The sequence below is a fragment of the Gadus chalcogrammus genome, chromosome 1 (assembly GCF_026213295.1).
Source record: "Gadus chalcogrammus isolate NIFS_2021 chromosome 1, NIFS_Gcha_1.0, whole genome shotgun sequence".
Classification (NCBI taxonomy): Eukaryota; Metazoa; Chordata; class Actinopteri; order Gadiformes; family Gadidae; genus Gadus; species Gadus chalcogrammus.
The window spans coordinates 28418272-28487464 of NC_079412.1; the positions used below are offsets into that span (position 1 = coordinate 28418272).

At 48.5% G+C, this 69193-nt stretch overlaps 6 protein-coding genes across 6 annotated transcripts in view; 5 read left to right on the plus strand and 1 right to left on the minus strand.

Moving 5' to 3' along the window:
* Window positions 1-1809: 1809 nt before the first annotated feature.
* On the plus strand, window positions 1810-14910 carry LOC130388926 (contactin-4-like). Its single transcript, XM_056598570.1, has 10 exons — window positions 1810-1870; window positions 2486-2644; window positions 3705-3854; window positions 5212-5282; window positions 7116-7350; window positions 8389-8498; window positions 9320-9506; window positions 10331-10443; window positions 11043-11208; window positions 14813-14910. Exons 1-10 carry the CDS (start codon window positions 1810-1812, stop codon window positions 14908-14910), a joined length of 1350 nt encoding a protein of 449 aa, XP_056454545.1.
* Window positions 14911-19606: 4696 nt separating this feature from the next.
* Window positions 19607-35179, plus strand: exosc10 (exosome component 10). Its single transcript, XM_056600128.1, has 25 exons — window positions 19607-19834; window positions 20163-20299; window positions 20410-20533; window positions 20633-20737; window positions 20999-21155; window positions 22486-22594; window positions 23265-23340; window positions 23706-23816; window positions 24269-24412; window positions 24954-25144; window positions 25518-25674; window positions 26423-26571; window positions 27663-27713; window positions 27991-28102; window positions 28422-28469; window positions 28566-28641; window positions 30054-30181; window positions 31323-31409; window positions 31504-31572; window positions 31745-31850; window positions 31948-32021; window positions 33884-34067; window positions 34373-34437; window positions 34532-34605; window positions 34697-35179. The coding sequence occupies exons 1-25, from the start codon at window positions 19706-19708 to the stop codon at window positions 34725-34727; spliced, it is 2694 nt and encodes an 897-aa protein (XP_056456103.1). The 5' UTR covers window positions 19607-19705; the 3' UTR covers window positions 34728-35179.
* Window positions 35180-36372: 1193 nt separating this feature from the next.
* srm (spermidine synthase) lies at window positions 36373-42039 on the plus strand. The gene is made up of 8 exons (XM_056600188.1): window positions 36373-36633; window positions 36929-37049; window positions 37144-37236; window positions 37392-37545; window positions 37673-37756; window positions 40344-40489; window positions 40701-40823; window positions 41033-42039. Exons 1-8 carry the CDS (start codon window positions 36503-36505, stop codon window positions 41048-41050), a joined length of 870 nt encoding a protein of 289 aa, XP_056456163.1. The 5' UTR covers window positions 36373-36502; the 3' UTR covers window positions 41051-42039.
* A 3849-nt stretch (window positions 42040-45888) lies between these two features.
* On the plus strand, window positions 45889-46723 carry LOC130390331 (somatostatin-1B-like). The gene is made up of 2 exons (XM_056600211.1): window positions 45889-45993; window positions 46490-46723. Exons 1-2 carry the CDS (start codon window positions 45889-45891, stop codon window positions 46721-46723), a joined length of 339 nt encoding a protein of 112 aa, XP_056456186.1.
* Window positions 46724-61714: 14991 nt separating this feature from the next.
* Window positions 61715-64480, plus strand: masp2 (MBL associated serine protease 2). Its single transcript, XM_056600178.1, has 6 exons — window positions 61715-61822; window positions 61908-62130; window positions 62280-62457; window positions 62669-62800; window positions 63660-63856; window positions 64073-64480. Exons 1-6 carry the CDS (start codon window positions 61815-61817, stop codon window positions 64229-64231), a joined length of 897 nt encoding a protein of 298 aa, XP_056456153.1. The 5' UTR covers window positions 61715-61814; the 3' UTR covers window positions 64232-64480.
* A 1382-nt stretch (window positions 64481-65862) lies between these two features.
* dffa (DNA fragmentation factor, alpha polypeptide) overlaps window positions 65863-69193 on the minus strand; it is a 4787-nt gene continuing 1456 nt past the window's right edge. The window contains exons 4-6 of the mRNA XM_056600165.1: window positions 68741-68936; window positions 68211-68362; window positions 65863-67727 (exon numbers count right to left, since the gene is read on the minus strand). Of these exons, the coding sequence (XP_056456140.1) occupies window positions 67488-67727; window positions 68211-68362; window positions 68741-68936 (588 nt within the window). The 3' untranslated portion in view covers window positions 65863-67487. The remainder of the gene's footprint in view (window positions 67728-68210; window positions 68363-68740; window positions 68937-69193) is intronic.

Sequence of the window (69193 nt, forward strand, 5' to 3'; positions counted from 1 at the left end):
TTGAGGATTATTTTGCCTACCTGCAAGTATCCTCCAGTCTTTGGTTATTTATTTATTCATTTTGCTATAGCCCTAGCCCTTTAATATTATTCTTTCGGTTCAAATAAGTTCACAGTGTTCCAAATTATTCTCACATTAAGTTAATTGTTAGATAAGTGTTGTTTCAATAAAATGCTTTTGAAAAAAAAAAACGTGATATGTATCGGACCGTGGGTCAAAGATGGTGATACAAACCGAATCGTGAGTTGGTGTATCGTCACAGCCCTAATGCACACACTCAACCACCTGCACACACATACACACAAACGAATGCATTCACACTGATACAACCGCACATTCCCACACATAACCCCTACACAACGCGCATACATGCACACCTACGCCACGCAAATGCACACCGCGCTCAAACTAACACCCTAACGCACACAGAAGCTCCCAGACTGATATTGTGGGGTCGTCTATAAGGTGTGATTCCTGTGGTAATGCTCTGATAATGTTGGGGTGTCTATACAGTCACCTCAGGGTTAGCGGTGAGGCGCGGGGTCGGGCTAGCGCGCTAATGCCCACCATTGGTCCGTAACTTGTGAAGCTCAGACACCTTCATTAGAGCGGGAAACATCGGAACACTCCGACGCTAGAACCGTCCGCGCCTTAATCGTCAGGATAATGAAAATAAATGATAAAGGTTCGGTCCGCAGGAGCCCGGGGGCAAAACCTCATCCGTTAGCTTTTAATTTGACTCCCCTCCGACGAGCAATTTGGGTAGGGGAGATATCAATAAAGCCACGGGATTATTATTTAAAAGAGGCGGTAAAGGCCAGCTTGAAAGTTAGTGTTTAACGGTTCGCTGCGGCTACTTTTATAGAGTCGGGCTGCTGCTGGCAGGGCTCAGCCGTGCTGTAGTCTGCTCGGAGACACGTGTCTGTCCTCGTCTAGTGCTGTCAGCTCCGTCATGCACTGGGTTAACTGCCTGGAGAGGCTAGTATAGTTATACACTGTTATTACTGTATATAAGGTAGTATAGTTATACACTGTGTTATTACTGTATATAAGGTAGTATAGTTATACACTGTGTTATTACTGTATATAAGGTAGTATAGTTATACACAGTGTTATTACTGTATATGAGGAAGGATAGTTATACACTGTGTTATTACTGTATATAAGGTAGTATAGTTATACACTGTTATTACTGTATATAAGGAAGGATAGTTATACACTGTTATTACTGTATATAAGGTAGTATAGTTATACACTGTGTTATTACTGTATATAAGGTAGTATAGTTATACACTGTTATTACTCTATAGATGGTAGTATAGTTGTACACTGTGTTATTACTCTATAGAATGTAGGATATTTATACACTGTTATACTATAGAAGGTAGAATAGTTATACACTGTGTTATACTGTCTGTAGAGTGTATTATAGTTATACACTGTGTTATACATTGTTATATATTATATTTTACTGTCTGTAGGAGGTATTACAGTTAAACACTATATTATACTGTCGGTTGACGGTAATATAGTTATGCAATGTGTGTGATTTCTATAGAAGGTAGTGGAGATATACATTGTGTTACAGTGTATATAATGTATTAACGTTATGCACGTGATACTTTCTATAGAATGTTGTACAGTAGTGCTTTTCTACATAGTATACATAAAATTAGGTGCTGTCCTACTTTGTGGCATATCATTTGTTCTGCATTGTGTAGTCTAATTTTGTTCTACATCGTGTTTGGGTTGTCCTGGCTGTGGCCTTGTTTACCAAAAACCTTTGAAGAAGTCTCTGTGAGTCTCTTAATGAAAGGCGCGCTGGTGGAGGTCGTCTTGCAGAGAGAGACGTCTTCCTCGGCCCACGCAGGTGGGAAGGTCGTCCGAGAAAGATTCGGACCGCCGCTGCCCAAACCTTGGTTCATACCTTGTTAAAGCCTTGACTAGAGATAGCCACAACTAGTTAAAGCCTTGACTAGAGATAGCCACGACTAGTTAAAGCCTTGACTAGAGATAGCCACGACTAGTTAAAGCTTTGACTAGCAAGAGCAATGACTAGCCTTAGCCATGACTACAGTAGTTAGAGCCATGACTAGTTAGAGCCATGACTAGAGACCGCCACGACTAGTTAAAGCTTTGACTAGCAAGAGCCATGACTAGCCTTAGCCATGACTACAGTAGTTAGAGCCATGACTAGTTAGAGCCATGACTAGAGACAGCCACGACTAGTTAATGCCTTGACTAGTTAAGGTCTTGACTAGAGATAGCCAATACTAGTTAAAGCCTTAACTAGTTACAGCCATGACTAAAGATAGCCATGACCTCGGGATAGCCATTACTAGTGATAGCCATGACTAGTTAAAGCCATGACTAGTTAGAGCCATGACTAGTTAGTCGCCGAGAGATTCGGACCGGCGTTGTCCTAACCTTGGTTCATACCTTGTCACCAGAGAAGTGAACGGAGCCTGTGTGTGTGGACCCTCAGGCCCCCCCAGCCCCCCCGCCACGGTGACGGTGGACGAGCTGACGGACAGCACGGCCCAGCTGACCTGGAGCCCCGCCCAGGAGCACGGCAGCCCCGTGACCCTGTACCTCATCCAGACCCGGAACCCCTACAGCGTGGGCTGGACCCGGGTCAGCACCGGTGGGTGACTAGTTAGAGCCACCACTAGTTAGAGCCACGACTAGTTAGAGCCACGAGTAGTTAGAGCCACGAGTAGTTAGAGCCACGAGTAGTTAGAGCCACGACTAGTTAGAGCCACAACTAGTTAGAGCCATGAGTAGTTAGAGCCACGACTAGTTAGAGCCACAACTAGTTAGAGCCATGAGTAGTTAGAGCCACGACTAGTTAGAGCCACAACTAGTAAGAGCCACGACTAGTTAGAGCCACGACTAGTTAGAGCCACAACTAGTTAGAGCCACGACTAGTTAGAGCCACGACTAGTTAGAGCCACTACTAGTTGGAGCCACGACTAGTTAGAGCCACGACTAGTCAGAGCCACGACTAGTCAGAGCCATGACTAGTTAGAGCCATGACTAGTTAGAGCCACGACTAGTTAGTGCCACGACTAGTTAGTGCCACGACTAGTTAGAGCAATGACTAGTTAGAGCAATGACTAGAGAATGCCCTGACTAGTAACAGTCATGACTAGAGATAGAGATGACTACTATTGGTGAGCCATTACCCAAAAACTGTAACTCTGCGGATTTGATTCGGATTAGAATCAGCGCATGTTAATTCCATTATTGTGGCAGAATCTGTGTGTGCAAATTACTCTCCCACACACAGATAAAGAGCTTGAAATTTGAAATAGAGGAACTCCCAAATAGAGGAATTCAGCAGAAAATAACGAAATGTAAATCCTATGAAATACGCTCATATATCTACCACCTGGAGGACGAGGGCTGGTTCCAATTCAAGGCTGCACTTCATGAATCCTACATTTAGAATCTGTGCCATATTTTGGTCATTCAATCCTGAGTCTCCTCCCCCTACTCCTCCCCCTCCTCCCACTCCTCTTCCTCCTCCCCCCTCCTCCTCCCCCTCCTCCTCCCTCTTTCTCCTCCCCTCCTCCTCCTCCTCTCCTCTTCCTCCCCCCTCCTCCCCCTCCTCCTCCTCCTCCTCTTCCTCCCCCTCCTCCTCCTCCTCCTCTTCCTCTCCCCCTCCTCCTCCCCCTCCTCCTGCTCCTCCTCCTCCTCTTCAGTCCCTGAGGTGATTGACGGCAGCACCCTGACGGCCACGGTGGTGGAGCTCAACTCCTGGGTGGAGTACGAGTTCAGGGTGCTGGCCAGGAACAGCGTCGGGGTGGGGGCCCCGAGCCCCGTCAGCAGCAAGACCAGGACGGAGGACGCAGGTGAGCCCAGCGCACCCAGACACCTCCACCTCCTCCTCCTCCTTCCCCTCCCTCTCAACCTTCCCCTCCTCCTCCTTCCCCTCCCTCTCCTCCTCCTCCTCCTCTTTCTCCTCCTCTTCTACCTCCTCCTCCTCCTCCCCCTCCCTCTCAACCTTCCCCTCCTCCAACTCCCTCCCTCTCCTCCTCCTCCACCTCCTCCTCTTCTACCTCCTCCTCCTCCCCCTCCCTCTCCTCCTCCACACCTCAACCTCCAACACTTCTTCTGAGTAAAGAAGGAAACTAAAAAAGGCGAACAAGGCCGTTGAATTGACACCGTGACACGTCGGTGTTGAAGTGAAGGAACACATATTTGTTGTGAGTGTTCGTTTGGTGCGGGTGCAATCAGCCACACAGAGAACACGTCGAGCACGGAAATCAGCTCCAGGAGATGCCCAATGTGCAGTCAAATGAGATTCCTGACAGCGCTCGGCTCTGAGACACTTCCAGCGCATTCATTATTTTTGCCTGTGTGTGTGCCTTACCCCCGCACAACTTCACCGGCTATATCCGTCTTAAGTTGTACTTCCTCTCAGCCCAAAGTCTCCCACTGTTTCAGCATATGGACAAATCAATGTCTAGAGCGACCGACAGCCCTGGGCGCCTGTATGCAGAGTTACACGGTGTGAGATCAGGCTGGGATAATTAAAAAAGTTTCGGGCTGTATCGTCTGCGCTTTTATTCTGAAGCGAGTCACATATTTAAATACATGTCCTTAAATGTGCAGGCCGGCATCTTCCTCAAGGAGGCCTACAGTTAGACCGCGGACATTGAGGGTGTGAACTAAGAACCTCTCTGCTGGTTGTCCAACGCCATAGCCTAAACAATCCAGCCCACCGGACTGCCAAAGTTGTTGCTCATTGAAGCCGGTGATCTTCAATCATCATCCAGACCATAACGGTACAACCTGCACAGGATTGGTCCCTGACACTTCGGCCAGCAAAGTATTTGATTTCATTTTAGAGCATGATCAGGGGAAGATACACAACAAAGACGTCAGTCGATTGGCCTCACTGTCAGCCTCCGTGGCTTCAGTGGCAACGCAACCCCAAACTATCGTCACAACTTTCAAGCAGAGAGGACGGGAGGTATCTCTAGGTTTGTTGTTGGAAAATGTATTCCTTTTCAATTTACTAGTAAATATATAAACAGGGTTTATATCATTTGTATGTCCACGACAATCCCTTAAAGAAACCCAGTTACTGTTTGTCTGACCCACCCTCATATCCAGACAATAATGGTATAACCCGCGCATGATTGGTCCCTTAAAGACACCCAGTTCCTGACCTCCTGACCCACCTTCATGTCTGTCCACCCCTAGTCCCCGACGCCGCGCCGCTCGACGTGAACGGAGGCGGCGGGAGCCGGTCTGAACTGGTCATCACCTGGGAGGTAAGTCGTCTTATGTCCGTCCCCCCCCCCCCCCCCCCCCCGAGCCCCGGCATCAGGCCCGCTGAAGGAGACGCCCGTTATTCAAAACGTTAAATCAAATTCTGGAAATGTGCGCCATTTTGCCACGCGGGTGTCGTTAAAGCAGCCCGCCAATTGAATCTGCAGCCTGGATCCGTCGGTTGTAATTTGTGAGCTGGGGAGTTTGAGGGAAGAGCTGGTGGCGAGGCAACATCACTGAGCACGACGGAGGGGTTGTTTCATCTATGAGGATGTGTGTGGGTTTGTGTGTGTGTTTGCGTGTGTGTGTGTGTGGATGTGTGTCTGTGTGTGTGTGTGTGTGGGGGGGGGGGTGGGGATAGGGGGGGGTTCATGTGTGTGTAAGTGCGTGTGTGTGTTTGTGAGCGTGTGTGTTTGCGAGCATGTGTGTTTGTGTGTGCGGGTGCGTTTGTAAGTGTTTGTGTGCGTGCGTGCGTGCATTTGTGTGTGTGTGTTTGTGAGCATGTGTGTGTCTATGTGTGCGCCTGTGTTTAAGTATGCACGCATGTACGCGTGTGTGTGCGTGTGGGTGCATGTGCGTGTGTGTGTGCGTGTGGGTGCATGTGCGTGCGTGTGCGTGTTATTGCTTTGTCAAATCTGCAATGCACAAATCTCCCTGGGAGTAATGCGGTCGGGTTCGGACGGCGGGCAGAATTGCAAACGCTAAATTAGTCATTAGAGTCTAAAGCTTTCACAGTCGTCATTATTTGACTCGTCTAATTTCACAGGATGCGGAAATAACTTCTAATTTCTGATGCCGCCGGCACATTCTATAATAAGCTCCTTTTTTCCCATTTTCTTTTCAACACCATTCTACTCCCTGCCCTCATTAAGCCGGCAGGTGGGAACAGCCCAGTGAGGCTTTAGTCAGGGCGAGGGGGGGGGGGGGGGGGGGGGGGGGGGGGGGGGGTGCTGTCGGCCCGCAGTGTGCGTGCTGTCAGCCCCCTGTATGTGTGTTAACATCACTATAGGTGTGTTCTGTATGTGTGTTAACATCACTATAGGGGTCTTATATCACTAAAGGTGTTTTAATATCACTATATGTGTTTCAATATTCTATAAGGTGTTTTAATATCACTATATGTAATGTCACTATATGTGTTTTAATATCACTATAGGTGTTTTAATATCACTATATGTGTTTTAATATCACTATATGTATGTCACCATATGTGTTTTAATATCACTATATGTGTTTTAATATCACTATAAGTGTTTTAATATCACTATATGTGTTTCAATATTCTATACGGTGTTTTAATATCACTATATGTGTTTTAATATCACTAAAGGTGTTTTAATATCACTATATGTGTTTTAATATCACTATATGTGTTTTAATATCACTATAAGTGTTTTAATATCACTATATGTGTTTCAATATTCTATACGGTGTTTAATATCACTATATGTAATATCACTATATGTGTTTTAATATCACTAAGGTGTTTTAATATCACTATATGTTAATATCACTATAAGTGTTTTAATATCACTATATGTGTTTCAATATTCTATACGGTGTTCAATATCACTATTGTAATATCACTATAGTGTTAATATCACTATAAGTGTTTTAATATCACTATATGTGTTTTAATATCACTATAGGTGTTTTAATATCACTATATGTAATATCACTATGGGTGTTTTAATATCACTAAAGGTGTCTTATATCACTATAGGTGTCTTAATATCACTATAGGTGTCTTAATATCATTATAGGTGTTGTAATATCACTATAGATGTGTTCTGTATGTGTTTTAATATCACTATAGTTTTGTGCTTCACTCTCAGCCTGTCCCTGAAGAACTGCAGAACGGCGAGAGCTTTGGTTACATCATCGCCTTCCGCGCCTTCGGGGACGTCTCGTGGACGCACGTGGCCACCTCCGTACCCGGCGCCGCGCGCTACGTCTACCGCAACGACAGCATCGCGCCCTTCTCGCCGTTCCACGTCAAGGTCGGGACGTACAACATCAAGGGCCAGGGCCCCTTCAGCCCCGTCGCGACCATCTACTCGGCTGAGACAGGTACAGCTAGCTCCAGGGGGCTAGCCGGGAGCCCGGTCGCTGCTAGCACTAGCTCCATGGGGCTAGCCCGGAGCACAGCCGCTGCTAGCACTAGCTTGAGCGTGATAGCAGAGAGCTACCGAGCTGTGAATGCTAGATTCAACTTGCTAGCAAAGAGCTAGTTGTTAGAGCTATGCAGTTGTTAGAGCTAGCTTGAGCTCGCTACCGGAGCTTTTGAGCTTGCTAGCAGAGCCTGGCATGGCGGTTTTAGCTAGCTTAAACTTGGCTGTTATAACTTGCTTTTTTTTTTTTTTTTTTTAAGTTGTATTTTAACCAGTGCTGTGCCGCCCCTTTGGCCTGTGCAGCCATTGTGGCTGTTGCCCCTCGTGGCCGTTGCTATCAAAAAGCTATTGTGGCTTTAGGATAAGAATAACTGTTCTCACGTTGTGTGGGGGAGAACAGTAATCACGACCACTTTTGTAAGCAGACTGGTGCCGGGAAAATATGTCTTGTTTGATTGGTGGGTCATTAACGTTGACGGTGCAAGAGATAAACAAGATAATTACAGCGCCAAGCAAAACCCTTGTTCGGAGGCTTGTGGAAAAATTATTTTTGCCAGTAAAAATTATAAGAATCTCTTGATGTTTTGTGTTATACAAGTACAAGTACATAAGAGATGATCCTCTATAATGCAGTACATCCTCATTTAACGTGTTGATGATTGATATATTATCAATCCTCATCATTATCTCCATCATACCCTGAAAAGGCATTACCAGCGTTCCCCATGATGTCACTCAAAACCGCATGAAGGACGTCTATCTCAGACCCTACTGTCTCTGAGGGACAGGAAGTAATGCATATTAATGTGTGTGTGCGTGTGCGTGTGCGTGTGCGTGCGTGTGTGTGCGTGCGTATGTGCGTGAACGTGCGTGTGTGTGCGTGTGTGTGGGCCCTGTGTCCGTGCTTGTGCGTGCCTGCGTGTGCTTTATTGTGTGCGTGTGTGTGCTTGTGCGTGTGCCGTGGCGCGGCGTGCCGTGGCGCGGCGTGCCGTTCCAGAGCCCAGCAGCATGCCCGTGGGGGTCTGGGCCAGAAGTGTCTCCGCCGCTGAGATCGAAGTCAACTGGCAGACGGTGTCGTTCCACGCAGAAAGAGTTCTGGGCTACGAGGTGTGTGTGTGTTGTCTGGCCCCTTTTTAAATGTAAATACGTAATTGCAAGGTTTATTTTTCTCTGCGTAACACGCACTCGAATTCCCGCCGTCTCCCCTTGTGTGTGAGCGTGTGCGTCTCAATGCCGTTTACCTTCAGAGCTTGTGTCGCCATGGAAATAGCTTTTTCAGCGAGGGATGGCTTTCAAAGCAAATGAATTATACCAACCGCTCTGAAAATAGGTATCGGCCTTTTGTAGTACAAAGAAAGGAAAGAAATGCTTATCGGCGCTCTTTGCTTCTTCTTAAACGCCTGCGGATGTTCTTCCGTCGTAACACTGCCATATTGTCCCGGTGTTTCGATGGAGACCATTGAATCAAAATACAAGTATGTATAGTCTCACAAAGAAAACAAAGGGCTATTTGGTGATTACAACCAAGGGCAACAGCTATCAATACACAGAGAAAGAGGTCAGGTTACATTTTAACACCATGAAAATAAGCTATTTTCGTCGTTTTCGTTTTTCGCTTTATTGAGTCTTTCTAGTTTTGTTGGTCTTTATCTCAATGCGAGCAATGCTCGGGTTGTATCGGGTTGACATTTAAAACCGCCTTTCTCCTTTAAAAGTAACTTTTAAAGGACCGCCTTGGGTTTAGGGTCAGAGTAACTGTCAGCCCCACAACAGGAGGGTCGTGGGTTCGATCCCCTGACCCGGCGCTAAGAGATCAACGAATATCAACCAGTATGGATATCGGTTAAAAAATTCGAACTCGAAACGATCGATAGAGTCAATCTGTCGAGGGGTGATGATGTCATCGTGTCCTGGCCGTCCCACCACAGGTGGTGTACTGGGAGGACGACACCAAACCCGAGACCATGGGCAAGGTGCGGGTCCCCGGGAACCAGACCTCGGTGACGGTGGGCGGGTTGGAGGGCAGCACGCAGTACTTCCTGACCGTCAGCGCCTTCAACACGGCCGGCACCGGGCCCTTCCTGTCCGCCATCAACGCCACCACCAAGAAGCCCAGTGAGCGCGTACACGTCTGCATTCACATTCAGGGCGTTTTCATTCACATTCAGACGTTTTTATCAAAAGCGACTTCCAATCCATTTGTGAGTCCATTAAAAGTCCATTTGTCAGAAGAAAGAGAAACAACAATATATCGCTGTCGGTGCAGTCAGGATGTTCATGGAGCCAAGTGCCAAGCACTATCAATCACTAGGTTAACCCATTCCCTGTACACAACAGAGATAGCGAGGATAAGACGCTGTGCAAGGCTCGTACTATTTTTAAGTGCCAGGACGGACAACATACAATAAGTGTGTAAGGTCGTTTCGGGGTGGGGGGGTGAGGGAGAGGAGCAAACACAGGAGGCCCCCCTCGCCACGCCCCGAGACACGACCAGAGACACTTTCAGCCATTCAGGCGCCGTCGCTGAACTCACCCGATGGGTCATCGCTCCGGAGTTTGGGAGATGCAAAGGTTATCCCGCTCCAACGAGCTCCGGGTGGGCTATTTTTAGCCGTGTCGCAGCAACACTAAAGAAAGGTTAACGTGTTGTGACATATCGCTCTGTGTTGAGTCGGCCGCTCAGCGCCGTCGCATGCCCGGGAAAACATTCATTGTTTCCTGTAGGATACGGAGGTTGGCCGCGATGGCAACACATGCTATTATCAACACGAGCATCGCCCCCGGGCAGCTCTTGACCTAGGGGTGCCGCGGTGGTAGCGGCCTCAAAGATGTCAGTTGTACTCTTAAGAAGGCCCTCATGAGAAGGTTTCGTACGACTGAAGTCCCCTTTTGACGGGCGAGTCTGAAGTCAGTGTTCTCGTGTGTTCTTCCCGGCCCAGCCCCGGCCCAGCCCCCTCTGAACATCGAGTGGACTCTGATTGGTCCTCTGCTGTCCCTCTACTGGGAGCCCGTGGTGGCCATGGACCTGGAGTCTGAGGTCACCGGTTACCAGGTAGGTTTGGGTGTGCAACTCTTCACAAAGACGATACGAACCGTGAACCTGTAAATGTGTTTCCCCCCGGTTCTGTCCATGTGACCTATACACCGTCTGTTTTCTTAACCTGTGTCTCCCTTTCCTCCCTCCCCCTCCCTCTCCCCCTCCCTCTCATTGTCTCCCTCCCTCCCCCTCCCTCTCCCCCTCCCTCTCATTGTCTCCCTCCCTCCCTCTCTCCCTGCTCAATTTTGCCCTCTCTGCTTCGATCACACTCCATCCCTCTCTATCTTTCACTTCTACTCTTTTTCCTCCCTCCCTCTCCCCCTCCCTTTCCCCCCTCCCTCCCTCTCTCCCTCCCTCCCTCCCTCTCCCCCCTCCCTCCCTCCCTCTCTCCCTCCCTCCCTCCCTCCCTCCATCTCCCCGATCCCTCCCTCCCTCTCCCTCCCTCCCTCCCTCCCTCCGTCTCTCTCTTCCTCCCTCCCTCTCTCCCTCCACCCCTCTCTCCCTCCCTCCCCCTCTCCTTCCCCCCCTCCCGCCACCCCTCTCTCCACCCCTCCCTCCCTCCCTCCCTCCCTCCCTCCCTCCCTCTCCCCTCCCCCCCCTCCCTCCCCCTCCAGGTTTCCTACAGGAGTCAGAAGCACAAGGAGGTGACCACGCTGATGACGGTGGGCGCCGCGGCCGAGCTGACGCTGCTGGAGGATGACGTCTACGTCATCCACATCCGGGCGCTCAGCGGGGGGGGGCTGGGCCCGCCCTCTGAGCCCCTCCACATCCACCAGATCAGTGAGTGGCCTTCATCAGGAGCCTGTCCTAAAGCCTGTCCTAAAGCAAGTCCTAAAGCCTGTCCTAAAGCCTGTCCTAAACCCTGTCCTAAAGCCCTGTCCTAAAGCCTGTCCTAAAGCCAGTCCTAAAGCCTGTCCGAAAGCCTGTCCTAAAGCCTGTCCTAAACCCTGTCCTAAAGCCTGTCCTAAAGCCTGTCCTAAACCCTGTCCTAAAGCCTGTCCTAAAGCCTGTCCTAAAGCCTGTCCTAAAGCCAGTCCTAAAGCCTGTCCTAAAGCCTGTCCTAAAGCCTGTCCTAAAGCCTGTCCTAAAGCCTGTCCTAAACCCTGTCCTAAAGCCTGTCCTAAAGTCTGTCCTAAAGCCTGTCCTAAAGCCTGTCCTAAAGCCTGTCCTAAACCCTGTCCTAAAGCCTGTCCTAAAGTCTGTCCTAAAGCCTGTCCTAAACCCTGTCCTAAAGCCTGCCCTAAAGCCTATCCTAAAGCCTGTCCTAAAGCCTGTCCTAAAGCCTGTCCTAAAGCCTCTCCTAAAGCCCAGTCTTAATGCATGTCCTAAAGCCTGTCCTAAAGCCTGTCCTAAAGCCTGTCCTAAAGCCTGTCCTAAAGCCTGTCCTAAAGCCTGTCCTAAGACCCAGTCCTAAAGCCTGTCCTACAGCCTGTCCTACAGCCTGTCCTAAAGCCTGTCCTAAAGCCTGTCCTAAGACCCAGTCCAAAAGCCTATAGGCTGCGGCATTCGTTCCGAGGGACGCAACCTCTGTGTCCTTAGGAGCCTGTCAGACACACTCGCCTGACATGAGACATAGAAAAAAAATGTAACATTATGTTACGGGGAGGGCAGCAGCTCAGGAGGTAGAGCACGCTGGCGGGTAACTGCAAGGTTGCCAGTTCGATCCCCGGCTCCTCCGAGTGTCAAAGTGTTCCTGAGCAAGACTCCTCACCCTGACCGCTCCCGACGCATGAATGGGTGAAGGTCAGGCGACATTGTAAAGCACTTTGGATAAAAGCGCTATACAATATCTATATTTTACGTTATATATAATTAACATTCACATTAGCCCGAAATAATAACATTTGTTATACACGTAGCTACTTGTGAATATAAGATGTATCAGAATAAGAATATGAGAGATAATCAGAAGAACCTTAGCGATGACCTTAGGCTCAGCCACAGCTTCGTCGGACCGTCTCGCTCCCACTGACTGAGGCTCATCGGTAGGTCAGGTCCCCTGAGGAAGCACACTATGAGCGCCGCCGGCGACGCTCTGGGACACAGCTTAAGAGGCGCTATCTTTGGGTATTATGTCATTTTCTGCAGTCGCCCTTTTCTCCCACGCGACTTAAAGTTAATTATTTTTTCCCTGATACCCGAGGGAATCTCGCCGTCGGGGTTTGAACCATGAGCCTCTCGGGCCGGGAGTCAAACCCCTCTCAGCACTCGACGTTCCCGCCGCCCTCTCTCCCGCAGGTTCTGGCTAACTTTCGATGTGTTTGAGGTGCATAATGGCGTAAGCGGCGTGCACAGTGAACCGAGCCGTTTACACTTCACAGCGGCGTGTGTCGTGGGAGCGAGAAGGCAGGAGACGGACAAACGGGAGGCTAATCCTGAAGTTTTAGGCTGTCGTTTCTGGAAGAGAGGCACGCGTGAAAAGGGCTAATCGCGAGGATGATGATGATGATGATGATGATGATGATGAGGGTGATTCACCGAGTCGTCAGAAGGAGCCGGCGCTCGTTTCTCCAACTGCTTGTAAATGAAGTCACTTAACACGCGTGAAAAGCTGACAGGGACATTTCGTCCTCCTGTGACTTTATAACTCCTCTCCCGAGCCAGCAGCACCAGTCAGGCGCCTCCCTCCCTCTGTCTCTCTCTCTCTCTCTCTCTCTCTCTGTCTCGCTCCCTCCCTCGCTCTCTCTCTCTGTCTGTCTGTCTGTCTGTCTGTCTGTCTGTCTGTCTGTCTGTCTGTCTGTCTGTCTGTCTGTCTGTCGCTCTCGCTCTCGCTCTCTCTGTCTGTCTGTCTGTCTGTCTGTCTGTCTGTCTGTCTGCCTGTCTGCCTGTCTGTCTGTCTGTCTGTCTGTCTGTCTGTCTGTCTGTCTGTCTGTCTGCCTGTCTGCCTGTCTGCCTGTCTGCCTGTCTGTCTGTCTGTCTGTCTGTCTGTCTGTCTGTCTGTCTGTCTGTCGCTCTCGCTCTCGCTCTCTCTGTCTGTCTGTCTGTCTGCCTGTCTGCCTGTCTGTCTGTCTGTCTGTCTGTCTGTCTGTCTGTCTGTCTGTCTGTCTGCCTGTCTGCCTGTCTGCCTGTCTGCCTGTCTGTCTGTCTGTCTGTCTGTCTGTCTGTCTGTCTGTCTGTCTGTCTGTCTGTCTGTCTGTCTGTCGCTCTCGCTCTCGCTCTCGCTCTCTCTGTCTGTCTGTCTGTCTGTCTGTCTGTCTGTCTGCCTGTCTGCCTGTCTGCCTGTCTGTCTGTCTGTCTGTCTGTCTGTCTGTCTGTCTGTCTGTCTGTCTGTCTGTCTCGCTCTTGCTTGCTCTCTCTCTCCCACTCTCCATCTCTTTGTCTCTCTCTATGTCTTTCTCGCTGTTGCTCACTCTCTATCTCGCTTGCTCTCTCGCGTGTTCCCTCTTGCTTCTCTCTGACACTCTCTCTGTCTTTCTCTCGCTCTCTCAATCTCTCTCGTTCTCTCTCTCGCTTGCTCTTTCTCTCCTACTCTCCATCCCTCTGTGTGTCTCTCTCACTCTCGCTCTCTCGCTCTCTCTCCCTCGCTCACTCTCTCTGTCCCCGCTCGTATTCTACAGAAATATTCTCTACCATCCATCTCTGTTTCTGAGCTCAACTTCCCCTGTGTTTCTCCCCCTCTGTTTCTCCCCCTCTGTTTCTCCCCCTCTCTCCCTTCGTCCTATTACTGTCCCAAGGGACTCTGGGGCTAATTCTCAGTCCTCCTGTCCTCTAAATGCTAATTTACAATGTTGATATTCTGCGTTCTATGAGGCTGAAAGCGTTTTATTTGGGAATAATAGGATGGCTATTGGTGAGTGGGGGGAGGAGCTGCCTGTTTGCCAGATTGTTCAGGTTGCCAGATTTCCAAATGAAAAAAAGCGAAAGTGTTATTTCTTCTGAAAACAGCAGGTGGGCATCGCAAGAAAGTTGGAACGCTTTAGCCGCATTAACAGGCACGGGAAAATGGCTGAACACGGGGAAAGCACACAGTTTGAGCACGGCTGATTTATCCCCTGTGTCACCGGCTTTCCACCTGTGACACGTTTCTCTACGGTCCCACGATGGCAGCTCAGACCCCCGGCGCCACGACATTACGGCATGAGGCTCAGGAGGTAGAGCGGGTAGGCTGGCAACCGCAAGGCTGCTGGTTCGATCCCCGGCTCCTCCTAGCCGAGTGCCGAGGTGTCCCTGAGCGAGACGCCTCACCCTGACTGCTCCCCACCAGCTGGCTGTCGCCCTGCGTGGCTGACTCCGCCGTCGGGGTGTGAATGTGTGTATGAAGGGGTGAATGTGAGGCGATATTGTGAAGCGCTTTGGGTGGCCACTGGTGACAAAAAAGCGCTGTAGATCCATTCACGACTCCATCTCCCTGACGCCCTTCTGTTTCTCGTGCGTCTGGTTGCAGGTATGAGCGCGCGTGGCTCCGGATCGTGGAGCTCAGACCTCTCCCCGCTGGCTCTGGTCCTGGGTGTCACCGCCTCCACCCTGGGCTCCGCCTCATGACACCACGACGGACCCGCCCCCCTCCTCTGGGCTCCGCCCCCCTCCTCTGGGCTCCGCCCCCCTCCTCTGGGCTCCGCCCCCCTCCTCTGGGCTCCGCCTCATGACACCACGACGGAGCCCCCCCCTACCCGTTCGGTTTCTACCTTTACTCCCCTCGTGTTTTCCTCGTTAGGTTCCATTCTCTGTGCGAGCCGAGGAGGTCTGGTGTTCCCCTCCTTGGCCCCTCCGCGCTGCGGGGGGGGGTGTGTGCTGTTCTGTTCTGCCTGTTTGTGTCTGTGGCTGGGAGGCAGCAGGGGGGGGGGGCCCGGCCAGCCCCTGGTTGTTGTCGTCGTTACGGAGCGCTGTGGGGGGCTGGCGGCCGGACGGGGGCCGTGTCAGCGGCCTCACGGTGGCTCCGAGGTTGCCTTACTGCCCGTCCGCGTCGCCCGAGTCGTGCCGAGCCTTAGCATCACCGCCTCAACGCTCTCTCCCAAGTTTCTATATTTGGACTTTTGCTCTTGCTCACATCGGCATAGTAGGCCTACTTCTGCTTTCCTTCTCTACATCGCGTGTGAGGACAGACTCACCCCCCCCCCCCCTCTCTCTCTCTCTCTTTGTGCCTTTTGGAGATTATTGTACTCGGTTTCTTTACTAACAGAGGCTCTGTGCCGTGTTACCCTAAACTCACCGGGTTCATCACACTGTCGCACACCGGAGCCCCCCACCCTCAGTGCCGCGCTGTCGCTTACCCATCGACGCGGAGAGAGAGAGAGCGAACACACCGTCCCCCCCGCCCTGCCAGTCACCAGGCCGGCCCCCTGACGGATGGCCTGAGGCCCCCCCCCCCAGAAGCCCCTGTGCGTGCACCGGCGTGCGGAGACATACATCACGGAGCGACGCCCCTATTAATAACACCGGGGCTATTGGACACGCCTCCTTAATGTATGGCCGCCGGCCCTCCATCTGGGAGGGGGTAAACGTTGGCTGCGCCGCGGCCCCAGCCGTTGGCGGTGAGTCATCGCCAGGCCGGGCCAGCCGAGCCCAGAGCTCCAGAAGCGGCGGATCGGTCCATCTGGACCGATCGGCCAGCGCCACCAGCTGAGGCACCAGTCGGGCTGAATAGGAAGTCTGTTTTTCTTTTTTAATACATATCTATATTCTGTGACAGGAACCCTGGTGTTATTTTTCGGTCTGTTTTCTGATTTGTTTGTTTTTTTATCTTGTCACGTGTTGCCGTTGTTTTTTGAAAAGAAGAGATTGTGTTCTTTGTGGTCAAGGGGAGGGAGCAGAATGATCAGAAAGCCCTCTTCACCTGGCACGCCAGAGTCTACTTACCGGCACGACTTGACGAATGGAAAGTCAGGCCTGTGCAATGATTTAGCAGCCATTAAAGATGTTAATAAATGAGGACAGGCCTGAGGGGATGAGTGTGAAAGGGCACAGGAGGAATGGTTCTAATGACGCCCACACGAGGCCCATCCATCAGCATTTAGGCAGATCTAAATCAGGACAATTGTATCAAGATTGCTGCGTGTTGTTGATGTGTTTGTGTGTGTGTGTGTGTTTGCATGTCTGTTTGTGAGTGTATGTTGTATGCCTGCACACCTGTGTGTCTTTGTGCATATGTGCAAGTGTGTGTGTGTCAGCGTGCACGTGTGTGTGTGTGTTTGTGTGCACATGGATGTGTGTGTGTTTTTGTTTGTGCACACGTGTGTGTGTCTGTGTGCACACGTGTGTGTGTCTGTGTGCACGTGTGTGTGTGTGTCTTTGCATGTGTGTCTGCATTGGTGAGCGTGTATGTGTGTGTGCATGGCTGAATTTGCGTTTGCAACGCAATTTGCAACGAGTGCCGCATGTACAACACACAAACACACACGCAGGGGTCATCCACTTAATGATTGGGTGCATACCGCCTTGTCCGGGAGTGCCACGGACGGACGCGTTTTCAGGAAGGCGACTCAGTTCTTTAGGAAAGAGTGTTAAACCCATTTCATGCACTTCACATGCGAAAGGGCTTTGTGAAAGCAAAGCATTGAGCACATTTTCAAACAGAGTTAGACCGCAAAGTCGGCAGGTAGGCAGAAGAAAGGGGATTGTTCGACTGCAGGTAGGGGGGTTAGACAAGCCTTTTTATTCCGTCAAACACAATGTGCAAACGCAGCCGACGGACCAGAAAGGGATTCCGCGGCTCCAAGGCCGGGGAGCTGATGAGACGGCGCGCGTCGCAACACGGCAGAAGATCTTTCTTTTCACCCGCTGCTGATCGTTAGAGTTCATAGATGTTGCAGACTCAGACTCCCCTTTGTTGGTTTGTTTGTTTGTTTGTTGTGGGGTGGTGGGTGCATTCGTTCTCTCCAGAAGACACTATTAATAGTAAAAAAATAAATGTTTTCGAAAAGAAAGGGCATATTCTGGGGTTGATTTAATGGATTTGGGAACACAATACAACGTCCGACTGTCAATTAACTCCTGGTTCCCGCCGCCGGGAGCTGACCTCCCTCCCCGGCGTCCCCGCCCACTCTGGCCGTTCCTGTGTCTGTACTGTGGCCGTCTCGTTCTCTGCTGTTTACCTTCTGAGTGTTATTATTGTTTGGAAGACAATTCTCGATGGCTCGCCTCTTTGTGTTTTGTGTTTTTTTATGTTTGTTTCTTTAATCTCGTGTGATAAAGGTTGAGGGAAGATAGAAACAACGGGAGTGCGACTGGATCCGTTGGATGGGGAAAGGTTATACTGTCACACCTCTCCAACCCCCCACCTCCTCCTATTCTTCTTCTACTCCCATTTATTATGTACAGTATTATGATCTGGAGCCAGGGCCCGGGGTAACGGGGGAGAGGTTTTCTTCGGTACTCCATTCCAACCTCTGAAAAATATATGAGCAGAGATTTACGCATTGGATAGCAGCCGCTGTCACGTGTGGTGCAGAGTCACCGGCCCTACCTGTTTCAAGGTAGTCGCCTGAAACCAGTACGCTTCAATCTCTTTTATATACTGTCATCACTTTACAGGGCAGAACAAAATCTGAAACAAAAATCATCATTAATTAATCGTGACTAAAAGCGAGAGGAGAGTTGAGCAACCCTAAACCCAACCCCACAATTGTGTTACAAGATGAGTAAAAGAAAAACATGAAAAGTGTATTTGATTGGCTCGTTGGGAACTCGCGACGCTTGGCCTTTCCGTGGCCGTCCGGTGCCCGGCGGGGGTCGAAATATGGGCTGATCTCCGGGAGATCGAGTAAAACAGGGTTTCACATTGAAACGTCCTAGTCAGCGGATCTTGATGTACTGAAGCTGTGCATGTATGATATTGTTTGGTGCATTTGTGTTTCTTTTTCTAACAGGGAGTTAATAAAAATTAATTCACTGAGATCGCTCTCTGGTTCTGCCTCTGATTAAATGTTTTTTTTTCTCTGACTACTGTAGCTGTAGGAGGCGTTTGCCGCTAATGTCGCCTACTGCAGAATGTTGAGGGACACAATTTCTCAATTAAAAGTTTCAATGGCTGATTTTATGCATTCTATTAGGGATGTTAGGGAAAATCCGGAATATATTGGATACAGTGAGTAAGCCCATAATATGGCTTTTCCTTAAACAGTATTAAAAAATGATGTGCTGTGAATGTTGACCTAAAATCCAGCCTTCATGAATACTGCCTTCATTACACCCAGAGCCTTTGGAAGACTCAGTTGACAAAAACAACAAACTATTTTTTTTCTGAGTCCCAAAGGGGCTCTTTGCTTTTCTTCGAGGCCTCACGGCAGCTAACTGTGTCTTCCCAGTGAATATATTTTCCCCTGAAGTTCAGACACTTCCCTCTAAATCCACACCCCACCATAGGAAGCTGCTGCGTGTGAAGTATTGACCGGCCCAGTGTTGCAAGGCTGCTTTTAAGATAATAAGAAGGAACCCTGCGAGAGGATCGATGTGAGGGGAAGCGAGGAAAATAGAGGTTTCTCTCCACACACCACAGATCATCCGTAATGAGTCGGCCTGTCGATACTCGGCAGGACAGCACCTCACATGCTATCGATTATCTACATCAAAACAAACAGGAGCCCCACGCGCCAAGCTTACAACCTGGGTGATCAAGAGGAAAGGATGTTCCACCTCTGCGTTTTGCATGTTTTCACACGTTTTTGTGGGTAAACGAATAGTTACCCGGGAACTATAGAATAGGCTACATACACGCATTGAAATCCACCTTGTAATGTTTCATACATGAAGTTAGACGCTGCTGTCGCATAACATATCTACCGGTCAACACCGCCCCCTGCTGTCAGTACGGGGGGCAACCGACCAATGCATGCTGATATGAGAGAAGGCATCAGTGCGTCATGCGTAGGGCCCATCGTGACGTGTGTTGATCATTCTGATCGCATTATCTTCATTATAAACGCAGTGAAAACCTTTTTTAATTGATTGAATGTGTTGGCTTATTATGTTGTTATATTAAAAGTGTATAGTGTATTGTATTAACATTGTTTCAGCATAGTATATGGCTTTAAGTGTTTTACATAAAGTGTGTGTAAAAAACAACAACAACAACAAAGCAAAACCAGCATATGATTTCGGGGTTAAACCTCGGAAAAAAATAAGAATAAAACCCACAATGTCCCTCCAGTGCGACAGGCGGCGCTGTCACTCAGCGGACCTCCAGTCCAACAGGCGGCGCTGTCACTCAGCGAACCTCCAATGCGACAGGCGGCGCTGTTACTCAGCGGACGTCTTTCCCAAAACACCCGAAGAAGAAGACCGAGGAAGCAGCTCTGCCCACCACGACACACATGTACACATCGTACACATCCTATCAGACATGAAGGCTTCGAGGAGAAAAGACCCCTCTAACGGGGGGCCGCAGGCCGAAACACCCACCGAACATGACGCGGAGGAAGAGGCAGAAGACTTCTGCCCCGGATACAAGGACGTGGACGCGTTCACCAAAGTAGGTGACCCGTGTTGGACTCCCTGGTCCGGGAAAACGTGGACCTCCGGGCTCCCAGTCCGACCACCAACACCACTGCCACGGCGTCAGGCCTCTTTTAATAGGAGCCTGCATGTGATCTGTAGTAAATATAACGTCCATGCAGATGAATTCAATACACGTATGAGTGGATGTCATGTTTGATGATACCTGTAAGAAAAAAAAGTCAACTTATACTAACGTTGCAAAGTGCATAAACATTGAAACCGAATTGGAGGGTTAGGGTTAGACGGGTGAGGGTTAGGGTCTAGATGACTGTCAGAGCTAACTCCTACTCTTTTCCCTGCAGTATGCATTGGGTTCAGTGTTGTCAGCCACGAAGGCTTCCGCTTCCTTGCCTCAAACCGGAGATGACTTCGACTACTATCGCAGCTTCCCAGGGTTCAGAGAGTTCTGTGAGACCCAGGGAGACCGCCTCCTGCACTGGTGAGAATCCTGCTCTCTCTCTTCGCGTGTCAGCCAGGTCGTTTCTGAGGAGAATGACTACTAAACGTCTTGTGTTCGTCTTTATCATCTCGCCCCCCCCCCCCCATTAGCATGAGCAACATCATGCAACACCATGGCTGCAGATCGCACATACGGGACAACAACAAGCTCACAGGTCTGGAAGATAAGTTTGACCTGCTTGTGGACTCCAACGATGTCATCCTGGAGAAAGTGGTATGTTCGTTGTGTAGTTTGCTGTTAGTTCTGTGTTTTGTTTCCAGTGCATTCCAAATGGGTCAATATCCGACCACAACGAGTTGGTTTGGTTTCCAGGGCATTCTGCTGGATGAGGCGGACGGGGTGAACCGCAGCCAGAAACCTGTCATGCCCGTGGGGTACCAGCCTCCCAAGATCGTGGTTTCCAGCTGGAACAGAAAGGTTGGCTTCTTCCAGAGTCCTCTCATTCAAACGCACAAGGCTGGCACCCTTTTTAATTTTGTTGCTTGTGTGTTATAAGAATATTACATTTATCCTGAGTTCATGTTTTTAATAATTATCATATGATCTAGTTTCGTACGAGTCTATTGGCTCCAACTTTTGGAACCCAGGCCTGCCTTTTTAAAACGGCTGACGGTCAGTCGGTTCGGACCAGTTGATTCCAGTTCAGTTGAGGATACGAGGTGACCTCTCTGCTTCCAGGGGGCGGACTCCCGGGGTTCCGAGACGTTCCGTCTGCTCCAGGCCCGGAACATCACCCGGCCGCAGATGAAGTTCAAAGAGAAAGTGGACAACAGCAACATTCCCTTCGTTCCCAAGATCTTCATCAAGCCCAACGCCACCAAACCTCTTCCATCCTGTAAGTGTTCCTACTGCTGGGATATGACTGAGGTTTATGGAAGTATGCTGAGTGTACAACACCAGCACAGAGCCTGTCCCCGCTTAGGACTCCATCCCACGACCTGGGGATGGATCCCTACCTCATTCCACAAAAACATCAGGACACATGTTGCGTTGGTATTTCATATATATATATATATATAGATTCGCCAATTTGCTAAGCAGGAACACTGCATCTTTTGTACAACTTTGAACAAAGTTGGCCTTGGCCCGGTCGTTTCCTTAATTGTGAGCGGATTCTAGTGAACAGGCAGGGTTTTATACTTCTCTTTATGAAGTGACGAGTCGAGTACGACCAACTCTGTCTCCAGTGGAATCTCACAGCGAAGATGCTCCTTGATTCATGGGTCGGCTTAGCTCAGGAGGTAGAGCAGTTGTCTTGTAACTGAAAGGTTGCTAGTTCGATCCCCAGCTCCTCCTAGCAGAGTGATGATGTGTCCCTGAGCAAGACACTTAACCCTAACTGCTCCTTACGAGCTGGCTGTCGCCTTGCATGGTTGACTCTGCCGTCGGTGTGTCAATGTGTGTATTAACCGATGTAAGTCACTTTGGATAAAAGCGTCTGCTAAATGCCCTAATTGTAATTGTAATTCAGTCTAGCAAACTCAGGATTCTCAATAACAGTTTGTCACAGTCCTATTTGTAAAATACTAATGTTAGATAGGGGTAATGAACTAATTAAGATTAATTAAGACTAATTAATGTTCATTATTATCATGTTACTGTATAACTAACCACCAGGTGGTCTGTTTCGGACCTGAAGGCAGCTCTACAGTAAAGGAATGACTTTGTTCTGGTTCACGAAAGAGAGTAAATAAATGTGTGATGATTATTCTCCTCATCATCAGAATGCAGCGGTTTCCCCCTAGTTCACATGTGCAGTAGATGATAGTCCGTAGTCCAATGACTTTATGCATTCTATTAGGGATGTGAGAGAAAATCCAGAATATATTGGATTCAGTGAGTAAGCCTATAATATGGCTTTTCCTGAAACAGTATTAAAAAATGATGTGCTGTGAATGTTGACCTAAAATCCAGCCTCCATGAATACTGCCTTCATTACACCCAGAGCCTTTGGAAGACTCGGTTGACAAAAACAACAAACTATTTCCATATCCCATATATCTTTGGTTTTCTGTAGAGTGTAAATAAATGACTCATCATCATCCTCCACATGCCGAGGTTTCCCCAACGTTCATATGTAGCTGACAGTCCTCCTCGCGCCCAGACGCCCCCCTACCAGTGCAGCGTATTGACCTGGGCTCTGCTCTCCCCTCCTCCGTCCGCAGACTTCACCAACAAGCAGATCCGTAAGGAGCGTCCCGAGGACCTGGACGTCCCCGCGGCGCTGGCCGACTTCATCCACCAGCAGCGGACCCAGGAGCACGTGGAGGACATGTAAGACCGGCGTCTCACACAGCAGTGGTTACCGGGAGGCTGCTAGTTCGATCCCCCGGAGTGTCTGGGTGTCCCAGAGCGAGACGCCTCACCCTAGCTGCTCCCGACGAGCTGGCTGTCGCCCTGCGTGGCTGACGCCTCCGTCGGTGTGTGAATGTGTGTATGAAGGGGTGAATGTAACAGGCGATATTGTAAAACGCTTTGGGTGGCCACTGGTTAGAAGAAGCGCTATATAAATGCATTCCATTTACCATAAAGGGTCGGTGCCTCGCCACATCACAGCGTAATGACGTAGTCATCGTGAAATCATTACAAGTTGTCATTGTTGGGTTTGAATGATTCCCAGGGCTTCTCAAATTAAACGTGGCAAACAAACGTTCTATTAGCCTAGGATACGGTGTGTTGACCTTGGTTATAGGATTTCTTTTTGTCTTTGAGTATTCTCAATATGGCGGTGTGTTGTTGACAAAAAATCCCATGATTCATTCTGATAATCTGAAGCACTATATTTTATGACTTTATTTTCGTAATGCGGCTTTCCAAGATGTATATACTGAGGTGTAATAATCATGTATGTTAATTATAAATCAGTGTATAATAGAATTTATACGTTTTTATTTGTCGTTCATATTCATGTATTATAATAATTTTGTGATATTGCTTTGTGTAGGTTTGCGCACCCATACCAACATGAACTCGACCATCTGACAGTTCCAGACAGACTGCTCTCAAAGACGGAACCTCAGGTGCTTACACAATCTCCCCACCCATTCCACCCATATGATGCCCCCGTCTACCTCCCTGTCAACCTCCCAATGCTCCCGGCTTTAAATGCCAGAGACATTATCTCGGTACAGCGTGGTCTAGTGGTTGCTGTGCGCTCTGCCTCTCAGTTGAACGGTTCTGGGTTTGAATCCCAAAGCCCGCCACCGAGGTAGGCGTCCTTGAGAAATGCGCCAAACCTTTCACCTGCTCACAAATGACGATGATGTGATGTAAATATAGATAATGATGTGGTACATCTAAAGTGGTATCATCCCCCTAGAACTTAAAGTGCGTACCATTGCTTATTTCTTTCTTCTTCTTCTCCGCCTTCTTCTGTGGTGTCCAGATGTTCAGGCCCATGGAGGAGACCAAGTGCTCCTTCATCGACACCCTGGAGGAGCTGGTGGAGCTGAACGAGACGCTGTGCAAAGTGTCGGAGTTTGCCGTGGACTTGGAGGTACGTGTCCAGGAGGTCTAGCGTTCGGCAGCCCGTCCTTCAGACAGTTCAGTCGATATGTCTCAAGGATCTCGAATGAGACTCGTTCATTAATACGGCACTCTTCAAACACAAAAGCCTTTCAGAGAGAGACAGGAAGGAATTATTCTTCATATTCCAAGGACACGATAAAATAAAATAATTACAGTTATAAAAAATATAAAGTAGAGGAGCACATGCGCCTGTGCAGACAAACATTTTGACATTTTGAGATACAACGTCCATCATCCAGCCCAGACTGGGAATGCTGCGGTCGGTGTTTGGTCCCTGATTTAAATAGACTCCGTCACCTCAGACGAGGAGCCCCTCCAGTCGCTGACGGCGGCGTGGAGCTCCACAACGCTGACGGCGGCGTGGAGCTCCACGCGCCCACTGCCGTCGCCCACACCCTGTCTCCCTGTGCCCCCGCCCAGCACCACTCCTACAGGAGCTTCCTGGGCCTCACCTGCCTGATGCAGATCTCCACCCGGGAGCAGGACTACATCATCGACAGCCTGGAGCTCCGCGGGGAGCTGTACCTGCTCAACGAGGTGTTCACCGACCCCGACATCGTCAAGGTGAGCGCCGCTCGTTCCCCGCACGGAAACGGTGTCCTCGTTCAGATCCCGAGAGGCTCACTGAATGTCCTCGTTCAGATCCTGAGAGGCTCACTGAATGTCCGAATTGCGAAACGATGAACGAATTTAAAATAACTAAAGGTACATCAAGGTTCCCGTGCTATGAATGTAGTCTGGTTCTAACGTCTGCCCGTCGCCATGTCATCACCGCAAGACATGGCGCACACAAACTTGACACACACAAACATGACACACACAAACATGACACACACAAACATGACACACACAAACACGACACGCACAAACATGACACACACAAACACGACACACACACCGATACGAAAACGCAGCCATGCTGATCATTTCAACGTCCCGAATGGATTTGTGGTTCAGAGCAACCGAAACAATCCTACCCCCTGACGAATCTCCCAACCCTCCAGCCGTTGCTCTGTTGTCCTGACCACAAGCTGCCCCCCCCCCCGATCCCCTCTGAAGCTCCAGCCCAGCCCCCTCATGACCCCCTGTGCGTCCCCCCTGCCAGGTGTTCCACGGCGCCGACTCGGACATCGAGTGGCTGCAGAAGGACCTGGGGCTGTACGTGGTGAACATGTTCGACACGCACCAGGCCAGCCGCGCCCTGCAGCACGCACGCCACTCCCTGGACCACCTGCTCCAGCAGCTCTGCACCGTCAAGTCGGACAAGCGCTTCCAGCTGGCCGACTGGAGGATCCGGTAGGGGGGACCTCGCTCTCGCTCCTTAGGTGTGTCTGTGTCCTGGGTCTCGGGGGGGAGGAGGAGCAGAAATAGGACTTTAATGCTGGCAACGACACTGCAGAGTCCTGTGTGTTGTTGTGTGTGGAACTGGCCGGAGCATTAACAGGTTGACCAAAACAAACTGTGTGTGTGTGTGTGTGTGTGTGTGTGTGTGTGTGTGTGTGTGTGTGTGTGTGTGTGTGTGTGTGTGTGTGTGTGTGTGTGTGTGTGTGTGTGTGTGTGTGTGTGTGTGTGTGTGTGTGTGTCCCCTTCTGTGGAAATGACATAACGACACCTTAAACTATGCTAATGAATACCCTTGTTTGACACGTCTCACTGTGTGTGTGTGCAGGCCTCTGCCCGAGGAGATGTTTGAGTATGCGCGGGCAGACACCCACTACCTGCTCTATATCTACGACCGCCTGAGGGGGGAGCTGTTGGACTTCAACCACGGCCAGCCGGCCCTGCTGCAGAGCGTCTGGCACAAGAGCAAAGACATCTCCCTCAAGGTGAGTCCCAGTCCAAAGACGTCTCCCTCAAGGTGAGTCCCAGTCCAAAGACGTCTCCCTCAAGGTGAGTCCCAGTCCAAAGACGTCTCCCTCAAGGTGAGTCCCAGTCCAAAGACGTCTCCCTCAAGGTGAGTCCCAGTCCAAAGACGTCTCCCTCAAGGTGAGTCCCAGTCCAAAGACGTCTCCCTCAAGGTGAGTCCCAGTCCAAAGACGTCTCCCTCAAGGTGAGTCTGAGTCCAAAGACGTCTCCCTCAAGGTGAGTCTGAGTCCAAAGACGTCTCCCTCAAGGTGAGTCCCAGTCCAAAGACGTCTCCCTCAAGGTGAGTCCCAGTCCAAAGACGTCTCCCTCAAGGTGAGTCCCAGTCCAAAGACGTCTCCCTCAAGGTGAGTCCCAGTCCAAAGACGTCTCCCGTCCAGCGCTGTGTCTGCAGTCTCCCGGTAGGACTGCTTCACTGAGGTGCTTGGCCAGTACCCCCCCATTACTGACGCGTGGATAAATCATCCTAAATCTAGATCTGGACAAATGACTGAGGAGTAGGATGCTAATGACCTCTTGTAATTGTCATCCAGCGGCGTTTAACATTCAATTAGACCTTTTAATACGCATCACCTTATCTACATGTGCCGGCTCCACGTCAGCGTTTTAATCTAATGGTTCCCTGCGTACGTTTGTATGCGTCTTTTACTCAAATCTGCTCTCTTATCCTTCCACTCCCCCCTCCCACCCCCCACCCGCTCTGCCACCCAGAAATACAGCAAGCCCATCTTCACGGAGGAGTCGTACCAGGACCTCCAGAAGAGGCAGAAGAGGGCCTTCAACACCCAGCAGCTGTCTGCCTTCAGGCTGCTGTTCGCCTGGAGGGACAAGCTGGGTCGCCAGGAGGACGAGAGCACCGGGTAGGACGCCGCCGCCGCCGCCGCCGCCTAGTGACGCCACCGTAGTGATGTTTGAGTTGCTTTACGTGTATCGCCATCGGCCGATTTTCATTTCGTTTTTTGCCCGGCACGATTTACAGACGGTTCAGTGAATGTTTTTAAACTGAGACTTGTCACATTTGTTATCATCATTGTGTTATTTTCATGACATAAATTGAGCGAGCAAAAGCGGTTATCGGCTGCAAATATCGGCTCAAGAAAGATCGTTGGCGGCGTATAGGTCATCGACTAGGGCTGAAAAATCCATATCGATTGATCCCTACACCAATCCTCCTCCATCTTTACACCAACACCTCCACCGTAGCTTATGGGGCTCAGATACACATTCTTGGGGATAAGGCTGGAGTCATCTACCCACTACAGACACCAGCATAGTAGTGAAGCACACTAAGACTAAGGCAGCAAAGGACGTCTGTGTCTACAATACAACAACACAAACGACCTGCAGGGCACTGCAGGTCATTATTATGAACTTTTGGTGCACAGTTCATAATAATAACCTGACTGTTTCTTTGTTGACCTACCAGTTTAACTTGACATGGTATGCCTTAGAATAACAGAACACTAGAACATCACAACCCCCCCCAGTCGCCAGTGATCCTGCGTCTCTCTAGTGCCGTTGAGTGGTCCTTCAGTCAGCCGCTCTGGGCCTCCCCACTAATGACGGCCTAATGGCTCTGTGTCTGTGTGTGTGTGTGTGTGTGTGTGTGTGTGTGTGTGTGTGTGTGTGTGTGTGTGTGTGTGTGTGTGTGTGTGTGTGTGTGTGTGTGTGTGTGTGTGTGTGTGTGTGTGTGTGTGTGTGTGTGTGTGTGTGTCTGACTGAACAATGTGTGATGGAGAGGCGGTAAAGACGGTGATCTCAGGGTGCTCTCCTAGCCCGCTGACTGAGAGGGGCGCTGTCGAGGCATGCGGTCCGTTCTCCTCGGCCCCCCGCTGACCCTATCAGCAGGGCGGCGCTTTGAGGCGCGACCCCCCCCCCCCAGGTCGGCGGTGGACCTCCGTAACCCCCCAACGGGTTCATTCTCAAATGCGTCTTCTCCCCCCTCTTTCAGATACGTGCTGCCCAACCACATGATGATCAAGATCGCCGAGCAGCTGCCAAAGTACGTTCATCACTGTGTGTGTGTGTGTGTGTGTGTGTGTGTGTGTGTGTGTGTGTGTGTGTGTGTGTGTGTGTGTGTGTGTGTGTGTGTGTGTGTGTGTGTGTGTGTGTGTGTGTGTGTGTGTGTGTGTGTGTGTGTCAAAAACCCACTACTGTAATGTGGAATTCCTAGAACTGAGCGTCCTTTCCTGCAAGGATGAAACCTTTTCTGGGGTCCCCCCCCCCCCCCCCCTGTTCCTAACGGCTGTCCCCCCCCCCCCCCTCTCCGTGGGCTTCAGGGAGCCCCAGGGCATCATCGCATGCTGCAACCCCGTGCCACCCCTGGTGCGGCAGCAGGTGATCGAGCTCCACCGGCTGGTGCAGCAGGCCCGCGAGATGCCCCTCCTCAAGGTGAGCCCGGGACGGTGGGATGTGGCCGGACCACCACCACCCCGTCCACCTGGCACCACCACCCCCCCGTCCACCCGGCACCACCACCCCCCGTCCACCTGGCACCACCACCCCCCCGTCCACCCGGCACCACCACCCCCCCGTCCACCTGGCACCACCACCCCCCCGTCCACCCGGCACCACCACCACCCCCCCATCCACCTGGCACCACCACCACCCCCCCGTCCACCTGGCACCACCACCACCCCGTCCACCCGGCACCACCCACGCTCAGAATGTTTGTGTAGAACAGTTTGTGATTTCTTTGTCTCCACCCCAGGCGGAGATTGTGGCACAGACAAAGAAAGGCTTCACCCCGATTAAGAAGGTGAGTGTCTAACAGGAGACCTGGGGGCGGGACGCTTTGGGAGCGGGACGGAGCGGGGGGCCTGGTAGACTAAACGTCCCCTTACTGTGTTCCCAGGCGGACGGCTCCCTGTTCGGCCCCCACGACACCTCCAGGACGGCCGAGGCCGATGGCTCGCTGTGCTTACCCCACGGTAGGTCTCTGTGAGGACATGGGCTGTGTTCCAATGTCCACACTATCCGCTCTCGCTATATTTTGTTTGAGTACGTACGACTGAAAGGACCTGGATGCTGTACTCAAAACGGTCAAACAGCGAAGGGTGGACCGGTGTACACAGTGATTTTTAGGTTTTATAGCTGCTAGGCGTAAAGAGTTCACCGTTCAAAGCGGGATGTTTTCGGCGGGTGACGAGCCGTGGCGGCAGTCGCAATCGTAATTTCCGGTCCGTGCACCACGGAGTATTCTAATTGGAACAACACCGTCATCTGAAAATCTGTGCACTTAGTGAGTGTGGATAGTGTACCACGTTTAAGTGTACTCATGGAAGGATGGATATAGGAACACAGCACATGAGTCTGTATCGACGTATGAACAACATATGAAGAGGGTAGGAGCTGCATCGATCCCAACACACCATCGATGTGAAGAGGGTGAATGAAAGCGCGCTGATGGGTGTGAAAACACCCATCAGCGGGTGCTCGGATTTCAAGTGTGGTCATCGAAAACATCGGGATCATTGCATGTAATCAATGGGATCAATTAGCCTCATTTCGGTTGGGAATGCCATTCCCATTATCCAGCGACGGAGTCTCCGCGGTCATCATCTGGTCCCGCTCTGGGTGGGAGGGATGAACGAGTGAGGGCAAAGAACTGCAGCACGGTGAACGAGTGAGGGGAAAGTACTGCAGCAGGATGAACGAGTGAGGGGAAAGTACTGCAGCGGGATGAACGAGTGAGGGGAAAGTACTGCAGCGGGATGAACGAGTGAGGGGAAAGTACTGCAGCAGGATGAACGAGTGAGGGGAAAGTACTGCAGCAGGATGAACGAGTGAGGGGAAAGTACTGCAGCAGGATGAACGAGTGAGGGGAAAGTACTGCAGCGGGATGAACGAGTGAGGGGAAAGTACTGCAGCAGGATGAACGAGTGAGGGGAAAGTACTGCAGCGGGATGAACGAGTGAGGGGAAAGTACTGCAGCAGGATGAACGAGTGAGGGGAAAGTACTGCAGCAGGATGAACGAGTGAGGGGGAAAGTACTGCAGCAGGGTGAACGAGTGAGGGGAAAGTACTGCAGCAGGATGAACGAGTGAGGGGAAAGTACTGCAGCAGGATGAACGAGTGAGGGCAAAGTACTGCAGCAGGATGAACGAGTGAGGGGAAAGTACTGCAGCAGGGTGAACGAGTGAGGGGAAAGTACTGCAGCAGGGTGAACGAGTGAGGGCAAAGTACTGCAGCAGGGTGAACGAGTGAGGGCAAAGTACTGCAGCAGGGTGAACGAGTGAGGGCAAAGAATACAAAACGGCTGACAATTGATTTGTACACAATGTTTTCTGACGGTTTCGGTGACGCGGTACGCTTACTAACCGTCCGTCGTGGTGCTTTGTAGAGTCGTCCTCCGACGAGCTGCCCGAGAAGAAGCAGGGCACGCTGTTCTCAGAACCAGAACCGGAGACGGACATGGAGACCCAGTACGACAGCAGTCTGGTCGCTCGCGCCACCGTCACCATTTTCGAGGTAAGGCGCCCGGATTCAAATTATTTGAATCGTCTGTGAAGTTCACAGGCATTCCACTAGGAGGAGCTCAACAGATTTTGTACTCCCCAGAGTTCAGATTAATTTGGGCAAAGATTATTTGATTTATGCTGTCACTACACTTCGGAACGGGTTACCTGGTACATTCAAGTCAGTCAGAAACATAGGCCATTTTAAAAAGGCTTTGGAACAATGGCTAAGATGCCAATCTTAGGTGTGTCTTAATTATGATCATTGTTATGTGTGCGACTTGTATGTAGTTGTGTAAACAGGGACCATAATGGAAATAAACGCTCTGTGTTTATGGAGTCATTCCTGACTATTTATGTATTTTAATGCATGACATAGAGTACTGTTCATATTTTATGGTCAAATAAAATCAATCAATCAATCAATCACGTTTCAGTTAGGGCTGTCAAGCGATTAATATATTTATTCACGATTAATCGCAAATCTTTTTTCTATGCTAAATATCCCTTGATTTCTTTGTCCCATTAATTTTTCTCATTTTAATGCTTTTATCAACATGGAGAGGTGCATCGGCTTGCCTTGTGCAAATGTTTTTTTATTGATAACAACATTGGCATCTACTGATAAAAACAGGACGATACAAAAAAAAAGCCTATAATGCAATTAAACGATGAACATACAAACATACTGCCTTGAACATAGCAGTCAGGCTACTGCTTCTTTGTTTTGAGCCCAAAAAATAAATAAAAAAGTATTATTTTTTTTTAAATATGAATTTGTGTTAAATCGCGCAATAAAAAAATGAACACCGTTAAAATTGGATTGTGTTAACGCCGTTAATAACGCGTTTAACTGACAGCCCTAGTTTCAGTGTTTGTTGGGTGCAGCGGTTCCCCGACTAGGGAGGCCGTGGCCGCAGGCGGGGAACGTATGCTCTACTTAACTCCAGCGGCATGGCGCAGCGGTGTGATTGGACTGATGACGTCCAGCGTCGCCTCTCAAGAGGAGATGTGTGACCGGCAGCGAGGGCAGCCCGCCTGCTGATTGGTCTGGAGGGAGAGCCGGCAGACTCTTGACCCTCCCTGATTTCGGTCGTCTGCTTGAGCGTTGTTATCTTTACAAAGTGTGCCTCTCTGTATTTATTTATTCATAGGACCTGGCGCCCGGGAGCGCGGCGCTAAGCGTGGCCAAACAGAAGGCCGGACGCATCATCGAGGCGTTCCAGAACCCCTTCAGAATGGTGAGCGGGGTGGGGAGCGAGCGCTTCTACCGTGCTGTGCCGTCGTTATGATGTCTGGGTCGACAATTAAATGCTTTTTTCTGTTGCGTTTTAGTACCTGCCCTCGGTGGATGTGCACGTCAACAAAGCCGCCAAGCTGGACCCCTCCTCAAAGGTCTACGAGGTAAACCGCCATCTTCTGTTCATCCCTCGCTAAATCAGGTCACGCTGTCTCCTACGGAGTCGTTTGGGAGATGGCAAAAGAGACATGCGTAATCATGACGTACGTTTAATTAATTAAGGAGTAGGAAACATGAACCCTAACCCTAACCCCCCCCCCCCCCCGGGTCCCTCAGATCAGCCAGAGGTGGAAGCTGCAGAGCATGGAGCAGCAGCAGAAGGAGCAGGAGGCCAAGCGGACGGCCCGGGAGAAGACCAAGGAGAAGGCCCGGAAGGCCGCCGGTAAGGACCGCCGTCGACGCTCCCGTGTCCGAGACCCCCCCCCGCTGGGTCAAAGGTGTCTGTGGCTCACCACTCTCTCCTCCTCTTCCTCTCCCAGGGGAAAGGAAGAAGGCCAAACTGGACTACCAGCAGTCCCTGAAGGACGTGGCCACCGTCCGCCAGCAAGTCGCCGTGAGTCTCTCTGTCTCTCTCTCTCTCTCTCTCTCTCCTTCTCTGTCTCTCTCTCCCTCTCTCTCTCTCTCTCTCTCTCTCTCTCTCTCTCTCTCTCTCTCTCTCTCTCTCTCTCTCTCTCTCTCTCTCTCTCTGTCTCTGTCTCTGTCTCTGTCTATCTCTCTCCCTCTGTCTCCGTCTCTGTCCCTCTCTCTGTGTCTCTCGCTCTATCCTCTCTCGCTCTCTTATCTCTCTCCAGTCATCCAGTCGGTTGTTGATTGAGTGGACCTTAATGACCCATCATCACACCTTATAACGATAGACCCTAACCTGAAGCTCTCTAGTGCCCCTTTTCCACTGACAGATCCGGCTCAACTCGCTACGACTTAGCGTGGCACTACTCGGTTTGGCTCCAGGCACGTCGTGTTCCCATCTAGAAAGTACCTCTTCAACGTGGGCGGGTCGTCATCGCACACATGCACGATACTGCGATACATACACGACCACGCGGCACATAAACAGACAGGGCTACACACAGGAACGTCTCCACCTCCGGCACGGCCGTCGGCGTGTTCTTGCGCGCTGTTCCTGCCATCAATCACTGTTGTTGACTGATCGCTGATGCTAGTGTTTAAAGATGTCGGGTGTCAGGCTTGGAACGTCGCGCTCATCAATATTCGTCCAGTGGCGTCACTCTGGCCAATCAGTGGCCAGCAGCCTGTTTACGTCACACGAAAGTATCTGATCAGCAAATAAAGGCGGTACTGTTGGTGTAAAAGGGGCATGGGGGGGACGGGGGGGGGACGGGGGACGGGGGGGGACGGGGGAGACGCCCCTAATCCAAGAGGAAACCGGCTTATTGGCAGTGGTCCAAGAAGTGCAGATTGGGCAGTCATAAAATGGCAGCAGTACATTTTTATCGTGGTATGGTTTTCGTTTTAATCTTGCGTTTACGTTGAGGGGCCTAAAAATAATATTAATCCGTTTTGAATTGGTGTCGGCTCGGGCGTAGACGCTGCTCTCAGCACACGCTGAGAATGCTTTTCTCCTCCCCGCGTCCTCGGTGTTGTGCTTCAGCAATTCATCATACTTTGGGGGCTTACGGTATTAGCCGCTTTACAACGATGCTGAGGGTCACACCGCTCGGGGATCGACTCATTGTGCCTTTTCAACGCGTTGGTCTAAATCCAGATTACCATGGCCGCCTTCTGGGTGGGCCAGACAAAACAAGGCAGTTGGGAATTATGCAACGGCACATCTGTCATGGAGGGAGGGGGTGTGAGGGGACAGTATGTCTCCATGTGTCTTCTGATCCTCTGCTACAGTGGTTAGCCATTTGCCCGTGTTGCATTGAAACGCGTCACTCTGGGGCGACGGTGGCTTGCTCTTCATCACCAACAAGCTCCTCTTCAGGGTCGTCCTCTAGCGCAGAACTGGTTCTCAGGCACATCCTGTCACGCATGTTCAACCTTTGACCCTTCAGACATGTGACTGAGTACTCCTTTTACAAATCTTTTCAAGTCACACGGCAATAGTAGGGTGAAAACAAATCAAAGTCAGAGTTGACATTTTGCACCATGCGCGCAATTCATGCAGAAGTTATCAAACGTTATCCACTGAGCTGGGAATGGGAACTGTTTGTCAAGGTCACAAAATCGTGGCATTAATATCCATGCTGGCATTTTTTCACAGTGAAATGAGAGGGAAACTACTCTATTCCAAGGAAGAAAATCCAATCAAAATGTGGCATGTCCAACTACCAAATTAATCAAACGAAATGCCAAATTTAGAAGTGGGGCATCTGGTTGTCATGGTCCTTTTTGGTTCTTCGCCATGCTAACCGAAACATCAGAATTAAAAACCCGTTCCATGACCTTTCTTAGGAGGCGGCGTCGAAGAAGGAGGAGGGAGAGGGGAAGAAGAGGATGGTCAGCGAGGAAGGACAGTCGACCCCCAGACCCCCCAAGAAGTCCAAGGCCGCGCAGAAGGCCCCGGAGGAGAGCGCGTCCCCCCAGCCTGACTTCAAACCCTTCGACTACACCTCGTCCAACCTCAAAGTCTTTGCCGGTGTGTGCTTTAAGAAGTGTCGTTTCCTGTGTGTCCACTTTGATCCACGTTATGAACGCAACCGCTTATGTAGTGGGATGTGAGACGAACATCAGGGGTGAGCAACGAGATTACACCCAGATGATATCCAGGGCCGCGGAGAGCAGGGTGGTCTTACTGCTCACATCCACCCTAACCTCTCTGTCAGACATTCACTGACGCTCACTCACAATCATTAACTCTCACTCTCGTTTTGATTTGGTTGGCTTATTGATGAACCCGGTTGTATATTGTGTATCATGTTTATTTATACGTGTTCATTGCAGGAGCCAATGCCAGGGCTGGTTCGCAATTTGATCCCAACAAGCCCTACCACGATCCCACCAAGAAGGTAAAGTTGGGTATTATATTCATTGTTTTGTCACCTGAATTCTAATTGCACCTTCCTGAACAACGTATGACATTCAAACCTTTTCCCCCTGAAGAAGAATCCTCGGAATAACAGACCAAACCTCGCCGGGAACAAAAGCATGTCCTACATGGCTGGGAAGTCTGATAGGTAACGACTTAATGGTTATTTAATTGAGTTTGTTTAAGATTGTCTTCCATAGTCTGAACGGGTTTCTTCTTCCCCGGTTTTCCTTCTACAGAGGAGGACGGCAGAACTGGCCCAAGAGATAGGTTCCTACGTCTGCTGTCACGATCCAGTTCAAATGTTCTTCTTCAAAAGGAAATTAATTTTGAATTTCACAATGTATGACTTGACTTTTGTTTAGTAGTTCTGCATTGTAAATACCCATGGCTGATACAAAACGTTGTTCTCTTTTATTTTAGAGCTCTTGGAATCTGATTAAAAATGATTTTTAGAGGAATAATGTGCTTTCTTGTTTGATGCAAAACCACAAATATTCCGGAATATTCCATATTCCGTTTGTTTGAATGCTTAAGCCACAACAGAGTTAATCCATGACCAGAACTAGGTAATGGGTGATTTGCTGAACACAAAGAATAGTTTAAATTTGAGCCACAGTGAAACTTCTTTAACAGATGCCTCTTCTAGTAACTGAATCACACAAGTGTGGAGGGAGATTACGTAAACACAAGTCGTCTCAAACGTCATTTGAAAGAATGCAGTCCTGAAGAGTATGGAATCGTCCAGCAGCCGTGAATGCACATCCCAAAGTGTGTGTGTGTGTGTGTGTGTGTGTGTGTGTGTGTGTGTGTGTGTGTGTGTGTGTGTGTGTGTGTGTGTGTGTGTGTGTGTGTGTGTGTGTGTGTGTGTGTGTGTGTGTGTGTGTGTGTGTGTGTGTGTGTGTGCGCGCGCACGCATTCACACGCATATAGGACACTTAAAACGGAGTCTCACAACGCTCAAAACACGGTAACATATGCAGAAGGATTTGCACAACAGCTGTTTTATTTACTGTCAAGTTGGGACCCTAAACATTTTTACTTAACTAACTTAATTTTGTTAACACATAGCCTTATAGATACATCTAGTGAATTATACATTCAGCAGATGTACTTCAACGGCTATGATGTTTGAAGAATAATAAAATACTTTTTCTTTAGTGATTCATGCTTGAACATGACGTTTCGCCTCAAATCCTCTCCGCCAATAGCAGCGCAGCTGGAACCAAAGTTCCACGTGGGCCCCGGCGTCACTCACACAACTCACCGTTACCAGTTCAACAAACGCAACGGATGGCAGAAAAGCTACGACTCAAATGTGTGTGCGTCGGACCTCGTGTGCCGGTGTGGCATTTCAATGTCATTTCAATGTCGAAATCTAAATTTGATAGAAGACGAGCCGGTCGGTCGTAGTCAAGAAAAGTGACAGTGCAGTAGTTGGGCGAGAGACATATTGTAAGGAGAGGGAGCGTGGTGCGCCTGCGCTGGAGAAGGAGCGATGCCCCGAAATGGCTCGAAGCGGGGTCTTTATTTAGATCACTATTTCGGGCAGCGCCTGCGGGCATCTTGATTTATCGTATATAATTGTATTTAGCTAATTGATCTATATATATATATATTAGTTCAAAACATGCTTACCCTATAGTATAATCACAAAATATAATCACATAAAAGTAGGCAGCATACAATGAATCGGGCAGAAAATTCTTTAAATTAATTTATATTATCATGTTTAGCTGAACGATGTACGGGGCCAAATGGGGTTTTGTGTAATCTAATAAATACACGTGTACTGTGTGCGTTTGCGTGTGTGTGAGAAATTCAACGTCTGCAAGAGGAATACCCCTGAGCCAATAGGAGGCCTCTAAGCGCGGTCGCTCAGCAGTTTTAAACACGTTCAGCATGAGCGGAGGGTGGGCGGTACCGTAGACAGCAGCGCTCCCTCTCTTCTCTATTTCCCCGTGCAGTCCCGTCCAGGCACACTAGTCACATTGCTCCTCCGGCGCACACGTTGAGGAAGATCTGTGCTAGCGATCAGCACCATCATGGACAACATAAAGGATGGATGGTTCACCGAGACGTGCACGTTATGGCCCGGGCAGGCGATGAGTCTTCAGGTGGAGGAGATTCTGCACAATAAGAAATCCAAGTTTCAAGATGTGATGGTTTTTAAGAGGTCGGTATATTGAGTATCCCCAGTCGCTGCTACGCTATGCTAACTGTGAACTTCAGCTAACAATGAACAACTTGTGTCCGGGCCCCCTTGTAAGATACACAACCTGCCGGCTGAACTCCGCGACGGGGTTTTAATCCTTAGATTAACATCATTCATGTCTACTAAACATTCGGATGACGCCCTTTAAATCAACGATCAGCAGTGGACGGACACGCAATCAGCCCGGACTGACACGTCAAGGGGGGATTCAGAGCGATGTGGTTACATGTGTGTGTTGTTTGTGTATTTTCTACAGCAAAACGTATGGGAACGTGCTCGTCCTTGATGGGGTTATTCAGTGTACAGAAAGGGATGAGTTTTCTTATCAGGAAATGATCGCAAACCTTCCCATCTGCTCCCACCCATCCCCTAAAAAGGTATGTCATTTCCACCCGCGGTTCTCTGATGACTTTCCAAAATGACTCACTGATGACTTGCCACGCTGACTACCGGACCACCGTCTGCATACAGGTCTTGATCATAGGCGGTGGGGACGGGGGAGTGTTACGAGAAGTGGTGAAGCATCCCCTGGTGGCGTCCGTGGTTCAATGCGAGATAGACGAGGTGTGTGTGAAGCAACGCATCATTTCTAAGATCACTGCAGTTGCACACTCTTCATTAGAACCTCTTCCATCCCAGACTGATGAGGTTGTGCCCCATGGATGATACAGGCCTGGGCGGCCCCGGATGTTCACGTCTGTGGTTTTCCTGTCCGGTAGGATGTGATCAACGTCTCCAAGAAATACCTTCCAGGGATGGCTGAGGGCTTCTACAGCTCCAAGCTCACCCTCCACGTTGGCGACGGCTTTGAGTTCATGAAGCAGAACCAGGACGCCTTCGACATCATCATCACCGACTCCTCGGACCCTGTAGGTGAGTGATGGGTACGTTTTAAAACGGGATCGTGCTTCAGTTGTCTCTTGTTCCTGCTTGTGTATAGATACTAAAGTGTGTGTGTGGGGGTGTGTGTGTGTGTGTCTTTGTATCTATCTCTTTCCAGGCCCCGCCGAGAGTTTGTTCAAGGAATCGTACTACGAACTGATGAAGACTGCCTTGAGGGAGGGAGGGATTCTCTGTTGCCAAGGTGGGATGATGATTGTATTGATTGAGTTGATTCTGATGTTCCGTTTGAGTTGTTTTCTGTAGCGGGGAGCGAGAGTCTCCCAGAGCCCATCTAATCCAATGGCCAGGTGGGACTCGTAAACCTTTTTTGGTCATCCATTCACAAATCGGCTTTGACGTTCATTGTGTCCCGACCGCGGTTAGGCCTAGCCTGACTTCACAATAGCAATTCAGCAGTGGTTTGTCTTGAACCTCACCCCCCTTTGATCTCCAACGGTCGCAGACAAATGTTGGACACAATTCGAAAGACCAATCAGACCAATGGAACAGGTGACCCATCGTTGTCTGTTTATGATAATGCTTAAAGGGAAACTTCACCCATTTCCATTAAGCTTTGTATCGTTAGAAACCCACTCATATCTTTGAATGGTCGTGCATCATTCCCTTATTTTCTGGAGAGACTGGAGAGATCCGTATCGATCTCCAACACTTCCTGTTTAAGATGACGCAATATGACGATTTTTGCGCAGAAGTAAATGGGAAGTGTAAGAGGGGAGGATTCTCGTAAGACTACAAGCACTAGGGGGTGGGACCCGCTGATCTAGATCAGCGGGAATGGCCAGCTCAGCTGTGCATCGTGGTGCATGGTGGGAGTTGTTGTCTTCAATCCACAAGCGCCAAAAAGTCACTTTCTGCCTTTTCTCGGTCAAGGAGGCACCAAATTAGAATTTTATTTTATTATTCGACTGCATATAGGACCCAATTTCAATACATATTCATGCCTCCACCTTGTGAAATGCTCCTTTAAACGGCGCTACTATTGGGTGCAGCTCTGCACACTCAACGTTTGAGAGCTGCTTCACCTCAGATAAACCGTTGTGATTGGCCCAGGCCAGGTCTGCTGACAGAACGTTGGGTGGGGCCAGGCACACATCCACTGAAACATGAGCTGTCAGATCCATCTGGTTCCCAGGACTGGTTGGGCGGGCATCGTGATCCAGCTTCACGTGGTCGCATGTGTGGAGAAAGTATGGACAGAAAACTTGGCTATGCGATTAAAATCTCGCCCAATCCATCGGTCGACCGTGAAATAACCTAGTAATGCTTAGATGGCTCTCCAGTGGTGCTTAGATGGCTCTCCAAATCAGATTGGTCAATGCACACTGAAGATAAATTCAATAATTTTAAAATTACCAAAAGTATCCCTCTCTGGCGAACAGAATGTTGCAGCAGGCAAAAAAATAAATAAATATTTCTTTTTTTTTTATTCTGATTATTAACTTATCTGCACCGAGATAGAATCGTTCTAGCGAGAATCGCGATGAATCGAAGTTGACTTGATCGTAAAACGAACAGTCGTTTTACTGAGCCAGCCTCAACACATCATCACGCAGCACATCTGGAACTTCATTTACTTTTTAAACTTGTATGCTAACGATTACAACACAGATTTCACAATTAGATTGCTATTTTAACTGACGGGACTAGCGACAATGTGTGTGTGTGTGTGCGATTACCGCTCGTAGTTTGAGTGGATGACTAAGACGGGCCCGTCTGTAGTGCGACAGGAGAAGGAGACGGAGTCTTTTCAACTCGGAGACAGTCGAAGGTCATTGAGGTTGTGTTCCCCCCTAAAGGATTTAGGATTTTCTCCCTACATCGGATTTAGATCTGCAAAGGGAGCTGTGTTGAAATGCAAATGGCCGTTATGCTGAAGTCTATATTAAATTATTTTATGTTGCAGTAAGGACAATTATACGAAACGTATATATCGTTCCATGAAAGGCATTTAGTTCAAGAGCAATCGGGTCATAAATGATCTGTTTGGTATTGGACTGAAGGAATATGAAGCCAACCCCACCCTGGTCTGTTCTCATCGTTGGCTCCAGGCACCTCTATTTGTATAGCTTTTCACATCATGGTTCCAGGCTGAAGGGCTTCACAGGCCCACGATAAACCACCCACCGTAACCCTTAGCCCTCTTAAGAGCCTGGAAACGCTCTCCAGATCACAGGGAGGAAAACCTTGATGGGGGCACCGGAGATTGGTCCCGCGCCGGACGGAGGTCAATAGGGGCTGATGGGTGGACATAATGGAGGTGTTGTGTACCACCTCATAACGTTGTCAGTGTAGAGATGGTATGGGCGTCTCTGTTCCCTGCTCTCTGTCACTAGGCAGTTGGTTTGGTATATTTAGCAGAAGGTTGAGTCCTGTGCTCGCAATATCGGTTGCTATTAAATGTCATGTCGGGGTGTCTGGTCGATCTGACATTCCCTTTTCTTTTGATTGGTTGCGCCAGATGGAACACAATTTTATATAGCTTGCTTACAACCAATCACGCTTACATTTTTGTGAACACTATTGCGTTAATGCGGCTACTAGCGAAATAAATGGTAAAGCCCCCCCCCTTTACAGATGACTTCCTCCCAATAAAGCCCTCCTGGGGCGCTGCCAGTAAACAGACTCGCCTCTGACGTTATTGACGTTCAATTGATGGGTCGCACTTTTCAATCTCGAAACGCATCTCGAGAAGGGAAAGAAATAACACATGGACATGTTGTTTCCCCTCTCTCCCCCCTCTCTCCCCCCTCCTCCCCCCTCACCCCCAGGAGAGTGTCAGTGGCTCCATTTGGAGCTCATCAAGGAGATGCGGACCTTCTGCAAGACTCTATTCCCCGTGGTGGAGTACGCATACTGCACCATCCCCACCTACCCCAGCGGCCAGATCGGCTTCATGCTGTGCAGTAAAAACACAGTGAGTGTGGTGGCCGCCTCCCCCCTCCCCCTCCCCCCCCTCCCTCCCCCCTCCTCCATCATCCGGAACCCATCTCTCACCTCATTGGCTGCAGGATGATACGGAGCGGCAGTAGTTTAACCTAAGGCCGTCGCCGTTCCCTCGCCCGTCTGCCCGTCCGCGCTCCGGTGGGACGGACGCTGATGCCAATGATTACTTTTTTCTAAAACAGGAAACAAATTTCCGGGAGCCGGTGAAGGAGCTGTCACACGAGGAGGTGGAGAGTATGAACCTCAAGTATTACAACTCTGGAGTCCATCGGGCGTCCTTCATCCTCCCCGAGTTCGCCAGAAAGGTAAACGTGTGTGTGTGTGTGTGTGTGTGTGTGTGTGTGTGTGTGTGTGTGTGTGTGTGTGTGTGTGTGTGTGTGTGTGTGTGTGTGTGTGTGTGTGTGTGTGTGTGTGTGTGTGTGTGTGTGTGTGTGTGTGTGTGTGTGTGTGTTCTCCCAGGATGACTTCCTGACATTCCCTCACGTCTCAAACTGTGATTTGTTTTTCTTGGCAGGTTCTCAGCTCTGTCTGAGCCCCCTAACAACGCGCGCCCCCCCCCCCCCCCCCCTTGGATCCTTTGGAGAGAGAGAGAGAGAGAGAGGGTGAACGAGAGGGGAAGATATTATTTGACGGAGCTGGCCAGGAAATGTAAATAAAATAGGAAGAAATGGCTTAAATCCTCCTGGGCCAGGGAGCCCCGTGGGAGCGAGGATAACGGAGCAGAGTGGCCGAGACGACCCGCATTCAAGTGACATTCTACAAGCTATTACCCATTCAGCCCCACATTGAAATCTTAAAACTGATTATTTTTTTCCCGTTATTCGATTTGAAGAGCAGAATTGTTTTTGTTCCATTTTCACCACCACATACCTCGCTTTTAGTTTGACAGTATATGTTTTTATTTGTTTGACTATATTTTATGGCATTTGTAACCCCCTTGCCTCTTTATAAGGACTCTCGTTGGCAGTGTTAAGTACGTCAGAAGGTGTTTCCGCACAGGCAGTGTTAAGTTGGTGAGCAGGGTGGTTCTGTGCCATGTGTTCTGGAAGTATCTGGGTTCCAATCCACCATTACGACTGTCAGTATAATACTGTTCTGATTTTCTCCCATCCCATGTATTTTTTTTATTATTTGTATTGGTCAGTTGCATAACAACAAGTCAACTGCCCGTTATTGAGTCAAGACTACATATAGTGGTATTGTACGCTGCTAATGAATGAGATGATGTAACTGCTATTGTGTTAAATGTAATGTTACCGAATATTACATTGGAGTGTTATTCTGTCACCATCATGGAAGTAAGATATTCACTGTATCTATCAACTGTAAATCCTCATTTAATGTTGAGAATTTTCTCACCAGATGAATGCGATCATGTTTTTATAAAGTATGAATCAATAGATGGCAAAGTTTAAACCTGTCTACATGCAGCTTTTTTGTGGCCAGCAGTTATTTTAAAATACCCTCCACAGTAGTTTCAAACGTTTCACTTACTCGACCCGAAGAGACTGCGGGCTAGGATTAGTTAGAGTTAGTTAGTTAGTCAGCTTTCACCCTGAGTCTCATGAACACAGAATGAAGAATGAAAGGTGACCAGCTTTTCTCCATTCCACAATGTCCTCCGTTTAAATGCATCTCAGAGTGCTGATCACGGGGTCATCGTGTTTCCTTGGGACTATTACAGTTTAAGTAACATCGTTATGGGAATAATGCAAAGCCTAATTGCTCTAAGTCCGCATTTCAGGAGAAATCCCATTAATATCGATGGCAGAGAAACTCAAACAAGGCCTTTGTTAGTTTCATGACTTGGTCTAGGAAATCCATCAATCCTGAGTACAATGCCTAAGAAGTATTCAATCCCACAGAAAGGGTAGACAATAAACTAAAACTTTGATTTGTACGTCTCCTATGCACTTATTTAGCCAATTATAATCTGCAGTGCAGACTATAGGGTCATTTTAGGTTTTACAATTCTCCAGAAGTACTGACATCATTTGGAGTTTTAGAGCTCTCTGGGTGCATTTACCGGATTCTGTCACAAGGTGGCGTACATCATTCGCTGATATTTTGGCGTTGCAACTTGCGTGACATTCAATAACTATTGATCTACCAAAATCCGGTAGATGTATCTAGTTTTAGAAAGCATTGTAGATGTAGTATTCTAGAAAGCATGTAGATGTATCTAGTTTTAGAAAGCATGTAGATGTAGTAGGCCTATCTAGTTTTAGAGAGCATGTAGATGTATCTAGTTTTAGAAAGCATGTAGATGTAGTAGGCCTATCTAGTTTTAGAGAGCATGTAGATATAGTATCTAGTTTTAGAAAGAATTCTAGATGTAATATATCCTATTCTCCTTCCAGTACACGCTCACTTTGAGCTTTTTGTTTGGTTCACCCGCAGCGACACATTTCAGACATTTTCAGTCTGGCCTCTAGCTGCATGAACTCCAAAAGGTATACCCAAGTGACCGTACGTACAGTGGGCGGTACCTCTCTCCGTCCCCAACCAATCACAGGTAAGGACGTGTAGCGGTTGGTAGCTTTTCCCGTTATCAACCAATGACTAATTGTTTGTTAACTTCGTAAAGTAACGCTCAGACACTTGGATCTTGAAACTGAACTCTGAAAGCACCTTGTGTAACCGAAGCTTGTGATAAATAATAAGATATCGACATGCACTTTCCGGTTGTGCTAAATGTCCTGATTTTTATTAACGGTAAGATGGTAACCCGGCGGCGCTGACAAGAATTAAAGATTGGTATGAATGAAAAGTTAATTTGACAACCCAACCCACGCGTGTCTTTATTTCCGTCTTAATCCGATTGGGTATTGAATATTGACATAGAACATTAATTTACCCCATACTTTAATTCAATAAGGGTTGTGTCTATCGAAAGGGCCTTTTGTGCCATGTCTGAAGGGCATGTGGAGGCGGACCGCTGGTGGAATGGGAGCCGTCACGCGGATTTACGGAGCGCTGTGCGGGTCTCCGTGTGACGTCACGCTCTGTTTGAAGTCCCTTGCAGCAGGCCGGGTCGTCATCGGGGTGGGCTCTCAGCTCTCTGGGGCCTTCAGGTGCTTACTGGCTTCAAACAACCTGCGTTACAAATCTGTCCATTCCAACCGTCAGCTAATCTTCGGATATGCTTAGCTCTGTGCGTGTGCGTGTGTGTGTGCGTGCGTGCGTGTGTGCGGAAAATAGGCTTTAAAAAGCGCTCGTCATATTACGCATGTAATGTATACATCGTGTAGTCAGTGTATACATTACATACTGTGCACAAACGATTATCTTGCAGTCAACTGGTTCACATTTGTGCCCATAGATTCCCTAAGAAGTAAAACAACATGTATTTTTATTTCACAAGTGGCCTCATGTTTTCCTTCTTATTAAAAATATGAAGCATTACCAGTGGCGTTCATAACCTAGTTAGGAGCGCATAACATGTGAACTTCAGCTTTCATTTACATTTAGATGACGTGTTAAATGGCGTGAGAATCATTTCACAAACATATCCTTTGAAGCCTTTTACGTACACTTTGACTGTCCTTGTAATATATTCCTATTTGGGGTCGAGGAGAATGTGTTGACTTGATGCCGAAGCGAACGGCCACCATCAGAGCAGGAAGCGGCAAAGAAGGAAAGAAAACACAAAGCGCCAGAGGCAGGCACGCACTCGGTACGTGTTTGACAGGTGTCTTTGTTTCCCCAGGTGCACCTCTCCGGAGTTCAATCTTATTCAGTTATATTCTGAAACGTGTACATTTCGTTCTAAACCAGATGTCACAGCTACATTGCAAACTTTATTAAATCATATTGCTGATACCGTCCCTAAAACGAGTTTTTGGCCTTTTGAATCCATGGAAGTCCTGCGGTGGGCCTACCTGTATCCATTCCCCTCCTTCATTCCTACAACGATTCATTGGAATCACACTCACATTATGTCTTTGCTGCCAAATGACTCTCCAGGGATTCAATGAAAGCCACAGCTTGTCACATATAAGTCTGACATTCCCATTTCCATTTAGCAGACGCTTATCTCCAAAGTGACTTAGAATGGTTCATACAGAGACAGCTGAGTCAGCCGTGCAGGGAGTCAGCCACGCAGGTCGACAGCCAGCTCGTAGGGAGCAGCTAAGGTTAGGGCGTCTGACTCAGGGACACCTCGACACTCAGCTAGGAGGAGCCGGGGATTGAACTAGCAACCTTCCGGTTACCAGTCGGCCCGCTCTGCCTCTTGATCTTAACCGACCCTTGCTTCTCCTCTTCTCTCTTCTCTCAGGCCTCTGAGCCTGAGGCCGTTAGGCGGGCGTCAGGCGGTGTCGACCGGCAGTGAGTTCAGCTTAATGTGTGATAATTAATAGTCAGTGTGTTAGAAGGGGAGGGGGGGGTGAGGTTCACCGTCCATGCCAGCCGGAAGGTGCTGCCTTCAAACCCCCACGCACACAGTCTAGCCGCAGGCCCGCTTGATCCGGAGGCTTTGTGCGAATTACGTTAAAAAACGATAATGACCCTGCAAATGGGGGCATTATCGTTTTTTAACGTCAAGAGACCCTTGCTTAAAGTTGTGTACACTACGGAGGTGCACGTTGTTTCATATTCGTGACTGCGGGATTGCATTTTGGTTTGTGGGCGGCGAACTTCTCCAAAGGACTCCCGCACCGTCCCCGGGCCGTTACGTCAGCCATGTTGAAGCACCTCATTTGACCGCCGCGGCGTCGAGGCTTTGGCCCGGTATCAGCGCCGCCGTGATGCCAGAGTGTCACGGCAGTCAGGTGACGTAGCCTCGTGTTTGTCCGCTTACGAGTCGTCACAGCTTCAAATCCTCCATCACCAAAAAAACAGGGGTTAATTGTTTAATGGCTCCATTTGTCTCACCCTGACCCCTCAGCTGTCCTCCCCTCCCCAAACACACACACACACACACACACACACACTCACACACACACACACACACACACACACACACACACACACACACACACACACACACACACACACACACACACACACACACTCACTCTCATCCCCCTCGCCCTCTGTCTCCCACCCACTGTGTTCTACGTCAGTGGCAGACAGCGGTGGTGGGCTATAAAGGACCGGGGACTCTGAGGGGAGAGCAGTCACTTCCAGACCCAGACTAACACCTTCACTCCAGGACGGCCAAGAGAGAGAACGGAGTCCACCACCCAACGCCAGATTGTACTTTTCTTCCATCTCTTAAAAGATAATCTACCACAGATCTGTGACCAGTGTTAGGGTAGTCTCTCTCTCTCTCTCCCTCTCTCTCCCTCTCTCGTCTCCACTTCCACGCTCAGGCTCCCCCTCCGTTTGCTCCGGTGGTGAGTCCGTGCGCTCTGCGTCTCCGTCAGCATGCAGCTCCTGGTGGTCCTGGCGGCTCTCATGGGGGTTCTGTTCAGCGTGAGGGCAGCGGTCCTGCTCCCCGTGGAGGACCGGACCAACTTCCACAGCAGCAGGGTGAGCTGCGCTGCTCTCTGACGCGCTTTTTAACCTGCTTTTATTTGTCTGTTTTATTCTTTCTGTTGGTTTGTTAGCGGACCGCGTTTTCTGTAAACAGGAGGGAATTAGCGCTGGGAGTACTCTCGTTGAGATTCAATTAGGAAAGCTTTTACTTGCTCAAGAGAAGAGGGATATGTAGTCTAATTTCCCTGATCTACATCTTCGATTTGTTAGTGGACTGGAGGTTTTTGTGTAGAGAGGAGTAAATCATTTGGAATGCCGTCATTTAGATTACAATTTTAAAATGTTTATAGTATTACAAAAATATATAATAGTCTTTTATTAAATTACTACTTTGTTTGAAAATTCCTTAGTTGAAATGTCAATTCTGCGCTTTAAAGCAGTATCCACAATTCTGCCCATTCCCACATGACCTCATCCCGATCCCCCTAACGACGGTCCTCTCCTCGCCGCCTCCTCCTCCTCCTCCTCCTCCTCCTCCTCTCTCTCCCAGGAGCTCAGCAAGGAGCGTAAGGAGCTGATCCTGAAGCTGGTGTCGGGGCTCCTGGAGGGGGCCCCTGACTCCAACATGCTCCCAGGGGAGCTGTCGGACAGCCTGCTGGAGCTGGAGGAGCCTCTGGAGTCCCGTCTGGAGGAGCGGGCTGTCTACAACCGGCTATCGCTGCCCCAGCGCGACCGCAAAGCCCCGTGTAAAAACTTCTTCTGGAAGACCTTCACGTCCTGCTAACGACGTGCCCCCCGCCCCCACCTCCCCCCGCCGCCCCCCCCCCCCCGACCTCCTCCTCGACACGAAAGAAACCACACCTGTCTCTCAATTCCTCATCCTTCCGGAAAGAACGACCAAGTTCAGCATAAACTGTAGTATGATCTCGGCTCTGCATCTCACGGATACGCGTCTCGTCTCAGTTTGGACTTCAGCCACACGGTTTAGTTTTTCATTTCTTTGTTTCTCGGTTGCAAATGTTCCTTATTTATTGATCTGTTTATTGTGTACATTGTACGTATTTATGTGTGTGTTTATTTATTTTAGCGTCTATATTAAAGCATGGATATGATATTTCAGATGGTGATGAAGATGATTTACTTTAATCGCGTTAGGTTGCTGGTTTAATCTTCTTTTTAAAGCGGTCATGTTTTGCCTCCATCTGCCTTAAAGTACTTGGCATTGCCACGCGTGTATGCCAACATTTAAACGATTAAACTCAACTTAATGTATAAATGTGTACTGATAAAATCATCTGTGAGCAAATGAAAAATAAAACATAATATGTTTGACATTGTATATATAAAAGACAAACATTACTAAAAGACAACACTGAATCTGATTTCCTGATGAAGAGGACACTGATTAGCGGCTTGTGATGTAAGCAGCTCTCTCCCTCCCCCACGTTCTCAACGCCAGGGGGGGGGCTAACATCTCTTAGTTTGTTAGCTCATGCCCTGCACACGCTGCGCCATAAACCAGCCTTTAAACAACAAGGAACCGATTACAGAAAGATGTCACCCATATATTCTGTAAAGGACGGCATTTTGACTCTCGACGTTGTACCGTATCTCCCGCTAGCCCGATAATGAATTCACAGTCACAAGCTGAGGGAGCCTTGTGTTTAAATCATCCCATGACAGCATCACACTAAGCGCTAAAAGTCAATCAAATAGAAGTTAAATGAGTGTATATTCTCACACGGATAATATCACTTGATCTCTCGTTTGTGGGACCTCACAGACACAACAAAACACGGTTCATCAAACAACCAATCAAGTCAATAAATCAATCAATCCACCTTCCTTTGGCAAGATAAGTCTGACATAAAATCCTCCCTGGGTTTCATTTATTAATTGTAATACTCAGTGTGCCTCATCAAAGTGCAAACCCTACAAAGACGAGAAGATCTTTTGTTCTTAGACAAAGAAAAACAAGCTCATGAACCAAACTTGACCGGTGTTTCTCCTCTGCTCTTCCAGTCCTCCTACCACTCTCCTCTGACTCCTATCGGAGCTACGCCGGATTCATCGTACGGCCAATAGCTGCATGCCCTCCCATAGGCACTCTGTATAGATTAATGCACTTTATGAGAAGGTTTTTCAGACACGTAGGGAGGCAGCACATTGAGTTGTTGATGGGCACAAGCAGATATCGCCCTGGGAGCTGTGGGCACCTTACTCAACAGGCCGCTGATGGGTTTTACGACGTGAATTACACGCTGGGCAATTATGAACCTGTCAGTGATGTATGGTGGAAGTGTGGGCTTTTTGTAACGCTTTGTCAGCCAAATCATGTCCGAGGTTATATTAAGTATTAGAAAGAACAACTGGAAGCAGAACACACTTTTTAAATGTCACATTATAAACTGTGGACGACGACAACTAAGCGTGAACGCTGCCTACACAGTCCATTACTTAATGGTCACTTAGGTGTAATCTGTAGTGTATTTTGTTGGAGATGGAGATCGGTAATAATGGAAAATCGAAATTCGTAATTCATTAGTATGTGTTACGTTTAGATGAGATTCTGAATTGTAATGTAAATGTATCTACAGCATTGCCCGGTTCACTAATAGGCAATGATTTAGTGATTCAGAACATACATCAATGGTGGATGATTTAGTGGCGTCAACTTAAACAGAAACACTGACTTCATCGAAGTCACAGTCAAATCATATGCTTTACCCCAATAACATATGATGAGAATAAAAAATAACAATAGCATATATTTCAAATTATATTATTTGTGAAGGAAAATAGTTGAAATAAATATTTAGATAAAAATTTGGGCAAAGCATTGTCAGGATAGCGTAAGCCTGATCAGACTCTGTATATTTGTCATAATAATTCGCCTGCATGGCAGAATAAATATTATAATTATAGTTAATCATTATGGACCTAGAAAAAAAACCAACAAATTATAGACAAATTCAAAGCAAAACATCATCACAAAGATCCTAGTGTCCATCTATCCTAATAAAAACCCTGTTGAACGACGAATCCAAATCAACACATACACGAAATGAAACATGAAAGGACTCTTAAATAGAGCCTTGTGGTATACCACAGGTCCTAGGCTGTACCAGAGGGGAACACGTTCTGAGTTCTTACCCGGTTCACACAAAGAACAAGTGCTACTGTACGCCACTATGTATAAAAGCATCCGCTAAATGAGTAGATAGTGATGTCCGGCGTGGAGGAGGCGAAATAGGACTCTATAGGGCCTGAAAAAGGTCTTCCTAACAGGAGCCTAAGCAGCTGAGTGCACTGTCCTTGATGCAAACATAGTTTGCAGTCGTTTTTAGTCCCCTGTCTCATCGTCAGCACTTAAAGTATTAAATATATAACATTGAGCTTATGTGGTCAAAATCCGGTTTCACATCAACTAAAACCCTGGGCCTGTAATTGTTATGGAATAGAAACTCTAGGCTGGGTTTCTGCGGAATCGGTTGAACAATGGCAGAAAAACAATTGTTTTTCCTGAAGCTTTTTAAAACGCGGGGAGATGCTGGGCCCATTTGTACAAAAACTTGAGCTGGTGAGTGTGTTTTAAACCTTTGGTTCAGTTTGACGGTGATGGGGGGTAAAATCAGGTAAGAATAAAGACTGGTCTCCCTCTGTAGATGGAGATATTGGTGCCACCGGGCTCAATCTGAGTCTAATCTTCTTGACTCCGTTTATGAATTGAAATCCATCATTCCCATTTGATCGGGTGATGAGGCAGGGGGGGATAACAGTCTATTAGACTGAATGAAATTAGGAGGTTTTATTATGGGGGTCTCTGCTATTGGATTAAAGATGCCACTCATTCTTCTCCAACCGCCTGCTGATATTCACAGAACCCAGAATACGTTTAAATTAGTCTTCATTCATTTGGCTTTCCGCTCACTCTTCTTTAAAGGCGTGCTCGCGGAATGGGGGGGAAGGTTGGAATGAAGCACTTCGAATAAAACAGCTTGGGGATCCGGCCCCCAGATATCCTTAGTCTGAATGTGTGTGTGTGTGTGTGTGTGTGTGTGTGTGTGTGTGTGTGTGTGTGTGTGTGTGTGTGTGTGTGTGTGTGTGTGTGTGTGTGTGTGTGTGTGTGTGTGTGTGAGGGGTGGGGTAGGCTGGTGTCGTGGCTGGGGTGTTTGGGTCACAGCCGAAAGGCTCCAGGTTCGATATCCAATGTCCACAGTGACCCGGTTCCTCCTCCCTCCAGATGCCTAACCCTGACAGACTCCTTGATTAACTGAATCACATGCATTGGATTTCACTGCAGATGTTTCTTTGGCTAAGACGAGTCTTCTACTCCGCTAATTGCTCAATAGTCAACACCCTATGTCGAAAGGGCTGACGGTAGATGTTTGGGGAGGAACTTAACTTTTGCGCTGGATGTGAGATATGGATGGAAGAGCCACTGAACATTGCGCATTGACTAAAGTAGCTAAGAAAGTCTTGCATAGTGCTTTCGATTGTAATGCACAGCATTGGTGACTCTACAGTTTATGCTAACGGATCGGTCCTCAAAAGGGTTAGCATGTGTGCGTGACTGGGGGGGAGTTCAGCTTGGCTAATTAAATATCCCCGGTAGCCATGAAAGGATCGCAGAACAGCTGACCCAGGTGCTGCAGACCTGTGCTGCCATCAGTAGGCCTATCAACACGGTGTTCACCTCGAGCGTCGGTCGGTAAGTAATGTTCTCTCTGAATGCGGATCGACAGAGTAACAACAACTCGGGTTAAAATAAAACCCTGACAATCAGCCCGATACGAGGTAGGGAAAGCGGGAGCTCAGTTTGGGTCCGTCTCCTCACTCAGTTAAATCATAGCGTCTCTCTTTCTATGCCTCGATGAATAGGACATGATTGCCTGAATGTGTGCTGAAACCTGGGGTTCACTTTCACTGTATAGGTCACTGTCGTGGAATGGGGGATCGCACAATGGTGACTGAACCTGTGGCCCACTGATGAAAGCCCTTGCATTTGCAGCATTATGAATATTATGAACTTATGGAAAATGCCGCCAAGGGGAACGAAACTGAAACATTCGAGATTAATTAAGGTGGGGGGGGGGGGGGGGGGGGGGGCACACCTGTAGAGAACAGATAGTGTAAATAAATGGTAGGGTAAAAATCCCTCCTGAATAATCTGTTATTTGCTGAACAAGAACGGACAATAGAAAAATCTGCCAGAAACACAGTGCGAACATTAATTATAGTTCTGTGCATTTCTCTCATCTCAACAGTTTTAATCACATGCTTTCCACACACGGGGTCGGCGGTCACAGCGCTGTGTCTCTCTCTCACCCTCCAATGCACAAAGGTCTCCTCTCCCTGACGTGATTATAGCTCCTCAAACCATGTCTTTCATTCTCACATGCCCCAAAATGACCTTTATCAGAAGGAAGCTTTTTCAAACTTTGCAATATGAATTTCTGATGCACAACGAAAACGATGCCCAACATCAAAGCTGCTGTCTCCAACTACACAAAATATACCGTCTCCTTCCTTTTGATCCTTAAAGGCACGGGCCACGTTCGATTTGGGCTTCACGGTATCGTTTCAAATGTCAACAACTTTGTGTGTAAGACGAAGAGTGTTTAGGAATAACACAAGATATACATCGGTGGGGTTATTCTCCATCCTTGAGCGTGGAGAATAGAAATAATTAACAGCAGCTTCAAAGTGAGCCTGCAGAATGTCTGCGTGTTGGGAGCCGGGCAGATGTGTGCTGTGGATCGACTTCCACACGTCCGGCTCTTCATGACATCGGTCAAGAAGTTCTCCATCTCGTCTATCTCTTTCTGTCCCCTTATTCCGTTCGCTCATTCCGGTCGATGAAGTGCACTTTTACGCATGATTTAGCTGTGTTAGTCACCCGCTGTCTTTCCAGGTCGATGTGGGAAAGACAGGCCAAGGAATGCAGAGAATCCGTGGTGAACAGAGAACTCATGAAACTGATGTACCAGACTGAGTTGATTCATCACAAACGACAGCCTCATAAAGTAAGAGTTACCTTGGTTTGAGGACACTTCCGGAAACAGCCGGGTCAGAGACTATGAGTGTTTCAGAACTCTAACAATATGTATGTACTGGTACATACATAGTGTTAGAAAAAAAATTGAAAACACGTGTAGTAGCTAAAATAGATTATTTGTAGGAATTGTGTCTTTCAAATCCACTAGTAACAAATGATGTATGGATGACCAACCCGTCTCCATACTCAAAAGGCTGCATTTTAGATACTGTTTGACAACATTGAAAAGTACGCTGGCAGGAACGTGCAGTGTTCTGTTCACGGTCACGGAGGGTCTCCTGGTATTGGAGCCGAGGTTCCGCCGACTGCGCTGAAGCGGGTGTTGTTCTTTGTCAGTCGGGTGCGCAGTCGGAGGCCTCGCTCAGAGCGCTGTAAGGGCGCGGGTCTGGGTGGACAGTCGGCCCCCCCCAGGATCAAATCATTCCTTAAGCAGCAGAGGGGCAGGCCGGTCTGGGTGTTGCTCGTGGAGAGTTGTTGATGTCATTCAAAAAGGTGATTTATATTCAGGGTGAGAACGTTCATGCTTTTTGTGCATTGCCATCCGCATACACACTTACACAAAACCAGTGTTTTTTTAATTAACCAATGCATCCAAAACACACAAATAGACACTCGGACACACACACACACACACACTCACGCATACACAAACACACACACACACACACACACACGTCTGTTGTACCGCACCATTCCCCTTTTTATTTATTCCGATTTTATTTGTTATTTTAAATCCTTTATTTTTATACTTTTATTTTTACGGTGGAAATGAACCGTGGACAATGTTGGTACCAGCGGGGCTAACGATGCCTGATGGATTGTGTTCGGATTATTAGCATGTTGTCCCCTCCCCCACCAGCGCTGGGAGCTAAAAGCAGACCATAATAGGCCCTCTGCACTCTCAACACTGAAGCCTTGGCTGGGAAAATGAGTGGCGCCGCTGCCAGCAAAAGATGGGGCACCTGTCGCTATAGTGACATCCCCCCCCTCTTTATTGTAGATAGCTGTGCTTTAGAGACACTCGTGATGCCAGAGGAAACGCATCGCAGTGTGCCGTGTTTAGTCTTGGGATATGATTATGGCCCTTCGTATATTAATGGAAATTTATGTCGTAGGCTCAAAGACTTCCTGGAAACGCACGTATGCTGGCTTTGGCAGGTGGGGGAATGCTTGACGTGATGCAGTCAAATAGTGATGAATCATTGCTTTACACTGCAACGTCTATACGTTTATAAATTCATTCACCTGTTCTTATTTGAGAGCGTAATGGGTCTCATTGGACACCATTGAGTCTCCTTATGTTGTGGCCGTGGTCATGATGGCGCTTTTGTGAAGTGCGTCTCACTAATGTTGTGTTTTCATTGAGCAAAGTCTATCCAAATGCATTGGTCACTGGCGTGCAAACAGCTAGAACTAACTTTGAAACAAGACACACATTGACCGTTAGAAAAGAGGGAAATGAAAATTGTCTACCAAAAGATCACATATAAAAAATAATGGGCATTTTTAAATGATGTATAGTATCTGTAAATAATTTTCTCTGTGATAAATATCAGGCTGTGAAAAAGGAAATATGAAGAGCCAGTGTGCTTCCAGTTCCACTGAGGCTGTTTAAACTGCTCTTAAAACACTGCAGAAGTCATTAGCCCAAAGACTCATCTTTCTAACTGAATAATTAAAGATGTCCCCAAACAAAACAACAAAATACAGATAATACCAGCTCTCCCAGAAACCGTCTACAGTAACATAGAGTGGAAGACCAACCGAATGACTCAACCTCATTCAATCGGTCCCTCCTTACCTAATCAATACGTTGACTGATCAATGTCCTTAACCCTGAATCTGGTCCGGCAGTCAAGCCCCCGGTCAGAGACCGATTGGCTGTTGGCGCAAGTTAAAGACAACAAAAGAAGTAACTGTTCCTCCGATTAAAGTGGGAACACCAATTAAACAAAAAATCCCAACAATCATGCAGTTTGTTTACACCCCCCCCCGCGCCTGTTTGGACAGTCGTTATCTTAAATAAGCCAGAAAGTGTGGTGTTGAGTTGTGAGTGATGATTACCCTAATAAAGCCCAGTCTGGGTCCATTACGTTCACCGTGGTGTTGTTGTGTGGCAACTTGTGACTAAGACCCACTCCAGCTGATAGCGCCATCAGGAGACATACATCGAGTGGGAGGGAGGGACGGGGGGGGAGACGGAACGCGAGTGTCTGATTGAGACCCCAGGCACGGGGCCCTGGATGGAGCCCCCCAACATGAATCTCCAATCAGAGCGCCCCCTCCCTGCGGTGATTAGCCTGCAGTAGCGGCGCTTTTTGCCGTGTCCTTTTGTGCCTGTAATAGATTTGTTGCCACAGTAGCAGATAGGATCTCAAGTAATGCTGTTTTACCAGGGAATGCTGCCACGACCTTAGGGGACTCGCGGGGACAATTGGGCCCTTGTGGAATGGCCACACAGATAACGGCAGTTGCTCTGAACAACACAAAGTCCTCTTGTGTTTAACGGCCTCGCTTGTAGCGCTAATACTGAATATGCGACGAGAGCCATTCAGATCCTAAATGTCAGTGTAGCATAACGAGTGACGGCCGTGGTTTAATAGACGTGGTTTAATAATGGCTCTGGAAGTCCTCGCCGCGTTCCACGGAGGGCGAAGCCGTCTTGATGCCCGTATTGGAAATCCATGAGGCGCGAGGCTCTGTCATTCCTCTCAGCGCTAACAGAGCAGTAAATGTTTAATCAGTTCTACATAAAATGTATTGAAATTAATTCTACTGACAGTGTTTAACGGATGGTCTGTTAACGTGATTATGGCACTTGTTTTCTTGCTGATTAGTCATCCTAGTGAGGTGTTTGAAGTGAAACTGATTATCGTAATATGGTTATTAGTTACCACTGTCTGCTCAAAGGCTGGGGGAAAGCTTGAGAGAATGTCAGGTTGTGGCAAGATGGAAAGATAATTCATCTAAATGAGTGATAAACCTTGTTAAATAAAATATTTCTCATAAGGGCTCATTTTTGCGGTATATTTATTTTACAGAAAGCAATTAAATTTAGTTTGTCACTCAATGTCCCACCATCTTGAGTTAAATCGCTCCGTATCCTTTTCATTAAAGGGGGGGGGGGGGGGAGCGAAGTTGACTTGCTGTGTGCGGTGACAAAAATAAATAAAATCTGTTCCCCTTTATTCATTAGGCGCTGTGACAGGAAGCGGTTTGGGGAATAAAGAGCGAGCGCGCTGCCATAATGAGGGGAGCGGTGGCGTGTTAAGTGCGGCACCTGTGTGCCATTTCTCATCATTGTTTCAGCGCTGTCGTCACCGACGGCTTCACCGCCGGGCGGCGGCGCTGACTGAATCCCCGACGCGGCGGTCCGGGCTGCCAGCAGAATGGTCGTGTTTCATCCGTGAGGAAAGATAGGCATGCAGGGTTTGTAAAGTGAAAGAGTAATGTGGGTCTGACGTCAGGAGGGGGGGGGGGGGGAAACTCACAACAAAGACGATCAACATCGATTCATCAGAAGCCATCGCTTCGTCGTTAGCATCCGCGGCGGCGGCGGCGGCGGCTAAGAGCTAGCGGTGCGCCGCAGCTGCGCCGTCCTCCTCTATGATGGAATCTCGCGGCGGCGCCGATGTCGAGTTAACGACGAGCGCGGCTTGATTGGTGAAGACGGCTGTTCCATCCATTTGGATAATTTGTATGAAGCGTAATTAGATGTGCCTTGATGATTCATCAAGTCTCTTAGTGCATACGGAAACATGTTATTGAAATGGTAATTCGACAGTTTTAGCTCTTTTTTTTGCGTGTGCGCACGTGTGTGTGTGTGTGTGTTTGTGTGTGTGCGGGTAATATTAAACTGTCAATCTCTAGTAGGCCCACGTTCAATCCATGAATCGCAGACCTTCCCGTCAGACAAATATTTGGGCAAACTTTACCACGAAAAAAGTCCAACAATGAGACGCGGGCTTCAAGGCGAGCGCCACCCGCCCACACGCGGACGGCAAGAACAATAGGAGCGTTAATGAAAACATTAAAACTGAACCGTTCCTCTGCCGAGAACAAAGACACGACGCCAGTCACTCAGGGAACACCTCGGGCTGCAGTCAGAGTGGTACTTTAAAAGGTGTGTGGTCGTGTGTGTGCGTGCGTGCCGCCGGTGTCCTGGGTGATCGTGTGTGTGTGTGCGTGTGTGTGTTTGTGTGGGGCATTGTATAATAGTGCTTCGGTATTGTTACACCGAACCATCTCATCTGTAACAGCTGGGTGACATGTTATCAGCACAGGCCTCACTTCCACACGTCGACACTCTCCTTTATCTCCCCGCCTCAGCACTCTATCACAGTGTCCACCGTCGCCGAAAAACCGCCATGGGATTAACTCCTCGCCGTTCGAATCAAGTGACACATCCCACTTACTCAAGCCTCTAATTAGGGTTTACACTCGGTGTGTGTGGGTGGTGCAGAACAGTGGGGGTACAGACAGCAGAGAGGCGCACTGAGGTTACCTCCAGTGCACCCGGCTCCAGAACTGTTTACCGCCATCCTGTCTCTGGACCCACGGGGGGACGGGGCTATAGTCTAAGATACCCTCATAGGTGCCATGATGATAGCCCCGGCTTGATGCTCGTCAGTGAGGCCCCGGGCAAAGAGCGCCAAATTGTGGCCACAAAACGAAGCCTGTGTTTGTGGTTCATCAATAAGAACCACGCCATGTTATCCTTCTGCTTCCTTTGCCTTTTGATCTGGAATATTGACCCCGGGCCGCTGCAGAGACTCCTCTCCGTCCTGTGTTGTCGGCTCCGCCAGAACATTGTTATCGTCCTGCTGCTTTCTTCATCTTCCATTGATCTCCTGTTGTGGCCTGTTCTCCGGATTTAATGACCGGCTGGCCCTCCTATGAGGAAGCACTTCGTTACGCCACGCTCCAGAGAGTGCGGGAGACGGCAGAGCCCTGTGCTCCGCCCCCTGAGCCGGATCGGGACTTGATCATGCTGAAACCAAAGGGAGGGGGGCGCTCCCTGTTGTTCATGCCCGCTCTGTCCGAGTGGCACGTGTGTGCGTGCATGAGGTACCAGGGTTATGTGGCTGTGGGTTCCTAATTGAGTGCGCTCCGTGCACCAGCGACCAGCCGCTGGGTTTCGAGAGACGCCGGGCGGGTGACGCACGTGTAGCATTAGCCAAGGCGGCCGTCGTATTAACTAAAGAGGTTTTCTGTTCCTTAATGAACGTCTCTGTTGTTGTTTTCTTTGATTCCACATCGCTTCATTGGTTCATGTTGTGTAACATCTTGGTGACAACAAAAGAAATGCACTTTAAGCCACTCTTCAGAATCATGGGTTATCTGACCGCACAGACAAATCTGGTGTAGAGAAAGGCCGGCCAGGTAAGTCATTATTTTGCAGACAATTGTGTTGTATTGTAAGCAAAGCCAATCAAAAACAGCATCTATTCATTTAAATCCATTTCGTATTCTATATATTTGAAATTAATCTATATTGGAAGATTTGCCCTTGGAAATGTTTAGTATTTATTACATAAATTGCCTGAAGCCTTAATATTCATACAACAAAAACAAAATCGATCAAGTACGATTTTTTATTTTAACAAGAGGGTACTATCTGTGTCGCTTTATTTCAACAAATTGAAGATGGCGTTAACTAACGTGACGTCAATGTCGTAGTGCTTGGTCAACAGTCAAGTCAATTTCAAAGTGAAAATGGAGAAACGTGTGCTAAGCGGGTCTGCATAGCGTAAACGAAAGAAAGAAAAACACACTAAAGATACTGCCCTGGTACAACAAATACTGTCCATTTTTTAACTCGTTAAAGGAAGTCATTAGGTGCTTTTAAGGGTGCGTTAAGACGAGCGGCTGGCACTATGAATGCCCGCAGCCACGGGGTTAGTGTCTCTCTCTGTCTCTGTCTGTCTGTCTGTCTCTCTATCTCTCTTCCCCCCCCCCCCATTATAATGTGTGTGATTGTGGATTGCATGAGTTATAATGTGCGACCAAATTCGGTGTGCTAGTGCGTGTATTTGCGTGTTGGTAGGGGTCCATGGCTGGTTTGTGTCCAGGGCCCGTGGTCATGTTAATCCGTCCCAGATGTCACCGTGTGAGTGGCTGCCAGGTGATTATACACCTGTCGGCTCATCAGGGGCCCTGGGACAAGGCACCTGGCGCTTCCTGGCAGTGCCTCGGCCGCGGAACGACAGGTATCCTCCTCACGGTCCATTAGTCGCTCTGAGGGCTTCCTACACCATCGTATCAGTGGCTCTGAAGGGTTTGGTTGTTTTTTCACCGCTGTCCTTCAGAAGGTACGAGAGAGGTAAAAGGTAATACTGTGCGCACATACTACTAGAGTAGTACTAGACCTCTAGCAGCTGTTAGACTCTATACATACATAAAGGTATTCTTGGTGGATGTGGTCTGGTTGATCTAATTCCCCTCCCCGGCTTGTATGACACCGTCTGACACACCTTTAGCAAGTATTCCAAACCCCTTTTTAGCTTTTTTGTGATTTGAGGGATTAAAGATGGCAATATTACAGTACAGTTACTGTGGTCTTCTCTGCGGTGCCTCTGCTTTGTGTCTTTTGATACCTGCCACTCATCAGCGCAGACGCATGTAACCTTCTGTCAAACTGCTGCTGTGCTGTCAGATTTCATGTGTTGTCTTGTCTGTAATATCCAGACCCCCAAAGATTTTCCAGTCCACATCTGAAAGTCAGTGGAGGCTTCTCCATTGAGGAGAGGGAGGAAGATCCTCCCTAACATTGTTGAGAATAAAAAATTTAGATTGCCCAGACTATTGTAATGAATTAATGCCCTTAAATATGACTACTTTATTGCCTTTGAATATATAATGTTCGTTTCCCTGGGTAAAGGGACATTAGCACCCCCTATCGCCTTTTGACAATTACTTCAGGGAGGAACGTCCTCCCTCCGCCTCCGTTGACTCCCATTCATTTTCCCGAAAGTACTGGCGGCCGGTGGATAACATGGGTTTCAATGGGAGAGAGGAGGAAAATCCTCCTCTGAGTGGGTGGGACCTTAAGGGGTCTGATTCGCGCAAAAATCTATCCGTCTGCGCTATGAACCAATAAGCAGGATCCCTGGATGTTGAGCAGTGTTGCCAGATTGGTCCGATTTCCCACCCAATTGGGCTACTTTTAACCATGTTAGGCTGGAAGAATTATCATTGGGCGGGAAATCTGCCCAATCTGGCAACGCTGTCAATAACAAACCCGGTCTGCGTTGCCGCGGTGCTCAGTCTGAGAGACGCAGAGCAAGTGAAATCTGCGATAGCGAGATCCTAAATGAACAATGGAAACATTGGAAAAGGAGGACATTGTTAACGTCTTATTACAAAAAGCATTCCATTCATTCAGTTACAGTGCTAAGTTAGCGACCAATGAAAGAGGTAGACCACTTCCCAAAATCAAGGTCACCAGAAGTAATGGCAACGTCAGTGTTGTGAGTGCTACATGGTTTGCTAGGTACGCATTACTTACTGGTAGCATTACAAGCAATTGTAACTGAAAATAAACATAGCTAAATAACTTCAGTCAGTGAGGGCAAAAATGGGCCCAATGATAGGCCCAGATTTTTTTATTTACTTTTACAAATCAATAGTAGGCCTGATTTGACTAATATGCTTTGCATCCTTTCCTTCTCAAATGACAGTGATGCCACTGGTGGCTTTGTATACATTTTGTTCACATAACTCCCTCCCTTCTATTTTGTAGTTCACCAAAACACCCTGAAACAACTTGAGTCTCACATTCTTATGCCACCATACACCAACAGTGCAAGCAGGCCAATGGCAACCAAGCGCGCAGTCCTTCCTCCCTCACCTTAAAAACGACCAGCCGCCACTGCTGAAAGTATTGCTCTGGACCTCCCTTGAAGTCTTGCTCCGTTGCTGTATTGAAGGGTGGATCTCTCCTAATCTCAATTCAGGCCTGGGTTTATTCACACTTTCTGGAGATTTCCTGTTTGAGTGTTTTACATAAAGGACCTTTCAGTATTAATGGGTGTGCGCGTCAATATCTCATCACAAAAGATTTGTGAAGGGTAAAATATAACTGTTTTGGTTGTTAAGGGTTTCCTCACAGCTCAAATGCATTTCATTATGTTTCAGCCCTCTGGTCATGGACACCTTTTTATACTCATTCATATGTTTACACTCATGTTAACGTTTGTGCACAAATACTGTTTATTACAAAAAATCCCTACCAAACTTTGCGGGATTGACTTTGGGTCTGGCATGCACTCTCAACTAACTTAACCTTAAACTGTGTGGCACCCACTGGCACCTTCCACAATACAGGCCACTACAGGCCTCCGTAGTCTTGGGAGAAAGGAGTGTGGGGGGGGCGGCATTCAGTTGGAGCTGCAGTAACCTCTCCCTTGGGTGCTTTCTAAGTTCTACACACTGCTACTTTCATTGTGGAGGAGTTCATTTGAATGATGAAAGCCACTGCAATGACTGGGTCACATAAAGCAGACAGACAGTAATTGATATATCCCTGAGCGTAATAGGACAGCAGTAATTATTAAGCAGTATTTTTATTTGAAGAACTTTGTGAATAGAGCCCAATGTATGCAGAGGTAGCCTAACATCGACACACTGCAGGCCTCAAAAACGGTACAGAGCACTTCTTCATTGGCCTGCATGGACAAGCATTTGGCAAAGGGAAAATGATGACCATTGACGTCTATGTAGATAATTATTGTAATCCACTCAAACATCCGCCATTAGTTTGCGAGTGTTGTGGCTAATGGGGTTGGTCATTACAAACCCACTTATCATAAATGTGTTGGCGACGGCGTGCTGAAAGACCCCACCACCTATTAAACATCAGTTGACTTGTCATTCCACCGATCTATGCAGCATGAATAAACGTTATTATTTACATGACGTCTGCTCTTACAATAATTACGCCACAGATGGCTTATTAATCGTCACCTCTGTGGAGGTTTTCAATCCACAGAAATATTATTAATGACTCGGTGGCCGTTTTCCTCTCCGGTGCTCGACGCGGTTATCAAACGGACCAACCGATGGCTGGTTTCATAAAGAGCGCTGGGGTTGGAGTTGTATTTGTTTCCGTTTACCTTTTAAATACTGAGTCACGACACAAGGCTATTATGAGCGCGCGCTTGGATGTAATTAGCCGTTAGCCTCTGTTTGAATCAGCGTCACTGTCAGGGGACCGGGCGTGTTTTCACAGGGCTCCGATGTGCTACATAGGTCCCTCACGTGTTTTATTAAGGGTGGGATTTATTTTATTTTATTTTATAAGGTCTACGAGTCGAAATCAAAGTCAAGTGCTTGTTTCACATAAATCAATTAATCGATTTGTTGTTATATAACTTTTTACAATTTAATAAAAATGTTTGAACATTTGAAATAAGAAATTGAGTAGGCCTATGTATGTATGTATGTATGCATGCATGTATGTATGTATGTATGTATGTATGTATGTATGTATGTATGTATGTATGTATGTATGTATGTATGTATGTATGTATGTATGTATGTATGTATGTATGTATGTATGTCAAACTAATTCAATAGTATAGTAGCAATAACAGTAGTGGTTAACAAATAGTTTGCATCTAGTTTACAGCTTTGGGACCAAGTTATGTGTGCAACACTGTCGAATGGACCCTGTCTGTTTGCTCATTGGAAGAAGCCTTCTGTCTGTGGAGCAGCCTGCCGGCCACAAGCAGGTCATTGCTCTTCTGCACTTGTGCCAAAGGTTGTCAAGTGACACTTACAACTAGCAGGTTTACACATTTAGCCTAGGAAAACTAAGATGAACAGGTACGTATCTGCTCCAACCTAATTCATTGAATAATATATGTACACATTTGTTTTTAATGAACCCACTCCTACGTTTTGGTGGCAGTGCGTTTCGTGTCTGCGTCCTGTCCGTCCTCCTCCACGTCTCCGGGAGTGTGGAGCTGACCGGGTTGTTCGGTAGCTTCAGCTCCCCGGGCTTCCCCGAGCCCTACCCCGACAACCACCGCCTGGTGTGGAACATCAGCGTCCCGGAGGGCCACAGAGTCAAGCTCTACTTCACGCACTTCAGCCTGGAACCCTCCCAGCACTGCGAGTACGACTACCTGCAGGTGTGTTCACGCTGCACGGACAGAGAAGACCTAACAACGGCCCAGCAAACCGCCGCACCGTACTTCCTGTTTCAAGTGCCTCCTTTGACCCCCCCCCCCCCCCCCCCCCCCCCCCCCCCCGCCCCCCCCCCCGCCACTTGTCAAATCAGGTGCTGGCGGAGAGCAACGAGACGTTGCGTTTCTGCGGCGATGGCGAGAAGGGCTCAGAGAGCGCCCCGAGCAACACTGTCATCCTGTCAGCGAGGGAGCGTATGTCGGTGGTCTTTAACAGCGACTACTCTAACGAGGGCCGATTCACTGGCTTCAGAGCGTTTTACACCTCCGAAGGTGACGCATGATGTGTGGCTTTGGCCGCGAGGCACACACGCTCGTGTTCGGTTCCCTTCTGTCTGTGGGCGTGTGTGTGTGTGTGTGCGTGTCAGTGTGTATGTCAGAGTTTAAACACTGTTTTTTTTTCACCATTGAAAGTGCACTGTTTGAATAGAAAATATATGAACCCTATAACAGTAGCTGACATATTTTGTTCTCTCTTTCGTAGACATTAACGAGTGCCTCGCAACGACAGACGGCGAGGATGTGTGTGATCATTTATGCCACAATTACATCGGAGGATTTTACTGTACGTGTCGGCTGGGATTCCTTCTCCATGACAACAATGCGTCCTGCACTGGTAAGAGCTTATTATTCAGACCCTGAGGCACGTTCGTTTTATCATCAATTCTGTAACAATAATATAACAGTACACATAATACATTCAGGATTACATGGCTTGTGTTGAGTGTGAATAGACAAAACATAAGAAAGTGATGTAAAATGCTCTTCATCGATTAGAGTACTACTAGTAATCTTTGTCTGGTCTTCTCTCAAAGAGCTGAGTTGGCTCATTTAGTCAATTGCTTGCTTTAAAAGACTATCAGGGCTGTGCGAGTAGCTAGCTCTTTTCCAGGGGGTTGATTTGCTGACATTTGAGGCACAGCCGGAGACTTTATGAGAGTGTAGGCTGCCGGAGGGGGCGGGCCCAGCTCGTTCCAGCCTGATAGATGCACTGATGCACCCTGCAGTGGATCTGTGGCCAGGAGGCACGAGACAAGGTTAATTACCCCCCGATCCCTGAGCAGAGAGCAACCCCTCCCCCAAAAGACAGAAAAAAGGAGAGAGAATCGTTGTAAATTGATACCTGTTTGCAGTACTAATAGAGCCCAGACGCTCGGTCTTTATTCACAATTACCAGCATGGATGTGTTGAAGACCACGCACCAAATGGGCTGGAACGATTATCTGCCGTCAGATAACCCAAAATGATATGAATTACATCGGCTCGGTCTCCCAGCTACACTTCATCTGTTGCTGTCTGTTCCAACACCTGTGCGCGTAGCAGCACACTAATCCGATCTAAATCAATCGCATTCCTCAGAATGCCTGAAAAGAACACAATCTTTTTTTCATGCACTAAGTTTTAAATCCCGATGTATCCCATTTGACCCCATCGAAGTACGATGTCCGGTTGTCTTGCGTGTGCCCTCTCCCCAGTGCCGTGCCCTAGCCAGGTACTGACCACCCCGTCGGGGGTGCTGACCAGTCCGGGGTACCCCTCGCCCTACCCCCCCATGAGCCAGTGTGACCACACCATCCACCTCCCCGAGGGCCACCGCCTGCTCCTGGACTTCCCGGAGCCGTTCGACGTGGAGGCGCACCCCGAGATCCCCTGTCCCTACGACACCCTGAAGGTGGGTCACGTGACCTGGGGGGCCAATCGGAAAGAGGCGCAGGCCGATGAATGAGCAATGTATTCCTCGCCATGCCCTTAATTGTGGAGGTGTCCCGGAGGATCTACGATCCGCGCCGCTCCACGCATATGTTAGTCCTCTGGCCGTCCGTCATCCAGTCAGCGGCACCGTGGTCCACAGCTGATCTCCGGTCCTTCCCCTTCTGCCTCCCACCAGATCTGGACGACGGGGCAAGAGTACGGGCCCTTCTGTGGCTCGTCGGCCCCGGGGCGCATCGACACGGGGAGCTACAGAGTGCACGTCAGCTTCAGGTCTGACCGCTCCGGGAAACACAAGGGCTGGAAGATCAAGTACACCAGCAACACGTCGGATTAGGGCAAGGGGATGAGCCCATTGGGGTTTAATAACATCCATAGATGATGTTCTAAAGGGCTGTTCTAGCTCTTGCAGAGAGTGCCAGAAGCTCTATTGCAAAGAGAAAGGTTTGCATGTATTGCATATACTGCAAGTGTCACAGTAGGACAGGATTGCAACACTATTGCCTTTGATACAAGAACACCAGACGCCCGTGCAATAATAAAGTCCTGAAACTTCTCAGTTTAGTCCAAGGCCAATTCAAAACCATCAGTTCAAATGATGTGTGTGTGTGTGTGTGTGTGTTGAAGGCTAACCTTTATCTAAAGAGTGACTGGACAAACACCTTGAATGTAAAGTACTCCCAACAAAGCACGGAACAAGTCCAAACAAGCCTCCAGCAGCATAGTAACAAACAACACTGCAGGGATCTTTACTTTTCTTTGTATATTTGTATGGGCTTGAGGAGAGGGGAGCAAATGAAGCGTAACATAGGACCTCAGGTCGGAATCTATCCTGGGTCGCTATGACGCATTCGGCCCGGTGGTCGCGTGTTCGTGGGTTGAGCTAACCTACTCCATCACCTACAACCCATGCTTGAGGCATTTTAATGTGCTGGGTGAAAGATAAAATATATTCAGTCAAGCCTGAGCCTGCTTGTGTTTGCCGTCTGGCTAAATACGGTCGCTGTGGGTTGACCCTCATACATTATGCAGCTTGTTCTGGGCTCTCTCCGGCCACTTCCAGCTAAACACTCATCTGCGATGAGCTTCTTCACTCCCATAATACCACATCTCCATCCACACCTTTGCACTCACTTACAATATTTATTTTCAGTGTAATGAACTGCGTTTACCCAGGTAGCTGTTTGAATGTTGGCCCGGAGGGGAAGGGAACAAGAAGAAAAAAACCTCATAATTTATTTAAATGAATTTATTGACTTTGCTTCATGATCCATGGTGTACGACGTTGCTGTTTGCCATTTCAATCCTGTGAGGAAAAACACCCCCACACACCCACACACACACACAGACACACACAATCCTAAGCTTCTGAGTGTTTTATAGAAACCACCAACACCTGACCCACGGCGCCGCATTTGGTTCGCAATTCTCCACGGAACAGAGCTCTGGCGGCCATGCTGCTTTGGGATCTTCTTTGCCCTCCCATGTCAGAACCCACCCGGCCCCATTCCGCCCCCCCCCACCTCCCACGCAGCACACCTGTTACCCCACCTCTGCTGCGGAATACGTGAGGCTGTCACCCCAGCTAGGCCGGCTAGCAGCAAATGCTACAGGAACCACGCACAGCGGGAGACCCTTACCCAACCGCCGGCCGGTAGCGTGCCCAACGCCCCCAAGGCTCTCCTCCCCAACGCTCCCCCCCCCAAAGCTCCCCCCCACCCTGATGACTCATTGTTGTCGTTGCCAATCAGCGGCGTGTTGCACAGGATCAAATACGGAGGATCATTCAAAAGATGGTTGACTATAATACAGGTTATGGACTTCTTGAACAACACAAACCCCCTCCAAACAATGATGCTTCTGTGTTTTTGTTGGTGCAGTGAAGGGAGAGGGGGCCATCGCAGTATTGGACCGTGAGGGAAAATGACACTGAAAGGTGATGGAAGGAGGTTAGTGGTGAAGGAAGGAGTGGATTTGGAAGTCAGTTAGATTCTGGATTCTAGGTCACAGCTTTCCCAGGGATGCTATAGCCTGCACATGATGGTGCAATTTTATTTTAGATTCATCAGTATAAAAGGTTATTATTTGGTACAATTATATATTTGGTCCATGAACATACATACCGGAAAAAAAACGTTGCATGTTACATTTATAATAAACAGCAAGGGAACCGTTGAACTATATTAATTATATGCACGTCTGAAGTAATGATCCAATCAAACATTAATCGTTGATCAAAAATGGAAAGTATTTATTTTGCGTTGAGCGAATCGATTATCAAAATAATGCTTTTATCTAGAACTAGAGTTCATTGGGGTACAAAGTCGGCAATAGATTTTATTGTACAAAATGAATTACAAATATTTATACAAGAAATAAAAGAGATATCTGCATAGAAAGGTGCAGAATTTATATCGAACAACCATTAAAAAAAGATATTACGGGTCTAAACAAAAAAAAAAAAGATAATGCAAATGATACACACTCCTCCAAACGTTTGTCACATATAGAAAAGTAAAAAAATATTTGATGGGTAGTGGACAAGCGACATCCGTATGAGCATAGGTTTTAGTTTTTTTGCTTTTTAGTATGGTCCATTCCCAACAATATTTTATAAAGTAAGACGTCCAAAATCACCAGGTCCCCAGTTCTCTCTTCAAACATCGAGAAAAACAACACAAGGAACTGACCATCCATCAGATGACATCAGAATGGTTATGGCCGTGGTTATGGTCTTGCATTAGAAGTGCTCTGCTCTGGTTCCAGCCTGGGATGATAGATGGACCACGGACTCTCTGTATGGGGATCTGAGTGTGTGTGTGTGTGTGTGTGTACTTTCCTTTTCACATCATTATCGGACTTCTTAGATCAACCCTCCAGGAACATATTGATTATTTTGGTTACAATGACTCATTATTCTGTGTGTGTGAGAGACTAGTTTTGTTTGGCACTTGTAGTCTATTTCTATAGTGCTTTTTACTCCAAACATAGTAATGCCGTAGTACATGCATTGCCCTTGTATTAACCTCATCCTTGGTAGGACCATTATCCATAAAACAAGACGCTCATTTGAGGGGGAGGAAATGGTTTTCCTCGTTATTATAAAGCATTCTACTCAAGCTCAACCTTTCCACAACATCGTATCAAAAGGATTCCAGTGCACCTGAATTCACCTGCCTTTTAAACTCTTGTTCGTTACAGCAGCAATCCAAGACGGAGATCAAACACATCAGTCAAAGAGTCAAGTCTGCCATGTCTAGGAAGATGATTTTGGATTTATTTTAGTGTTAGGACTATTCTGTTCGCTCCGGGGACATAATAAGCATTGCGTCACAGTGTATAAATAACATGAGACTGCGTCGCGAGTGACGTTCGACCAAATGTTGTTTCACCCACTCCCCGGGAAGATGAAGCTATTCAGCACGTTCACAAACCAGCACCCACCCCTGTTGGTTCCAACACACACACCCCCCTGTAGGACAGGCTTCCCAACGCCAATACTCATCCCGTTCCACTAACCCTCGGGTCGGGGGAGGTAAAAGGCATTCCCGGCCTTCGGCCCGGCCAGCGCCTCAGCCCCCAGCTCACAGTTCTCAGCCCTGCGTGTCCGGGCTGCCCGCGGCGGGGTCGGGCTCCACCCGCTGCTGGGGCTCCGGGTCCGGCCGGCGGGCGGCCTCCGGCGGCTGGCCCAGGCTGCTGAGGTAGCCCAGGGCCTGGACGCGCTGCAGGCGGGCGGCCATCTCCGCCCGGCACGCCTCCAGCAGGGCGGCGGTGCGGGGGCCGTCCCAGCCCAGCATCTCCTCCAGGGCCGGGGCCCCCGTCGTCAGCACCACCTGGGGGAGGGGGGGCAGGACAGGGGGTTAGAGGCAGGGGGGGTTAGAGGCTGGGGGGGGGGGCAGGGGGTTAGAGGCTTGGGGGGGGGGCGGGGGGGGGGGGGGTAAGTGGATGACCCTGGGGGGGGGGGGGGGGGGGGGGGGGGGGGGGGGGGGGGGGGTTATAGGCTGGAGAGCATTTCCGCTGCAGAGGGGATTTCTCGCTAAGGGAGACACAAATGAGTCTAATTAGTTTGGGGGAGTTTTACTATTATTATTGCCATTATTTCTTTTTTGTTTCTGGAGTGGATTGTGCAGTTTCAATGCAAATCGACTTCTAAGGGCTGGGGGGGGGGGTTGCTGCTGTTGCTATTCCACGCATCATTACATTTCGATCAGCAATTAAAGGCTCTCTATACACGCAAACGGTTTTGCATATATCCCTGCGTGGCAAATTGTCATTCGTCTTGGCCGGCCTCCAGTGTGCTGGTCTGAGCGGTGTACCTGCAGCTCCTCCGTGGAGAGCCGGGTCTCCGGGCTGGTCTTGCCCTTGAGCACCATCAGGGTCCTGGTCATGAACCCGGACGCAGAGTCCACCTCCATCCCGTCTACCTGGTCCATGCCCCCCGCCCCTGGAGCGAACGTGTCCCCGGCCCCTGGAGCAGAACAACAACACGGTCATTTTGGGTTCTTGTTCTGAAAGTACCGAGGGCAGCAGATAGTAAATGACTGCAGAACTTTTGTGTGTGGGTTGTTATTTTGAAGCAGATACAATGTCGCCACCTAGTGGCCCCCACCGATAAGCCAAACCATTTCAAAATAATACATATTTATTAACGTTTTTATAAGAAAAAATAATACATTATTCGAAACATGAAAAGAACGAAGTAATACGTTTAGAAGGGCAGTGTATATGCTCTATGTTTGTTGGAGGGTTTAGATTGTTCAAACAAATGACCATCATCGTCTCCTCCAGTGAACACGCAGCACGGTTGCGTGCTGACTCGTCCTCCGGTCATTGGCCCCCGCCGTACCTTCCAGGCCGGACTGCGCCTCCTGGCTGTCCTGCTTCTCCACGGCCTTGACGTACAGCTGCAGCAGCTCCTTGGCCTGCCTCACCTCTTCCCTGTGGTCCAGGGCCCCCTGAAGGGTCTTCTGGAGGTTCTGGACCTTGCTCTCCGGGAAGTTCAACGCGGAAGTCAGCTGCGTGCAAGGAATGTCCACCAAGGTCTGGGAAGAGCAATGTGGTTTTTAGAGCAAGCGGTTCGAAAGTCACACGAGGAGAAGGACACAGTGGTAGAACGACACACTAATTACTAGAACGACACAGTGGTAGAACGACACACTAATTAGTAGAACGACACAGTGGTAGAACGAAACAGTGGTAGAACGACACACTAATTAGTAGAACGACACAGTGGTAGAACGACACACTAGTAGAATGACACGCTCGCGATGTTCAGATATAAGAGCTCTGCTTCATACGC

Excerpts from the sequence above, each read along its gene's own strand:
- LOC130390331 (XM_056600211.1), top strand. The coding sequence starts at position 45,889 with ATGCAGCTCCTGGTGGTCCTGGCGGCTCTCATGGGGGTTCTGTTCAGC. Across the intron at positions 45,994-46,489 it reads CCAACTTCCACAGCAGCAGG|GAGCTCAGCAAGGAGCGTAA; the intron begins GTGAGCTGCGCT and ends TCTCTCTCCCAG.
- exosc10 (XM_056600128.1), top strand. The coding sequence starts at position 19,706 with ATGAAGGCTTCGAGGAGAAAAGACCCCTCTAACGGGGGGCCGCAGGCC. Across the intron at positions 24,413-24,953 it reads CCGACCCCGACATCGTCAAG|GTGTTCCACGGCGCCGACTC; the intron begins GTGAGCGCCGCT and ends CCCCCCTGCCAG. Across the intron at positions 34,068-34,372 it reads CAACCTCAAAGTCTTTGCCG|GAGCCAATGCCAGGGCTGGT; the intron begins GTGTGTGCTTTA and ends TGTTCATTGCAG.
- LOC130388926 (XM_056598570.1), top strand. The coding sequence starts at position 1,810 with ATGAAAGGCGCGCTGGTGGAGGTCGTCTTGCAGAGAGAGACGTCTTCC. Across the intron at positions 1,871-2,485 it reads GTCTTCCTCGGCCCACGCAG|GCCCCCCCAGCCCCCCCGCC; the intron begins GTGGGAAGGTCG and ends GTGGACCCTCAG. Across the intron at positions 9,507-10,330 it reads CGCCACCACCAAGAAGCCCA|CCCCGGCCCAGCCCCCTCTG; the intron begins GTGAGCGCGTAC and ends TTCCCGGCCCAG.
- srm (XM_056600188.1), top strand. The coding sequence starts at position 36,503 with ATGGACAACATAAAGGATGGATGGTTCACCGAGACGTGCACGTTATGG. Across the intron at positions 36,634-36,928 it reads GATGTGATGGTTTTTAAGAG|CAAAACGTATGGGAACGTGC; the intron begins GTCGGTATATTG and ends TATTTTCTACAG. Across the intron at positions 37,757-40,343 it reads AGGGATTCTCTGTTGCCAAG|GAGAGTGTCAGTGGCTCCAT; the intron begins GTGGGATGATGA and ends CCTCACCCCCAG.
- masp2 (XM_056600178.1), top strand. Across the intron at positions 62,458-62,668 it reads AGCGTTTTACACCTCCGAAG|ACATTAACGAGTGCCTCGCA; the intron begins GTGACGCATGAT and ends TCTCTTTCGTAG. Across the intron at positions 62,801-63,659 it reads CAACAATGCGTCCTGCACTG|TGCCGTGCCCTAGCCAGGTA; the intron begins GTAAGAGCTTAT and ends CCCTCTCCCCAG.